The sequence below is a fragment of the Pholcus phalangioides genome, unplaced genomic scaffold (genome assembly GCF_987345545.1).
Source record: "Pholcus phalangioides strain wild (caught in Gottingen) unplaced genomic scaffold, Ppha-v1.0 ptg000017l_1, whole genome shotgun sequence".
Taxonomy (NCBI): domain Eukaryota; kingdom Metazoa; phylum Arthropoda; class Arachnida; order Araneae; family Pholcidae; genus Pholcus; species Pholcus phalangioides.
Window position 1 is genome coordinate 9,013,666 of NW_028301610.1, and position 72,089 is coordinate 9,085,754.

Consider the following 72,089-nt stretch of genomic DNA (forward strand, 5'->3'; position numbering starts at 1 on the left):
ATGTTGTTCATACTGCTGCCGTCTTATCAAAAATAGCCTACTCTGTTATTGTGAATTCTACCACGATATCTATGTAGGGAACAATTGACAAGGTATCCATCCCTTATTGATGAAACCAGCCTTTTATAGTTTTAGGCTGAGTACATAGTAAGACAGAGAGCAAAGCAACGAGGGGGGAAGAGATCAGAGCAGTGAAATCAAACACACTGATTCTAATGCGGTTGCATATAGTGGCGCGCATCGCAGTAGGGCGGGAATTTCGCGACAAGCGATAACAGCAAAGCTTTCAAGATATTTTGTTTCCATTGCTCTGCTCGCTTGTGTGTTGTTTCAAGATGGCCATCGAAGGGCTTGTTTACGCTGTTAAAAAGTAGTAGTGAGGTCAAAAATGTCACCAGAATCGTTGATGTTAAGTTCTCGACTTGCTTCAAAATGGTGTGGATGATCAAATGGAAAAACAGCAAGTACCGAATAATTTTCATACATTTCCCGGCAAACTTTTTTGTGCACACGTGCTTAACCAAACCAAAAATGATTTATATTTTTGAGTTTATAATATTTATATTTTGAGTTTTAAGTTAATTTATCATGCACCGTGTGGAAAAATGTATTTGAGTAGCCTGAATTAAAAATCATGCATGTTTCTGTGGAAAAATTGGCAAGTTTTATTTGTTTGTTTATTTTCCGTGTACTGCCAATACTTCCATACTGGTACAGAATGTTTTTAAGCTGGATTTGTTTGTCAATAATTACATTTCTTGTGCAAAAAAAAAAAAAAAAAAAAAAAAATGAAACCAACAAATATTTATACAAAGAAAGCTATTCAAGCGGAAGGGGGGGGGGGATTTTCCACTTCCACCCTCCTGCCTACGCTAATACAAATTTAAATGGTAGGGGGTTTTGATGAACTTGATATTTTTCTCAATTTTTACTCATAAGTTTAGTAGAAAATATTATTGATTTTTCGGAACTGATCACACTCAAGTGCCATGGGAAAAGATGTAGGGAGGAAAGCGACCAAAATATGAGAAATATTTCAGTAAGTTATATTTAAAAATTGTGATATTCACACAACACTATTATTTCTAAACTGTTGTCTGAGCAATGGTTTTTATAATTATGAAATTTTTAAGCATTCTTTAATTAAAAAAACCAAGCTGATTGCGAGTTTATATTCGATACTCTCTGCTATATTAAACACCCCACTATGTGTGCTATGTTCCTTGCTCAGATATATTCGCATCTCGCTTCACTTCTCCCTCATTCGTCGCTTTGCTCACCACTCCCACTATGTTCTTAGCCTTAGTTTCTGAAATTTCATTATCTCTTCTTTAATTTTTGGTTGCTTGCATTTATAATGAACATTTATATCAGTTATGGGAATATATATTTTCTTTTCAGCCATCCCTTTTGGCTATTTTTCTGTTGTGACCATGACTGTTCAACCAGATCAGTTTAACTCTACTCCTGTTTTCACTGAAAATGTTGCCAGTTGAAGAATAAGCCAGGAGAGAGTGATTTGACTACAAGATTAAGGAAAGGTGGTGGATATTTAAGGATGGATGTTATTTGATATATATGAAAAAAAAGAAAAAGTCAAACCCACTTATCTTTCTTATTTCCTAAATGATTCCAGGTTTGGGCAAACTCACATCGTCAAAATTTACCACAAATATTGGAAAAGGGACTAAGACATACAATTACAAAATTGATTCATTTTATAGCTTGCTCATGAATAAAGAATGGATATTTGATGATATTCTCTCAAAATACTCACATTGGCATTAAGGAAAAATTCTTGTAAATTTTGACATACGTTTATGATTATGCTGATTAGTAGAATTTCTTGGTAATATAATACAGAAAGCCTCCCAAATTATCAATAAACAGGACAAATTGAGGACTAAAAGAAGGAAACTACGAATAGAAACAAAGTATAGGTTTAAGTTACAACAAACAACTGGAAATCAAATACAACTTAAATACAAGTTGAAACATAAATACATACAGTAAAACTTCCCTATGACAAAATGAAACTCAGGTAAGCACTGAAAAAAAAAAAAAAACACTACAGCAAAGAGGTTTGCAAATTGTCATAACAGAAAAATGAACTTATGTGTTCTAAAAATTCAATTAATCAGACAATTGAAATCAATATCCGATACTTGAAATTCCAGTAAATGATATTTACAAAAAGCATTAAGAAATGTGAACTAAATTCTGACTCAAATTTTGAAAATAATATAATTATGCAGCTCTAACACAAAATTAACATAATTGGTAACATTCTTTATGGGGGGGGGGGGCACATAATTAAAAATGTGTGGGCCTCTTCCACAATCCCCTCTTCATATTATTGCAACACTAGTAATAAAAGGCATTAGCACAAAGAGCAAACAGCCCTTGAGCACAGAATTGAGCCTTTTCTATCACACAAAATGCTTTGATAACACAAAATGAGACATGTAGCTTCTGTACATTGACTCCATTTACAAGCTGCATAGCATTCTCAAGAAAGTATGATGTAACAGTATTTTAAATTGCATCTTAAAAAAATTGGAAGACATGGAAATAAAAGTGATAATGGTTCATGCATAACACACACTAACAAAATAATATGAAGAAAATCTGAAATATAAAAAGGTGAACATCTGCTGTGTGCTGCACAATCAATAACTGACTATATTACATTCCCATAATGTTTCATGACTTAAGAGCTAAACAGGCAGTGTCATTTGTGTAAAATAAAAATTTTTAAGGGGGTGGACATTTAATACAAATATGAGATAAGTGATGAATGTATTCACTTCACAATCCATAAATACCCTCTTTAAAAGCATTTGATGTTAATAAAAACAATGTTGTAACATCAATTAATTTAAAAAAATAAGTCACGATTAGACAGTAAATAAAAAAAATCTGACAAATGTAAACATTTGTAATGTTAAGTAATGAAAATGAATGAAATTAACAGATAAATTATTGGTCTTTTCTATTTGTTGGATATTTTTAGGATTGCCTGTCTTTCTTTTTCAACTGGCTCAATAAATGAAACTTTCTGCAGGCAAAATTCATTTTATGATTGAAAAATAAAGAGAAGAGTGCGTGAAATATCCAAACACCACCAAAGACAACAGACTTTTCAACTAAAAGCTAACAGTTATGTTGCATAATGCTTTTAAATATGGGGTTCATGTTTTAATTATTATTCTAACTATAAGAAGTGGAAGACACAAAAAATGAAATTAGTGCAGACCCAAAGTTCACAATGATGCAAAGTTTATATAGATTAATCAAAAAAAAAAAATAATTAAAGTTATATTAAGTGTCTGCTTTTGTTTTCCTTGAAACTTGCTAACTGTTCTAGTTTATCAAAAAACATGCATTCATCAAAATATATATTTGCAACAAAAAAATTTTAACAATATCTTTAATACACCTTACTCAAATTCTTCAAGTTTTATCTGTATAAGTGTTGAGGATATGATTAGATATCAAGAAATACTCTAACAACATAATGCAATTGGGAACATATGTTTTTATAAATTTAAAAAATTATTTTTATGGAAATGGTTATTATTTTTTTGAAGGCATCCGAATAGATTCCAACTTAATCTAAAATATCATTAAATTCAGCATTTATGCAATAAATTTATTTAACGTAAAGTTATTTATTTTTTAGGAAAAAATAAAGTTTTTGTTTCTAATGTAGTTTTTATGGACATATAGGTTGACACGATAAAAAATTTCTCTTCCACAAAGTTTTTTTTACAAATTTCTTCGTTAATGTCTAAAACCCAAACTAATAATCAGAAGGGGGGAATAACAGGAACAAATAATGAAAATCAATCCATATCTGAATTTGTCCTGTAAAAGGTTAATAGCTCTGAAAAGTATCATGTTGCCCTACTCTTAAATTCACATTAAAAAAAAAAAAGATTCCCAATATATAAGTGGTGGATGAAAAAAAACCTTTTCCAATATATGGGAAATGGCTGGATATTTTTAAAAAATACTCATTAAAGTTTCTTAAATGAATTAAAAATGGGATAAAAATAAAAATTTCCATTTTGCACTGCAAACTTCCCTAATCCTAAAAAATATTGATATGACTCTGGGTATATAGACATACTTATTAAAATCTTGAACCTTGTCCCAATTTTGTCATTATGTGCTTATATGAAAATATTGATTAGAAGTAAAATTGAATGCAGTGAAAAAATAGTTCATCCTATTAAAAAAAATAAATTTACTGAAAAAGATAAATACATGGAAAGTGAGGTAAAAGAAAACATTTATTGCTTAATGTAAGCCATTTATCAATAAGTCATGAAATATTTTATATAACTTAAGGTCTCACAACAATAATTTACACTTCTAAGCACACACATTAAGTAACATAAATTAACATATCACTTCACAAAATGCTACATATACTTTGCATAGGGTACCCACGTCACTTGCTACATAACATATTTGCATAGTTGTGTACTAAATAAAATGGCAGTAAAACTTGATGAATAGCAAAGATCAATATAGAATTTAAAAAAATTCTTTTTTTGAACATTTGTATGAAACTCCCAGAAAAAAGTTAATTAAAACAAAAACTGAATTATTCTCAACAGAACTTTTGAAAACCACCTCAAAACACTCATAAAAATGATTGTGATGCCAAATGTTGCATATATATGTTTAAATATTTTTTTATGAAATCGATTGTAAGACAACTTTATTTTGAGCAGCATACACATTCCTACTAAATCCCAATACCTACCTCAATTTATGGCATCCGATTATCCCCTGGCAAGGGATTCACGGGCAGATTTGACTATCACAGACTAAATATGTATATAATTTGGAAAATAACTAGATGGAATGCAAGTGCTGCATGCTGATTTAAAAATCGTTTAGTTGTAAATAAAACAGAACTTTTTAAAGAATAATGATAGTCTGATTGAGCCATCTTTGCTTTACTCATCTGTTTTTTGTTCGCTTATGTTTTGTTTTAAACTCTATTTGTTCAAGAGTGACTTTCAAAAACATTGTAAGCAAAATGATAGATCAAGTAAATAAACATTCTCTTTCAATTCAAAAGTTACATAATTTCCAGAAGACATGCCACACCCATAAAAATGATTAAAGGAAAAAAAAGTAGTTTGCCAGAAATGTTGCTCCTTCAAATGTACTGCACCAAATTTTTGTTCTAAGAAACTTGAATATTAGCTCACCTTAAAATGTAATTATTGCACCATTGCAGTGTATTTTCATTTCTCTTTCCGCAGAGGAATATGGATGAGGTGCATGTCTGGTTTAGTAGTGTATTTCCCTTACTGTCTCAATTTCGTTTATTAATTTTAGTGACTGAAACATAACCAAGACATTATTACCCTAAATCAAAAGTTTATTACTTTGAGAAGTGAGGAAATGGAAGAAGAAAAAGCTATACACATTTTTATAAGGTAGAAGAACCAAAAATTACCTAATTGAAATTATCCGCCATGGCTTTCTGGAAATCATGATAAATAAATTTTGAAAGTGGAAATTAAATTTAAGATTTAAATCATTTCACAAACATGTTTTTATACAAAAATAGTTCATTGCCGTCATCCTTTATGTCGTCCTTCAAAGAAAAGATGACATGATTCTTACATCTCGACAGAAAATTCCATATCAAGGATTTGAGACAGTTTATACTCAGTGACCCAAAAATGCTTAGAAGGTTCTCACAGATCAACACACAAAAAAAGAAAAAAATTGGCAAAAGATGAATATACATATCCAAGCATATCTTGCTAGATATTTTATAACAAGACACAGTAAGCATAAAAGTTTTTAAAAATAAAATTTGAAAGTTTGAACCATTATGCATATTTTAGATATACTTCATGCATGTTTGAGCCATAACTAAATTCATATCACATGCAAAAAAAAAAAAAAATTAAAGGACAATTTTTTTGGTATTCCACATTTTACAAGTTCTTCCTATAAGTACATGCTTCGTTGGTCAGGAACATTTATAGTAGTACCATTTTGAATATTTTTATACAATTTTCCTTTAGTATAAAGGGAAAGTTAAATATTCTCTTTATCAATTTACAGCATATTTTGTGATGATTTCGATAAATGAAAAGCTAACTGATACAAAGACATTTATCTTTTTCTCATAAATTTAATTGGCTAAAAGCTATAAATTCTGTTTTATCAAAAGCCAGGTAATTCAGTTGAAAATAATGGTTACTGAATATCTAGAACTCCAAAAATAATCTGATATGAAACCATTACAGAAACGAATATTGACATATCAAAATTGATGTAAACATTGAAGTGAAATTTTCATCTGTGTTCAATCAAATTCATTAAATACAAAATGGATGTTCACAACTACTAATCATGAATTTTGGTTTTCTTTTGTTTGTGGCAATGTCCTAATACATTAGAGTGTGCATTCATTTTGAATGTATACTCATAATTCATTTAAAACATGCAGCAACAAATAGGATAGGAAAAAGCTGGATGAAGTATAAGAGAAACGTCAGTATAAGATGAAGAGACATGAGATTATATACAAAACGATGTTCATCTATATGACACATGCTGAATGAATGAGTAATGGTTTATAAACTTTGAAAAAGATGAAATATGTGATTAAAAAATAAAAAAACCATAATAAACACCATCTTAATTAAAACTGAGAAAGATGGTACTTCAAAATAAATGTTACCAAGAAGGAATGGTAATTTAAACTATACATATATAATTACTTGGTATTTTCTTTTAATAATGAATCTTGATATTAAATTTTTTTGATGAACCTATGAAATGCTCAAAGCTACATAATTAAGAACTTCTGAGTATCAAGACCTCTATAAATGCAAAATATACCTTTTTAAACACCCTGAATGACTTTAATAGAGGCATAAGCAGGACAAGATGAGAACTTTCCTTATAAAAGATCCATAGATGACTTATTTTCAGACACCCCTTTACATTTTTTTGCAAGATCAATTTCACTGTGAAAGCTAATATTACTGCATCTATAAGCTTTTCATTGCTTTTTATTTTAAATATTAACTTAATTTCTGATGTGAAAATAAAGAATTTTGATAAAATTGAATAAAGTCTGATTCTTAAACCAAAAACCATCATATTAATTATATAATCAAAGGTAAGAAGGAAATATTTAATAAATTATCAAAGAACTATCTGAATTATCTCACTAACGAAGAATAATTTCAGAATTTAATCAGAAGCGTTTCAGAATAATTTTGAGGGTTTGACAAACACACAATATTCTATTAAATCTATAATATAAAATTTAATTTTGGAACCAATTTGCTGGTTATTGGTGACGTATGTTACTGTAAAAGCTCAAAGACTGGTCCATCCTAGGTTTTACTAAAGGGAACTGGTGTCCAAAAAATTCTCTTGCAACAATTCTTATTTTGAACTTTTAACTAAATCAATCAATAAAAACAATAGGTGAAATTCCATTTTGTTCAACTGGTCATTGAACCAGTACACATTTTTACGAATCTATTATTAATAATAACTAATTTATCACTACTTGATGTTATATATTTATTATCACTTAATATCATTAATCAAAAAATTGTCTATTAATTATAATTACTAGTTGATTACGTTATACTTCTGAATGACAGCTACTGTGTTCAAAAAATGTATTAATTATTCTTTAATAACAACTATGCTTATTTCTATTTTGGGCTTTTACCAGTTGGCTTTGATAAATCGTAGGATTTACCAGTCTTCTGGCATTCACTGCAACATATATATACAATCACATCTTGCTACAGCATCACCCCCAAAGACAAAATAAAAATGACTGCAAGCAGGTCAACTTTTAGCAAGTTGAATTTGCCAATTATACTCTGTGTGTGTGTGTGTGTGTAAGGATCCTTAAAAACTGATATCATAAGCAGACAAGGTATTAAAAGTGATTAGGGGCCATATAAAAGCGTACATTAGTTTTTATCACTTTTTTTCTGGGAATACAATTGAACAAGTGGGGTTAGTAGACCCAAAATTACAAAAGGAAAAATGGTTATGCACGTTTCGGAACTATATGAAGTTCCTTCATTAGTAGCAGAAATAAAGAAAATGTTATAAAATACTCCTTATAGCGGGAGTTACTCACTGTTGTAGACCAGAGTCGAACTCAAAATGAACCAGCAACAAGAGAATTTTGAATTTTCATTTTGAATTTGACCCTTGTCTACAACAGCGAGTAACTCCCGAACAGAGAGTAACACCAACAGCAATATCACGACATGCAATAATTTAGGCGTATTTTATAACATTTTCTTTATTTCTGCTACTGATGAAGGAACTTCATATAGTTCCAAAATGCATATAGTCATTTTTCCTTTTTTAATTTTGAAGTCTACTAACGTCGCTCATTCAATTGTATTATCTAACCCAAAAAGTAATTGATTTCTAGTTTTTCTGGGGTTTAAAATGTAATTCACCACAACCAAAAAATTAGTCACCATCATTCTGAAAAATAACTGATAATAAAAACCTGTTAATTTATACCATTATAGTTTAAATATTACGTTATTGCTTTCACAGAAAGATACAAGATTCATAGGAACTTGTTAATTGAAGGAACTCATTCCTGCATGATCTTTAGAATTTTCATTCACTAAGCATACAGTACAATATGCAATTTGGTTATTATTTTTAAAATACTTTCTGATTAATTGTATGAAAAATGATATTTTTCTAATATCAGAGAGAAAAATCAAACTTTGTTAATAAAATAATGATAACATAATCTAAACTGAAAATTCATCCAGTAATCCTACAGGGGAAAATAGTAGCCATACATCACAATGGAATTCAGCTTAATGTATAAATATTGCAAAAAAAGAAGAGAAGAAAACACTATTAATAAATAAAAAAAAGGAAAATTGGTGAAAATGAATGCTTACATATACAAAACAATGAAATGAAAATACACAGCATAAGTACAGGATCACACAAAATCATGAAAATCAGGAAATAAAGAAAAAGCAAAGAGACTACAATGCAAGCCACGGATGAAATTCCAATGACTTCTTGCTACGATCACCATAGTCATACAATAGCTCTTCACCAACAGCAATATCACGACAAGCAATAAGAATGAGATGGGGTTCATTATTCACAGCAAAAGACTGGGTTTTCAGGTTTCCCTTCTTGCTATGATTGCAAAGCCGTCCTAATCGGCCTGATTCCTTGGTTGCATCAACACTGTTTTGCAAACGAAAAAAAGGAGAGAATAAATCAAATGAGTTTGGCAAAATTTAAGATTTATAACTAGAGCCCGGATTATATGCAAATGCATATGTGCATATGCATTTGCATATTTTGGCCTTTTTTAGCATTAATGCATATAAATGCATAAAATCAAAGAATTTTCAGTATAAGTGCATATTTTTGAAGGTTTATTTAAGCTCACTCAATTTTTTTTATAAATTTTCAAATAAATATTGTTCATAATATTTTCATAACATCGGTTTTTTCCTCCACAAGTGAAATTTAGTGAATTAATGCATATTTATAAAGTATTTTACGAATATTAACCGTTTTATTGTAAGGCTATTCTAGGGATATGTCAAAGTGTTAATTTTTTTTTAGAAATAGTGTCGAAATTCTTTTGTTACTGATATTTTCGTTATTGGGCAGCTACACCAACCTGAAAATTAATGCCTGAATAAAAAATATGTAGGAGTTATTTGCATATGCGGTATATAAATACAGTATATATGAGGGGATATTTTTTGTAAATGAAAAATACATATGCATTAAGAAATACAAAAGATGCATTTTTTAGAGCATATTTTGGCATTTTCAGAGCATATTTTGGCATTTTAAGTGCACATTTTGTATTTTAAGTGCATATTTTTGCATTTTTAAGTGCATATTTGCATATTTTTAGAGCATATTTGCATATTTTTAGAGCATATTTTGCCACTTTTTTAGTGCATATAATCCAGGCTCTATTTATAACCATGCAATTTCATATTTAAAAAAAAAAAAAATCAAAACTCTGGCACAGAAATTTGCAGTGATCGTGCTTTGTATTGGAAAAGTCCTGATATTTCTGCTAAACATTGACAATTTGGAATTAAATTGTTATAATATGAAGCCAATTCTGAGTTGGATTGATAGTTTTATTCTACTGTTGAAAACAACGGATAACCAAAAAAAGAAAAAGAAGATGAAAATATAATTGTTTTGGTTCATTGCCATAGGCTGACCTTGAGTGCATATGACTATTTTTATGAATCATATTTACTCTGTCTGTACAGAAAGTTTCTGAACCCAATTTTTGTTAGCCTTGTTTGTTGGCAATAAATGTGCTGAACACCAATGACACTAGATAATTTGAAATGCCATTCAAATTACTCCCCCAACAACATTTGCATTACATTGCTTGCACACTATGCAAATTAATGTTAGCAAAAAAATCCAACCCACTGGGCTTTTTCAGGGTTTATGATACCGGAGCATGAGGAAAGCAAGTTATATATGCTGTAGCCTACATAAATATAACAGACCAAATATACATGACAATTATTTATGTAATTATTATATCAGTGGCAGCTCATTACAGAAAATTCTGGGGGGGGGGGGTCAAAATCGTTTTGCATTTTATTATGATAAATGGGTTCATAACATGGGTTTTTTTCTAACCCCTATAATCTAAATAGCATTGAATACATAGATTTATTAATGTATTTCTCTTTAGATATAGTATGATAATGCAATAACATCATTAGAAAACACAGTTTATGAGTAAGTGCAGTTTTAAGGTGTAATTTTTGGTGGGTTTTTTCACCTGGGGTCTTTTGAATAAACCTGACTAGGTTTTTTTGGGTTGGGCAAAATCAGACCAACCTTGGTGCAAATGCAAAGGTATGTTATTTCTATAGGCCTATATTCCTCTCAAGAAATTTTTCGCCTCACTTTTTTTTATGTTAACAGACATTTAGAAAGCTGAATCCAATTTATGCCTCCAAATAGTCCATGAATTTGTAAGTGTTCCCTATCACAGACAGCAGAATAATTAGCTTGTACATAATGTAAAAACCTGTTTCCATATCCAAGTACGGTGATACAGGCTACGTGGCAAATTCCAACAGAAAAATAGGTAAAAAAATTATATACATTCAAAAGAATATCATTTTGAAAATAATGTCAATAAGTTCTAAAATTTATAAAAATTTAATTCGTAGGTGAAAAAAATGTAACTACATCCTAGAATAAAGATTTTTCTCAGATATAGACCAGTGTTTCCCAACTTGTGGTCCATGTACACTACATGGAGTCAGCGGAGCATTGATCTTTACCACAAAAGGTCTGTGGAGCATTGGCCTTCAGTACAGAGGGATCAAAGACATAAAAAAGATTGGGAAATACTGATATAGACAATGTTACACAAACACAATAAGTCGTTGACTCATCTAAAATCACTGCTGATAAAAATTATTTAACAAAATATTCATACTCTGTCCTCATCAATATCATCAAGGAAAGAGCTAAAATCATAACTTTAATTTATTCTCAATTGTTGACTCTGTGTACAGGGCATGAGAATAACACTCTTTTCAACATACTGATTGGTAATTGTTCATTGTGGATGGCAAGTGAAATCATTAGTCAATTACAATGTTAGATAAAAGTATCTTGCAACGCCCCAATAATCTAATGCTCACTAATCATAACCATTATTTCTCATTTGATTACTGGTGGGTTAATAAGAGTGTATCCATCCTGTTTATACCCACTAAAATTTTGAATTCTTCACTAATGTCCTCAATTTTTTTTCTGTTATGTCATCACAAAGCTTTCCTTCCAATGAAAACACGACGTTGAGTGATTTTTATTTTTCTGTACAAGTTTTTTCCTGCATATCAGTAAAAGAAAAAGTGACTCATCTCTGCACCACTTTGATCCAATTAATATCTCTTAGTGGATATATCTTCCAGAACTGCACCATATTTTCTAAATAAGGTCTAATTGAATGATGCTAGTGACTCTGAATGAACTCTGACTCTGGTTTTATTTCTAACCCAACAGTTTGAAAATTCAGTATATTAGAGCATAAGATTAAAAAAACAAAAAACCAGTGCTTTTAAAGTTGGGTAGACATATAACTTATATAAGCATAAATAATTACATACCAATACTGTTTGTTCCCATACTTGAAATAATACATATAGCACCCTGTGTTTGGTTTGGAAGCATAACATACTTCCCTTTGCTTTGCCTCATCAAAACTTATAAGATCTCCAGCATATTCCAGAACAAAATCTCCTCGTTTCAAGCTCTTCTTTGTTATAACACCACGACCTTTGATAGGAAATTCCTTAACCTGTTAATAAACAAGCAACTTTCAGCAAAAAAAATAACACCTGCTACTTCTTGGGTTAAATTTTATGAAATTCCAAGACAATAGTCAATGATAATAAAAAAATAATATAGGGCCAAGTGTGAATCAAGCAGATCATTACAACTGATTTGTCTTTTTTAAGTCAGTCTGTCACAACCATACAACAAAAATATATAATTTACTCATAAACATGATTATATAACTTGACCAAATTTTTCAGATCAAATATGCTAACCTCAAACCCATCTTCTTTGCCAGACATAATTGCCTCTTCTATTAGTTTCTGTTTCTCCTTCTATAAAAATATAAGGAAGAAAAAGAATTGTAATCAGGATTGAATTTGATTACAAATCTAAACAGCTTCAGCAGACCAATGCAAATTTTCATCATACTTTACAAAAATTTTGAACATGTACAATTATCAATCATGTGCAAATTTATATAGTTGGCAAAAAATTTCATGGCAGTTTTATATAAAAATGTGATATTAATTTTTAAGATAAGAAAACAGATAGAATCATGTAAAAAAAATTTCCACCTTAACATCACATTTCCTATTACTCCTGCGAACAGGAAAATAATCTGTCACTTGATGATTAGATTTTGATGTACTATCATCTTTCCTAATAAAAGAAGAAAAAGAGAAAAAGTTTGAATAACATATAGCATACAAAACCATATAGTTTTTATATAAGCTTCACATCCAAAATAATAATTACAACACAGACCAAAAAACACTGTTTCTCAACATGAAATAGAAGTGTGTGCGTGATGAATGTAAAAACTATATAATTCTACTAAGTGCAGCCTTATCTAATCCCATAGAGTTATTCAATCAATAATTCCTCTTTTCTAATAAAAAAAAAGGTGACACTGTAAAAGAGTGGTTTTAACCTTTGTATCTGGCTTCATCCCCGATGATCTTCAATTTACATTCTTGCACTCCTTTGAATACTCAGTCTACAATTTTTATCATGAAAATATTTCTGGCTTGCACCTCTGAATAAAAACTACTATTATAAAAGGCATACACGATCAAAGGTATGACTGATGCAGTACAAGAAAGATTTTCTGCAGCTTTCACAAAGCCTTGATGGTACAATTTCAGCAGCACCGATTTATATAAGATAATTAATTTTGAATAACTAAGACCCAGCAGCAACTGGGCGTAAAGACTGGCTGCTCAAAATTAATTTAGGCACCAGCCAAATTTCTCAGAAGCTAAGCAGATTTTTTCCCCGAAAAAAATTATGAATACATATATTTGAATTTTTTCCCTGACATTTCCAGGATCTTGAGCTCTCTTTCCATGTTGGTAGGTACTCTGACATAACTAGAAAAAAAAATATGTTGTCTTCAGACTCCATTTTAGCACTCGCAGAAAATTTTAGGAGCCATGTCAGTTTGTCACAGTGGTGACCTGGAATTTGTCAAGCCCTCATACTTAAGTAACACACATCATATAATCAATCACATCATATAACTTTTTCAAACTTCCATCAATTGACTGTTGAAAACCATGCCCAATTCCAATGAAATACACAGCTTTGCTACAAAATCAAATTTATACTGATTTAAAAAAAGTGCATCTTCATAAACCCATGCAAATGTAATTAAATTTTGAAGGTGTTTTATTACTTTTGGTTATATGTAATATACATTGCAGCTATTTTTACTGTGTATACTCTTAATAAAGTATGAGTATTCCTTCCTTTGAAAATGGCATTCATTATATGCTGAAATATACTTCAGTTTTTTTTTTTTTTTGTTAATCAAATTTATTGTATAGCTCTTCTGTTTAAAGGAAAAAAAGATAGATGATGATTGGAAAACTGGCTAAATCAAGATAATCTGAATGTGTCAAAAAGTTATTCATGTTCTGTATGAATCTAGCAAAATCACTTGGATGAGCTATTAGTAAACTGTTTAAGAAATGACATGTATAAAAAAATTCATAATGCTAATTAGGAAAGTTTTTTAATGATTGAATGCTTATTTTAACATTGCTCAATTGAACTGCATTGGGACTGTGTACTACCGGAAATTATTTCCATTGCCTAACCTCATAGTCAAGTTGCAATTAAAAATAAAAAACATTTTTACAGTTATTTTTATGCAAGTGCATAAAAAATACCAGAAAGCATAATTCTTGTATGCAAATGAAAATGGATCTTGGTACCATAAGAATGATTATTAATCTGCTACAACACTGATTTTTGTTAATCTAATCCAAATCAAGCTTTAAGCATAGTCAAGATATCTCATGGTGATGCAGATTCTACTTATAGAACAGTAAAATAATGTAGCAGCTAAGGTCATTTTTAAATCCTGAGTGCATGCTGATGATTAAAAGTAACGATTTGTGATAAATTTATAGATTCAATATAGGTGAATTGGATAATTATAATTTCAAATAATTCACACTTTCTACTTCAAATTAGCCAAGTTTAGCAATATTTATACGTATGTGTGAAGTGTTCTGATCATTTTTGTCGCACCGTGGTCATTTTCTGCACACAGGGGCCAGCACCTATAATTTATTGCCAATTCCACAAACGACAGCTTTTTTTAATACTCACCAAGAGGTTGGTGTGCTAACCCCTTGATGTGGGACTCTCTGTGGTAGCAATCTTTTTCTGTGGCCATGTCGTCATTTGTTGTGCTGGGCTACCACGCCCTACAGTGTTCTTCATAAAGTTATTTCACTGGGTGAACCACAGAGCAATTTCAGTTAACCACATGGCTAAGATTTTATTATTAAACTGGCAAATTGCAACATGTATGCATCTGTATCTTACATCACAAGCTCCCAACTGAATCTTTCTCCTACCACTCAGCTATGAAAAACTTCTGGAAAGAACACAATGTATAAGGTAAACTGACACAATCCTTTTGTATGAGAAAAAAAAATCTAAATACTTACTTGGGCTTTTGTTTAGCTAATGATGCTGCTACAAGGTGGGTTGAAGACTTATCTTTATCACAAGAATTTTTGCATTGAGGAAGAATGGTCTTGAAACTTAGTTTTTCATTCCTTTCTGTCTTAGGAGATGGCAATGATGCTAATTGAAAAAAAATAATCATAAATTAATATTAATCACCATTAATATTACAACACCTTGTGGTGTAATGTCTATGGTGCATTCTCTAAATGCATCACTATCGGCTACATTGAAAGGTATATTATTAGCATAAAAAAATTCGGATACTTTTCGATCAAGAACTAACCTCTGGCGGTCACTTGTTTTAACAATAAATTGTCCTATTGGCCTTTGGTGTGTAGGTTTTGATGTTCCAGCATCCACAATAGTATTTGAACTTTCGCATGTAGAAACATTATCTTCAAGAAGTTGCTTTCTTTTCAATAAAGTAGATGTCTCTTTACTGGATGAAGATTCATTATCATCAGTGTTTGATGAACACAAAAACAAGGAATGAGCTTCCGATTTCTTGCATTTATTCACATGAATGTGGATTCTTTCCACTTTTGCACTAACTATGGTATTGCAAAACTTACAAGCCACTTGCCATTTGTTATCAGTTTTATTCACCAGTCCATTCAATGGACTGTTTTCTTCCAGAACCTTCAGTCCTTGGCATGGCTGACTAAATTTTACTACCGAAATTTACACTTCTCTCAAAGTAAAATTTTAGAACTTGGATAGTTTATATACACAACTTGTCTAGCTAAGCAGCAGAAAGAAATGGTGAAATGCTGTATCCAGGAGGGAAAACATCCATTATCTTGAGGGGACCGGACTTCAGGTATTGGTAAAACTGGTCAAAGTAGTTTGAATAGGGAAAGGGAGATAATGCTGAAGAAAATTCTAAAGAATTTTCATTGGTGCAATTTGTGTATATATATCATTGTAAACTCTATCCAATAAGAGATCAGATTGCTTGCAGCTGGTGCTTTACAACTTAATTGGTGCAATAAATTTTTTCTAGAATGTTTCCCTTTCCCTCTTAAAGGAAAGAAAGTTGCAAACAAATACAAAAACTAAAATTATCTAAATACAACTTATTTAATATTAAGGTAAAGCAAAGGTATACATCTAGAAAAAAATTAACTCTTAACCTACACTATTTTTTCAGAGAATAAGATTGATGTGTTTGAGAATTTAGTTGCTTACAAATAATGTTAGGATTTTTGTTTTTTAATTACAATTCTAATAAATTGCTATACTATTTCTTATTATTATTTGGGAACAGTGTTTCTCCACTAGAGGTGTTTGAACTCTGGTTGCGCTTTAAGCACACACTATATCAGCTAAAATTTTTATCAATATTGATTTAATGTTCTGTGCTAATTATTATTAATATACTTATATACATAACAATTGTCATAAATTACCCAGTCTAATTATATTTATTTACAGCATATATAACTTTCTTTTCTTACGTTACAATATCAAAAACCCTGAAAAAACACGGGGTTTTTGCCAACCCTGCTTCTCGGACGTTTAACATCACAGGGTACCAATCCAGAATACTTGTGGTCTACCTGTTGTCCTGTCTTCTTGCAATATGCCCAGCCCATTACTATTTTAAATGTTTCTTTCCATGATATCATATACCTTTTTTTGTGGCTTCTTAACCAAATGATTCGTTTTCTGTCTCCCTTGCGATGCCTAACAAGCATCTTTCCATGCTCCTTTGTCTGTAGCCTTTGTATCGTCTTGCTTGTGAAAGACCATGTTCTAGCTCCTTAAGTCAGTGCTGGTAGCACTTTTGTTTCAGGCACGTGGCTCTTCAGAAACAAACAGTTTTTGTCAAAAGTGCTTCATCCGATCCTGATTCTTCTGTTTATTTTATTAATGATTCCATTGTCATAAATCTTCATATTATTTGTAAAATATTAGTTAACCCTTAAGCTACTCCCGTTGCTTTTAGATGATGGCCTTAGTGACTTGCTCAATCACTTTCCTGGTGATTTGAATTATAGTAATATTGTCACTTCTTTTAGATTGTTAAAATGATGTATAGATGATGAGCATGTGAATGTTTTTTCCATTATTTTCCTTTTCTCTAACAGATTTGTTTGTACTGTATTTGTTTATTTTTGATTTTATTAGATCTATGCAAAGTCTGAATCGGAGTGCATCTTTTACAAAATAAAAATATATAAACACTAAACTGTTGCTAAGAGGAAAAAAAAAGGAAATTTTTAAGTAATTGAAGGGTTAAATAAAAAATACAATAAGTACCTCCATCATGTTTTGATTGCTTCTCATTCAGAGATGAAAGACTTGGTTTGGGCAGAGCTGCATCATCTGGGGAAGGCACAGATACTTCTGGCATTGGCGGTGAAAGCTCTCGTAAAATATCACTTTTACTCTTGACAGGAAGAAATGCTCTTATGTCTTCTTTGGCAACTGATTTTTCTTTCATGTCACCAGCTTTCTTTGTCTGCCTTGAATGGCTTCTTGTTCGTCGCCTAAACTCTATAAGAAAAATAAATAAAAAATAAAAAGAAAGCATAAGTAGATGTGTTATATATGAAAGATGAATCAATAAAAACTTTATTTTGAGGAAAACCTCTCAAAAGATTTTTGTTCCTTTAAAATCTAATAATTAACATTCATTCTCTACTCTTTTAATTGTTTGAATGCTCATTTTAATCATATCTTGGCCTGAAAATTCAAATAAATGATTATAGATTTGAAAAAGAAAATAAGACATTCAGGGTTGGCAGGTTTTTGCCACATGGCAGTTTTTGATGGTTTAAACTGTCACGTCAAAAACCTCAAATATTGCTTTTCTATATAAAAATCCCCACAGGAAATACACGCATTAATTGCATGTAATGTTTAAAGTGACTATTTTTATACAAAGAATAAATACTTAATATGATTGTAAAATAATTTTCTAATCTGCAGAATTATTTTGGACAATATACATATTTTTTCTTTTTTTTCTAAATCAAATATACAATTTGAATAAAGCTTAGCATAAATGCTGAAATAAAAACTATGGAGAACTATGTAAAAACTGAAATATTAACTATGTATTTTAGAGATATGACATCCATATTTGTTATGGTCATCTCTTTCTCAGCCACCACGTCGGGCATTTTTGCCTGTTGTGGCCTTGTATTTATGAAAAAGTAATACAGAAGTGTGCTTTCAGTTTTTGTTTTGATTAATAATTATAGAGTTATAATGCATTAAAAATTAATGGCACCACTTCCGAATGTTGCAAATTCTTCGAACGTGCACCAAACGTATAACTTGATGCTTTTCAGCTGATAGCAATGTTATAATACTGAGTCATCAAGAAAGCTAAAGCCGTGCAAACCAGTTTTTTCCCTTACCCCCAGAAAATTTGACTTGACAGTGAAGGAAAAAAAATTAATACATTTTGACAAAAATTGATTTTGAGAAAACAATTATTCCAATGAGCTCAAGTGGAGCATAAAATATTACAGCAACACTGTCCTATATCTCTAACTGTTTTTGAGTTATGGTGGATAGAAGGAAAATGTGTCAAATTGGGAAAAACATAAATTTGTGAAGTTCCTGAAAGACCTACATGCAAACTAAGCACATATTTAGAAAGAGCAGAAAAAAATCCTATAAAGTAACCATTTTCATCAGAATAGCTGGATTTAATGGCGAGTTACAAGTCCAAAAAAATTGGAGTGTAAAATCGAATTGTCGCCAAAATCTGTTACCACCAATTACATCACTGAATGTGATGGATAATACATCACTGAAATCTGTGTTCGTCAAAGTAGACATTTAATAGATTTTGCACTTTACCAATATCTCAGCACTTGTTGTTCACCATTAAATCCAGACATCCTAATGGAAATGGTGTCACTTTATAGGATTTTTCTGCAAAATCTGTAATTGCCAATTCTGAATGTTCATGGAATGTCTACTTCGATGGATGCCAATTTCAGTGATGTATTGCAAACAAAAGACCAAATTACTCTTAAACTAGAACACTCACTGATACGGTTTATTGTATGCTTTTTCAAAAGCTGGTAGAATGGACAAGTTTTGGTAAATGTGATTCATTGTAGCTAGAAGGGTGTTTGCACAATTTGTGATTACAGAATTTGGCAACACAATTTGTTTTTGCATTTTTGCCAATCTTTTAGCACTTGTAGCTTGCCACTGGATCAAGTTATTCTGATGAAAATAGGGTCACACCTTATAGGATTTTCTGTTCTTTCTAAATATATGCTTAGTTTTCATGCAAGTCTCTCAAACTCCACAAATTTAGGTTTTTTTCAGATCTGACACTTTCCTTCTATCCACTATAACTCAAAAACAGTTAAGAGATAGGACAGGGTTGCTATGGTGTTTTATGCTACACTTGGGATTGTCTATCACCCTCTTTTGTTTGGCAGATTAGGTGAAGCATTCACCCTATATATTATGTCACAAATACTCTGAGATGTATTGCTCAACATTTGTGCAGTTTTGAGATTAATCACACAAAGCAAAGTTTGATATTCAGTTGTTCCTACAGAAAAAATTTCCTGAACCCTATTGGAACACTCACACCGAAGACAGACAGGTATGGTGCCCCATTCACCAAAATAGAAGGGGGTGCCAAAATTCATGCTTGCCTCAGCTAACCGAACATCCAGTACCACCCACAATTCAACAATATAATATTTGGAGGTCATATAAACCAAGGCTGGAGGTTACATAAATCTTAGGAATCAGGTCACTATGGCGACTAAAAAATTAGTAAAAAATGTTTGGAGTTTCAGCAGCGCATCTGCCAACATAAAAGCGAGTCTCTATGCTCTGAAAAAGCAACTCTTTGGGTAAAAATTTTTATAGTGCCTAGATTTTTTTGCGATTTGTCCAGCCCTGATATCGCTTCTCAGCCTTTCGGCTAAGATTAAAGTTTAGCCCTGGAATAAAATGGGAATAAAAAAAGATTAAATTATCCCCCCCCCCAAGAAAATTCTGGGTACGCTATTGTTTGTGTCATTCAAATTTCATCATTTGTTTGAAACACAACATTACTTTTTATTGTTATTTTATTGAATTTTTGTATAAAAAATAACACTGCATCATTTTGAGCAGTGATTATCAGCTGATTCTCAATCCTTTAGCATCCATCTAACGAATTTTCATTTTTTCTGTCAGGGACAAAAATATGGGTGGTTCCTTTCCATGCCCCCCCCCACTTTATTCTAGAGCAGCAGTTCTCAACCTTTTTTGACCCACAGAGCCCTTTCTGGTACATAATTTCTACGGTGGAGTCTCGTAGGCCTATTTTCTATTTATTCATCAAAGTTATTTTATTTTTCTCGAGCAGCCGCGGAATCTCTGGGAGTTCACACGGAGCACTTAGGGCCTCCGCGGAGCACTGGTTGAGAACCACTGTTCTAGAGGATGCATAGACAGTCCATTCCAGACCTTTTTTTGTTTATCTGTTTATCTTGGAAGCCTTGACACCTGAAAGTTTTATTTTATGCTGAATATGCTAAAATGTAAACATATGTGCATTTATGAAGATATTTTGTTTTAAATATTTCTTAATTAATGTTGGACTTTAAATCTTAGCCAACCACACATTCAGTAGGTCCATACATTTCCTTAATAGCAAATACATTTTTCAGGATGTTTTTCTGAAAATGTTTGATCACTTCTGTCGCACCACGGTTATTTTCTGCACACGAGGGCTAATTAGACCGGGACCTACAATTTATCGCAGATTCTGAACGCAGACTTGTTTTTTTATACTCATCGAGAGGTTGGTGCGCTAACCTCTCGATGGGGGACTCCCTGCGGTAGCAATTTTTTGCTGCGGTCAAGTCGCCGTTTTTTGTTGTACCCCTGTGTCAGGAAAGTTTTCTGACAAGGACGAACCGGGTATCGAACTCGCGACACCTCAAAACATCCTTTGGTACTTTAGGCGAGCATCTTATCGACCGGGCTACCGTGCCCTTCTGAAAATGTAATTAAAAAAAAAAAAAAGGAAAATGCTTCTTTTTAAACCTTCACGCTTGTTCATTGATAAAGCCACAAAATCAACAGTGGTGGTTTTATAAAGTTTGACTCTGCACCCCTTGGTAGTATGTCATTCTTCTAAATGATAATATATTTAAGAAAATGAATCACTATTCAAAACAGATTTCATGTAGGGAGCCACTCATGATCTGCAGACTAGTAGGTTCTTATATACACTGCTCAAAACAATTAGGGGAGCACATGGTTTTAACAAAACTATGCAAAGATGTACTTACCGATAAGTAACATAAAATGAATCATCCATAATTTAAAGCGTAGCAGGAAACGGAAGAAGAAAACTTCATTTGCAAATCAAAGTCCATGACGTCAAAAACCAGAAAAAGGAGATAAGGGCAGAAATCGGGATGTTGTAGAAACGTCTGTTTTACTGCCGTAACTGTGAAATTCGATTGCGCAGTATTTTTTTTTGAGACAAGGTGACTTGAGGATGTCTCAACAACGTGATTTACCAGAATCCATGGCATGGCGTGTTATAGGCAGACTGGAATCCGGGCAAACACAACGTAGTGTCGCGGACACTGTTGGAGTCGCCAGAAGTGTTGTTGCAAGGCTGTAGAATCGATTCCAAGAAACAGGAAATGTTAGACGTCGACCAGGGCAAGGTCGGCCACGCGCCACTACAGCAACTGATGACCGGTATATACGGTTAACAGCCCGTCGAAACAGAACGGAGAATGCTACGCAGCTGCAAAGACAGTTGCTCTTGGCAACAGGACGAAGGGTGTCCAGCCAAACAGTATGTAATCAGCTTCATGAGGGAGGGCTCTATGCACGTAGGCCAATGGTCGCATTACGTTGACCCCATGCCACCGTGCGGCCCAAAGAAGATGGGCTGCTGAACATCGAGATTGGGAGCAACATGAGTGGAGCCAAGTGCTGTTAACAGACGAGTCCCGATTCAGTCTGGAGTGTGACACCCGACGTGTTCTGGTATGGAGGGACAGGGGCACTCGAAATAACCCCGCATTCGTTCGTGAAAGGTCACAATACAGACGAGCTGGTTGGATGGTATGGGGTGGAATCAGCATAGGCGGATGTACAGACCTGCATATCATTCGGAATGGCAGTTTGACGGCCCGAAGGTATGCAGACGAGATACTGCAACCTCATGTCATCCCTTATGCTGGAGCCATTGGAGATTCTTTTGTTTTCCAGGATGATAATGCCCGACCGCATAGAGCTCGCCTGGTGGAGAACATGCTTGAAGCTGAAACAATACAGCATATGGAATGGCCAGCGTGCTCTCCTGACCTGAATCCAATCGAGCAGCAGGACGACGCATTGCTGCGCGACCAAGGCCGCCTGTTACTGTCCGAGACTTGCAGATTGCACTTCTTGAGGAGTGGAACAGTATTCCCCAAAGTCTGATCGATAACCTCATCGCATCCATGGCAAACAGGTGTGCAGCAGTCTTAGCTGTTCGAGGAGACCACACACCCTATTAAAACTCATGCATCATGTCTAAACAGTACCTTTTTTTATCGTTTACATGTAACCAAATTGTTGCCCTAAATCATCTTTTCATGTTTTTTCCATATTTTCAAAGAATTAAAGCTTAATTCCAAATTTTTTTATGTCTTTTTTCTGTATTGTGCATTGATACGCGTGTACTATCCCTTGTATGCCAATACGTGGCTGTCTCGCACGGTTTTCTTCACTTTTTTGCTTGCTCCCCTAATTGTTTTGAGCAGTGTATATATATATATATATATATATATTTTTTTTTCAATTCTAACACTGACTTCTTACTTGAAAACAGCTCAAAATTGATATTATATGATGGAGAACATTGTTTTCATTGTGTGTTTGTATCTATTATATGAATTACATATAAAAAATATAGATGAGAACAATAAAAAAAACAGAAGACAACTTCTAGACTAAATATGTAATTAAAGTTGAAAATAGTAAAACAATGGTGAAATACAAAATTTTCTTAACTAAAGTGTTTTCACAAGTCTGGTGATAACTGATATTTTATTTATAACGTAAAACAACACTTCTTCCCTGCATTCCCTAGTGTAAGTCTTGTCCAAGTAATATTGAATTTAAATAAATCTCGGTTAAAGATAAGAAATCCAAATGACTACCGTTTAATGTCTTTTTTGATGAGCTAAAATTTTTTCTCCCTTTTTTCCAAATAAATACTGTATAATACCATAGCTAAATAAAGTTAAAAAAAAGACAAAACTAAAAGAAACAGTAGAGCCAGTGAGAAGACTATCCTTGTACTTAAGACTTGTCACCTTAAGATGACAAAAAAAAAAAAAAAACCCATCGGAGGGTGGAGAGGGACCACCCCATTTAAATAAGTGCTAATGAATTATTATATTTCTAGTAGTAAGTTTCACCTGAAATATCAAGTCTCATCATCTGGGGTCAACTGGAAGTCAGCGGAAGTGGTGGTGCATTGCAGCTTGGATCCACCTGCCACCTTGGCATTACGGCAAAATGACATGGTGTCGCCGCTGCTTCCGCCATCTGACAGCTCTGGAACAACAGACTACAGTAGAGTCTTGTTTATCCAACAGTCCATATTACCTGACGTCCAACCGGAGGAAAAAGAAACACATCAATTGGCAACAAGAACTGCAAGTTGCGAGCATGACCCTCGTCTATTTTTTGTTGCTCCCAACTCTGTTGCAGCTAATTAGTTACCCCAACTGTACAGAGGTGCACCCGTCTACACTATGACTCATGTGTCTGTAGAAATCGAAGGGGGTCACAAGACATGATTGAAAAATTCAAATGTATCAATGTAAAGGATGTTACTTATTGGGTTGCAAGGGCCTGGGCTGATGTAAGGGCTCCAACAATTACCAAATCATGGAAGAAGCTGTTAAGCAATGATGAAACCATTGGAAACAGAAAGCACAGATGAAACCATTCTACCTTTAGTGCAACATATCCCTGGATGTGAGGATGCATCTTTGCAAGAAATTGAAACTTGGATGGAGAATGATAATCAGTATGAAATAACAGATGAAGAAATTGTCGCTCTTGTCAATTATGATGAATGATATTGAAGATCAAGCACAACTGTTAAGCCTCTCAGAATTTCACATAACAATGGAATCAAGATAATGATGCTGAAAAGATGATGCTGCTCATCAGGAAAGCAAAGATAAAAAACTTCAAATCATCACAGGACTCCCCAAAGCAGAATATGCCAAAATCTATGACGTACGTCGCAGAACAATCTGGAAGTATTTTAAGAAAAGTGCAAGAAAACACTATTATGGAGATTTTTACCGCAGAACATTTCCAGTCAGTCAAGGGTTCGCTACAGAATAATGCAAAACATTCTGCGTTGGGGACAGGATTAATCGTTTTAAGCACTGTATTTAACTTCAGAATATTCTGTAAGTTAATTTTTCTGTTGTTTTGTTGTAAAGCATGATTTTTAGGTTCGTAATGTGTAAAATTATAACATAATTTGACATTCAACAGGCTTTTTCTTAGCCCCTCTATATTATACAACATTTTCGTTTATCCGATGTTCTGAGTGCTCGTTTATGTAGGATAAGCAAGACTCTAATGTACATGCTAATGGGGAGAGATCGGCACTGATTGGATGCCTCGACAGCAGCCAACCTTACGTAAGATAACAGCGCAATCACCTCTGGGCATTACACTTTATCTCCATTGCATAGTTTCATCTCCATAACTTGTTTCATCAGTTGTACTCAGACTCCACCTGGGGATTCTGGTCCTCCATCATCATTGTTCCTGAATTCAACTCTGGTCATTTCATCATTTTCTAGGGTCTACAAAGAAAAGAGTCGGTGGCAGAGTTTGAGAGTGATTAACAAACACTTTGAAGGACTGGTTCTCCATGGATTGAAGATCGGGACTGCCATATTGAAGGAGCAAGACTTACGGTAAAATTCAAACTTTGTCAAAATTTCTCATATTTTAATAACTTTAAATATTAAATTCAGCAATAAAAGTTAATTGTAATAAGTTCTAATTCTCGACTCTTGTTTGCTCATGATGCGTACTTATTTTTGATCCTGGTTGAGACAAGTTGAACGTCACAAACTTTATTCTTCGCACTAGCAGAGCGAACGACGAGTTTACCAGATAACATTATTAGGAATAATTTTTACGCGCTAAAAATGCAATGTCACTATTGAATAGTTGAAAATCCAGAAATACAGGTTTTGTATTTCAGCAATCATATTACATTTTTAGTGCATAAAAATCCTAGCTCTAGTTATAACATAGCTGCCAACTTTGGGGAATGAGAATTATGGAGGTGTTTGTACGATCCAAATTCTGTTCAAAAATAAGAGGGAATTTTCAGAAACAATACAGGGATTTTCATCAGTAATATTGTAGGAATTTTTTCCCTTTGCCAAAACATAACATCCTGCAAGCCAATGCAGATTGGCATCTAGTCGCCAATCATTACCAACCAATAGGTTAAATTACCTGCCACTGCTACTCTAAAACAGGGGCATTGGAAGTATTTCAAACCTGCGGGTTAGTCTTTAGTTTCACATAAAAAATTTTGCTTTCTGAATCAATTCTGGGGTGCTCGGGCACACATCACAAATTACCATGGCTGCTCGAACACTCACAGCACACACCCTGCTTCGATGGCACTGCTCTCAAATCTGCCAGCAAAAAAATCCCCATTGGTCCCGAAATGGGACATACAGACTCAAAGGGACATATGGTCAAAGCAGATAGAAGCCATCTCACCAATTTTGAATGTTGAAAGTCTAAATCACTGCTGGTTTGGCAAATTTTGTCTTTTCCCCCAAAAAATTAAATATTTTTTTTTTGTGATTTGATGCAATGGTGACAGTTACACTTGTGACATCATTTCAGGGATAAAAAACGAAAATAAATGTAAAGGCTTTTTCCAGGTAAATTCTTTGGGAATAATTTTTTCCCCAGGAAGTAAGAATTTTTACAATCATAGTCAAAATTTCGAAGATAACAATGAATTTTTTGGAAGGAGTAGAAATTTGGGAGATTTGGCAGCTATGTTATTAAACAGAGGGACTTTAGTAACAACAAGTAAAACCGCAAGTGAGGAACTAGTGAACTTGCCAAATGCAATTGAGCCTTAACCAAACTAAAAATCAAGGCGATCATGACTTTTCCTCTCTGTATAGTATAGATCGTGTAGCTAGTAAACTCACCCAACATGAAATTGAGCCTTAACCCAACTAAAAATTAAGACTGATCATGACTGGTCCTCTTGGTATAGCATAGTGAATAGCTAGTAAACTCACCCAGCGTAATTGAGCTTCAACTAAAAAACAAGACTGATCCTGACTTGTCCGCTCGGTACAGTATAGATAGTAGCAAACTTTCCCAATGTAAGTGAGCCTTATCCCAACTAGAAATTAAGAATGATTATTATCGGCCCTTTCAGCATATTACACAGACCATTACTATTGAATAACTTCTACAGACACCCTGTGCTGTGGGTGCTTGCCTACAGCATCTCTGGCTCCAACGCCACTGACAAGGCTGCTTCTACATTTAAAAAACGTCAGAACTTAGCTCCAAACTAACAAAATATTTGATTAAACAATAAAATATTTGATCAAATAACAAAAAAGTTGTGTGATTAAATAATAAAATACTTGATTTAAATCTATTCTAAAAATCTGCAATACTAGTGTTGGTGACAGGTTCAACATCGTTATTACAAACCCGGTTTTTTCGTTACGATACAAGCATATTAACAATACTTAATTGATTGCTTCATATCCACTTCGGAATTTCAATTAATAAAATTGAAAATTTTTATAAATTAAACAACTTAAATACTTGAATTAGAACATTACAGTCTTGGCATTTAGCTGAACATTTTACTTTGATTAAGAGAGATCTAATTGACAGAGGTATTCGACCGCAGAGATCGAGTAATGTAGTAATTTATTTTACAGATTAATTAAAATCTCACGATTAATTAATAAAATTAAATTTGTACCCATTGAGGAAATTTGGCTGTCCACTAAATAAAATGCAAATTTCGGACACTTCCAAGTTGGCTACAAAGAACCGACAGCTACTTTGACTGATGGGAGAATGAGATATTTAAGATGAATACTATAATAACATTTATAACTCACTGATCATTGTCAGACGACACTGGACTGACCAAGTTCCCGTATTTGCAAACTTCATGAAAAGGCTGAAATGACCATCTACATGATTTGAAACTTTCAAAGTTTCACAACAAACTTAAATATCGAAGTAGAAAAAAAAAAAATTGAACGGTTAGAAATTTGAAAAAAAAATTAAAGTTCATCAACTCGCTTGTTTTCAATGAGTACAGTTTTTATTTGAAACTTCTTCGTTTCATGATGACAGAAATATCCGAAGATGTATACATCTAAAATGATTATATGACCTGTATTTCACAGGTCATTTTTGAGTCAAAGTTAGAGTCATGTGACGATATGATCAACACCAGGGAGACCACCTAGAGAGATAACTCTTATAGTATGATATGACCAGGTACGTAGCCCATGACCCCCCACATCCTGGAGCAGGGCCCCTAGGATGGGACTTTTGGCGGGCCCCCAGACCAGACTTTTCATGGGCCCCTTTATAGTGAATTTATGGCGTTTGTTTTTTAAAACAAAAAAATTATGAAAATCATCCCGGGCCCCAGGGCTGGAGCCCTGTCAGTCTCCCCCTTGTGGGGGCCATGACGTAGCCAGAAATTTCGTTCGCGGGGACCACTTTCATTCCGGGGGGGACCAAAGTGATAGAACAATAGATTTGGCCATCTTTTTCCCTTTTTTTCACATTTCGGGGGGACCAGATCCCCAAGTCCCCCATCGCTACGGTCTTGGATATGACCATGGGCCCCCACATCTTGGAGCAGGACACCTAGGTTGGGATCTTTTACGGGCTTCCCGGTCAGACTTTTCACGGGCTCTTCTATAGTTAATTTATAGTGCGAAAAAGCAAAATATGATGAGAATTGTCCCGGGGCCCAGGCTAGAGCCCTGTCAGCCCCTCCCTGTGAGGACCATGGATATGACCAGTATTTAGTGCTGTCTTAATGCATGTAGACACCCGGGAACGGCTCAGGGTCCTCAAGAGATGAGGAGGGCCTCACAAATGAGATCTGGGTAGAAATTTTTGAGAGTAGACATCTAAATTTGCCAGGTAGGGCCCCAGAAAAATCACTTGGACCCGAATACATGATGCTGTTAAGACGGCTATACTCGTATTTTCCGTAATTTTGCCCAAACCATCACTCTGCGAGCAGGGTTGTCTTAATTAAGAGCATCATGGGATACCAGGCGAAGTGATTTTTCTGAGCCACTTCTCCCACACCTGACTAGATGTGCTTGCCCATCAATATGCATGCTTACCGTCTAAATTTTAAATCAGATATCAGATTTTCACAAAGTCCCCACTGCACTAGAGGCTTCCGGACTGTGCTTGGGTGGGCCAATGCGTTAAGACGGCACTATCTGGTTGGAAGCAGTGGTTTAAATCGTTAATCAGGACGGAGCCTGAACATTTTTCGGTTCGAAAGGAAAGCTAACCCTTTTGCGTACTTTCGAAAACTGTAGTTCCGGATCTCATCATCATGCAGGCCCTCTATGCACCCGATTCCCCGATCATAGCACTCAGGCTACATTTTTCACGGGCCCCTCTATAGGCATCCTTATAATCCAATGAGAAAAAAGATAAGAATCATCCTGGGCCACCGGGCTAGAGTCCAGTCAGACACACCCTTGGAGAGGGGGACATTGCTCCAAAGTCGTGTCTGGATCACTGAGTCATACCATAGACTACTCAGTGGTTTGGCGTAACCTTTACAGCGGCAATCCCAAGCTATCTCGTCAAACTTGATTTGCTTTTACAGTATAGTCTCAATAATTCGAGTCTCGAAAGTTGGAGGTTCTGGATAATCCGAGGTGCTGAAATTTTCCCAAATATCTCTCCCCCTTTCTGTTTTTCGCCAAGACCACACCTTCATTTTGTTTGATTCTTTCAACGAGGTGAATAATTTCAGTTTTAAGGAGTCTTGATCCCTAGGCTTGAATTTTTCTGGCAGGGTTGGAATTAGATACCAGATCAGTCGGGGCAAGCAGGCATTTTGGCACCCCCCTTGTAATGTTGAAGGTGTTTGAAGGGTGAAATTGGAACCCCCTCTGGTACGGCGCTTGGGGCCCCAGACCCACATGCTCCCCCCCCCTTGTGCCCCTGCTCGGTGGACTCCCTCCCGCCGGAATTTTTCAGAGTTCCCTCTATAGCAAGTTTAAAATATAAAAAAAATATCACTCATATCGGGTATCAGGAACTAGGAACAGGAGCCCATCTTCCTATTGAAAAGTCTTGCCACAGAAAGCAACAGGTCTACAACGATATAATTATTCAATCACTACACTTCTCTCTTATTTAGAAAATTTGACGGTAGATGGCAGCACTACACATAACAAGCATTACACAGAAACAAACTTCACGTTAGGCTCACAACACATACATCCACAGCCATTGGCGTGCGCGGGGGGGGGGGGTTGGGATTCTACCCCCCAAGCCGAGATTATAGTGTTATTTTGAAGGAAAAAAACATAACCCCCCTTGAGAAGAAAAAAAATTGAACCCCCCCCCCCTCCTTGAGAAAATTCTGCGTACGCCTATGTTCACAACTTCCGGCATGGCCCAGGTCTTCTTCGACCACCTTCTAAAATCTCTTCATTGAGACAGAGCGATGATCTGGTTAGGACAGGGGTTCTTAACCTTTTTCAGACGCGACCCAGAATCAACAACACTATCAAGTTCACGATCCATAAATCAATTTTTAAATCACAAAATGTTCATACATTTTTCTTATTGTTTGGTTGACCATATTTCATGGAGAAAAACGGGACATCGCCAATTCTCACAAAAAAAACCCGCCAAAAATAGAAAAAAAATTGCAAATGAAATGGATTCAAAATAAAAAGCTGCCTCAAATCACGGTGGAACAAAATGTAATTTTTTTATCAATTTGAATTCCATGTAAAAAATATTGAACATAACACATATTTGAGATGAATATTGATATATGGTGGTATCATCATAGCATAATTTATAATGTATGAGAATAGTCTTCATCCTTGATTTCAGTAAAGAATATAAAAAATTCAAATAAGCTTGGTTGCGAAATATGCCCGATTTAAGTTATTTCAGACAGTTGAGAAGACCATAAATACATTAAAATACGGGTCATATCATCACCCTATTTATTAACGAAATTTTAAATTTGGAAATTAGGATTGCCGGTGGCACAAGGGGATTTGCACGAAAGTTATCTACACTAGTGTTTCTCAACGGTCGGAGATCAGTCACGCCGTCCGTAAGATAATGAATCTTTCGTTATGTCTTGCGTACGAGTTTTCGAGCCCGAGAGCTCTTGACTTATAAAAAATTAATTTATTGAGCCACGGTCTCCAAAAGATAGGGAATCACTGATTTATACAATAAGAAGGCATGCAAAATAAAGTGCTAGAAAACAGATAATATGAATAAAGAGAAAGTCAAAATATTTTATGAAATAACTTTAAAAAAAACTTACTTTATAGCCGTGACCTTGCATAACTGTTGATGTATTTTTGAAAGACAGCATCTCATATCATGTTCTGGTTGTAATTTGCTCCTATTTTTAGTTTTCATGACAGAAAGTGTAGAAAAGCCATCTTCACATAGGTATGCATGTACGAGAAAAAAAAAATGGAAGTATAAAACTTTCATAACTTCATTGAAAAGAGAGAGAGCATGGTTTTTTTTTTTTTTTCAAACTTATCCAAAACGAATACGGTGTTTGTTCTCGAAAACGGTTCTTGCTTTTATGAAATTGACAATTTTTTTTCCATTTAACAACACAACACTCACAGACATCGTACCGTGAAATACAAAATAAAAATGCAATACAAATGAAAGACAACACAGCAAAACACAAAACATACACTATGCAGCTCTTAGGGACCCGTTTGGTCCGTCCTAGAGCTTAAAAAAATACTTAATTTGACTGATCTCTCTTTCATAAAAACACTCAAGGGCGATCTTAGGGTGGTGCGATCGATGCAATCGTACCTGGTGGAAAATAATAGGGAGCACCGAAACAAGGTAGAAAAATTAGATTCCCATAAATGGAAAATAACCTTTAACGTATTTAAAACTATTGTACAAAATATACGTGTAAAATAATGTGAAATGAAGTTCAAGGTTTAAGTATAGCTGTACTATATAAAGACGATTTAAAAAAAAAAAAAAAGAATCTATGAGCACAGTGCACAGAAAGAGAGCGGAGACGTTCAACCATTCCAGCGTCTACCGTATACCAATTTCGGTGAAGCTAAGAATACACAACACTAGCTTTTTTCTTCATCAAGCCCCACTGAACAGTTTGCTTTCTCTTTTGTTGTCCCTGTGCTCATGGAAAAAATAAAGAATTGAGATTCAAGAGATGTGATAAACTGCGATCATCTAAATTTTGAAATTTCTTTGATCGCAATTTATCATCTTGAAGCGCACCCTAACGTCCTTCGCTGCGAGAAATGCAAATCCCGACAGAAAGCGTGGAGTGCGGCTTATACGGTGAAATTAAAATTAGAAAATTTATTTTATCACAATTTATATTATTCTTATCGGCGCCCTCGCCGCGAGAAATGCAAATCTCGACAGAAAGCGCGAAGTGTGGCTTATATGGCGAAATTAAAATTTTCGATTCAACAGTATCAGGATTTCAACCCTGTCCGGATTTTGACTTGTAGGGATTGTGACTTATCGGAATTTCGTCTGTCGAGATTATGAGTGGAATCACGGAGTTTCATCGACCGAAGTTCCAGATACCCAGGCCCAGAATTAATCTGGTGCGTAAGCATGGGCGGAGATACGGGGGGGGGGGGCAATGCCCCACAGCGTCAAAGGCGAAGTCGACTGATCTAATGTATATATGCATATATGAATTGACATCATCATCATCGTGCCCCCAGCAATAATGATCGTGCCCCAGACTTCCAAGTCTATTCCCCCCTATGTGCGTAAGCAGGGCCGCAAACTAGGAGGGAAAGTTTGCTCTGTTGCCCGAAGCCAGGTTTCATTTTAGCGCCCCACTCAATGTAATTTTCAACAGAAAAAAGTGTGACACAGTGCCCTTAGTTGTCCAGTGCCCAGGGTGCCAGGCGCCCCTGCTCTCTCTTGATTGCGATCCTGTGCGCAAGTTGTTGTCATATCGGGCCTCAAAAATGAAATTCCACTTTTTTCTCTTTCAAGAAACTGAAGAGGAATTTTTGTAAAAAATCCAATTTGATTTGTTTTAATAGCTGTGTTTGGGGAAACAGATTCCAAATTATAAACTCCTTTCCAATTCTGTTTGTGAACAAAGTCTGAGGTGAAAAATAGCGCTTTATAGGACAGTTGTTCTAAAACTATGCTTGCTCCGCGGCATTATTTTGCGCTTTGGTAAGCTGAAGTGGGGAGGGGGAGGATGCACGATACGCGTCTCACCAAATAAATTTATTAATTTAATTGTGTGACAATTTATTAAAACGTGTATTCCTCCCATGTAATACATGTTGCCTTGAAATAAATCAAGCTGCGCTGTAGTTGTTAGGTAATCTTATGTTGTGAATATGTTATGTTTATGAGGCACCATGGTAAATATTTCCATACTTTTCATACACAAAGGGCACCGCGGACCAAAAAAAGTTTGGGAACTGGGGCGATTTTTATGACCGTATTTTAGGAAATGGAATCACGTAATAGATAAACTGCAAAGATAATATCTGAAAGAAATGCAGGATTTTTTCAGGAGAAGATTGGGTGGTCTTTTATTGCCATTAGAAGGAGATGTAAAACAGTTGAAAGTTACAATCAGCTCAGCTTTGTATGAATGACATTAGAGAGAAATTTTCAATTTTATCGTTGTTATATTAGTTTTCTATGAATTGTAAACTTTTTTTAGCATCTTTTGTAAAAAAGGATTGGATACATTATAATTAGACCAGAGACAATGGTCCATTACAATAGACCAGACCAGAGAGTTCCAACGGTTAAGTTATCGCGAGCCTTTGATGGCTACAAGACTTTCCTCGGAAACCAAAATCACCTGATATCACTCTAATATACAGAGATGGTTTTTATGTGAACATCAATGAAAACTTTTACAGCTTACGATATTCTGGACCTCTACAGAAGCTCTCACGAAGTTCTTATTGGAAACTAACGAACGTCTAAAAAAAAAGTAATTCCTTTTTTCGGTTTTTTATCTTCCATTGATGTGATTCTTGAATAAGAATTAAACTGCCGTATTTTCTAGCGTATAACCCGCAGATGTAAATTTCGCTAGTTTGGGGTGGGGATTGTCCGTAGCGAAGCGTATATCCCGCACGAGAAAAAAAAAAATTCCACTCATCAATTTGATCTTGAGGTATAGAAGAGGAGGTTGTTTAGATTAGAAGGGGTTGTTAGATTTTTTGCAAAAAAAAACAAAAATGTCCATTTTTCTATTTATACGCCATAGATATAAATCTTTAAATTAATTTTAAAAATATTTATTCCAATTCCAACTTCTAGGAAAAATATTCGGCAGATAAACACGCAGCGGTATATAGTCCACAATAAGAAATTCTGTAAAAAAGAAATTTTTAGGAGAATATTTTAATAAGAGAAATTTCAGGTACACAAGTATCTTCGTAGAGGTGAAATGAGGTATTTCAAAGTTGATCAAATTTATAATAAAATATTGCGGTAAATGTGATAAATCGGTTATGCATCATCACAAATCGTCTCGGTAGGTTTGATAAATTTCACTGCATTCATCACTTTTACCAGCAATATAAACAATTTTTAAAATATAATATAATTTATAAGCACCAGATAAGTCGTCATCTGGTGGCAGCGTCAGCAGTTGTGAGCTTGGCCCGAGTCAGGTCCGGCCGTCCATGTACGGTCCCTTTCAGTGTACACGAGCTCCAAGGAAAATTTGAGAGATTCGTTGCCTTTGCAGTTTAGTGCGTTCACCCGGAAAGTGAAAGGACGTGGGTTCGATTCCCCGCAAAGACAGTTGAAGTTTCTCTCTTTCCAAAAAATTCATCTTCGCAACAGCCAGTAGTTAAAAACCTTCGTATGGTAGCGGAGAGTGACGTCATCCTTGAATAAGATCATCTTATCAGACTGTCTACTACACAGAGAGAAAAAGAGGCGGGACGATCAGACACAGGGGAAAAGATTGACAGATGTGGGTTTTTTGTTCATCTCAAAGAATTGCTACCACACACACACACACACACATTCATCTTCTTCAATATGTTCACATTTCCGTGTTTGTCACGTGTAAAACAAAAAACGTTAAACATGGGAAAAAAATTTTTTGGAGGTTTTCTGAGAATCCTCTTCGAGACCCATATGTTAAGAACCCCTGAGTTAGGAGGAGGTCTCAGAAACATGAGAGCCACTTTTGGCCTCCCTTAAAATGACACCATCGGTCTTGGCATCTCTAATATTAATGACCTGAGCAGTTGAATTAAGAACAAAATATATGAGTAGGTACAGCCCCAATCACACGATTACTTGGTACGCGACGCAGGGTAAGATAATTAAAGTAAAAGATAATAAAGCTTATGTCCCACGAGAGCTTGCTTGGGGACGCTGGGTAAGATAATTGAAGTTAATAAAAGTCTAAAGATAATAAAAGTCTTTGTTGGACATAAACCGCAAAAACCACGGCTTCAGCGATTTCGGGTCAGCGCGATGATTGTTCCATATAAAATTTGACCCCCTTCCCCATAAGGGGTTGAATTAAAATAAATATTTTCTTAGTGAAGTCTCTAGATTAAAAAATAGAAATACTGACCAAATTTTGTACTTCAGCGGTTTCGTCTTACGTGACTCTGTATAACTTTCAGGCTCTCCCCCATGACCCCTTTAGGGGTGGAATTTTGAAAAACCACTTTTTAGTGAGTCTTTGCATCATGAAATGCAACTACGTACCAAATTTCATATTTGTAGCTTCATCAGTTTCGGCACGGCGTGATTTCTCTATGCAACCTGTGAATCTTAGGAGCCAAATTTCGAAAAACCCCTTCTTAGTTCATAAAAAAAAAATTACTGGCCAAACCTCATAATTATATCTTCAGTGGTTTCGGCTCAGCGTGATTTCTCTGTTACCTTTGAATCTCCTTATAGATCCCCTTAAAAATGCCGAATTAAAAAAAACCCTTCTTGGTTATTCTTTACGTCATGAAATAAAACTACAGGAAAAATCTCATAATTATAGCTTCATCGGTTTCGGCTCAACATGATTTCACTATGTTATCTTTGAACCCTCCTTATGACCACCTTAGGGTTCAAATTAAAAAAAAAACCTTCTTAGTGAGTCCTTACATCATGAAATGAAAATGCAGACAAAATTTCATATTTATAGCTTCAGCGGTTTCGGCTCGGTGATGATGTATCAGGGGCCGCAGGACATGCTATTTTATATACGATCAAACCTCTCTATCTCGAAACTGACGGGACCGAAAGAAATTTCGAGATAGAGTTTTCGAGAAATAGAGTATTTTAGTAAGAAAGGAGAGAGAAAAACACACGCCAAAAATATCGAAAAATTCCCGATTGATAAAAAAACTGAAATATAACCATACTATATTTTACTACACACTAATGAAATCATTGGCTGAGTTACACGATTAATGTTCAATCATAATCATACTATACGCAAGTACTCTGAAATACGTTCGAATTTTTTTTGTTCATTTCAGTTTTATTTACATACCTTATTTAAAATAATCTGTATGCTTAGATTGATACATGTTTCTTGCTCTCTTTGTGACTTCACAATTTCATCTATACTAGCAAGAGCTGTAAATATTTCGTGCGATCGTGCCCTATCTTGTTAGTTAGCTCCAAGAAATGGCACTGCGTCTGGATCAACTTCCAGGGCCGCAACTAGATGCTTGGTCACCCGGAGCAAGTTCGCATTTTGGCGCCCTCTTGTAATGTTGACGGTAAGGTTTGAGAATGAAATTTGCGCCCCCTCTGGTCCAACGCCCGGGACACGAGACCCGCCTGCTCCCTCCTAGTGGCGGCCCTGTCAACTTCTGCTGTATTTTCGTTACCCGAGTCGACTATACCACCAATAATTTTAGTTTCAGTCAAGATGCTGTAAGTTTGTAGTGTGTAGAAGCTAGAACTGTTCATTTCCACAAAATCGGAAAATGAGATTTCTAGCTTCAAGTGTTTTTTAGTAATATGTCCCAATGTTTTAAAATTTCATTTTCAACATTGTTCTGAGATCGTTGAAATTCGAGTGAACCACCAGATCTGATCCTTTACCACTGAGATTCAAAACCTGCAGCTTTCTTGAAGTAATTTTGAATTGTATGTTCGCTGACTTTTTACCATGCTGAACAAGCCACATGGCATCCACCCCATGTGAATCATAGTATCCGCCATAACTGCCTATGATTGACAAGATTCATGAACACAAAAAGGGCTGTAATACAAATAATTCTTTCTTATCTGTTTCTTTCACTTCCGGAGAAAAGCCAGATAGAGAGTTTTTTGAAAATTACTTCGAGACAGAGAGGTCAAAATGTATTAATTTAGTACAGCAAATGCAAGGATTTTTAAAATTTTTGTACATATAGAATTTTTCGAAGAATAGAGTTTTCGAGAAAAAGAGGTTTGACTGTAATAATTTTCCACCCTCAAGATACGGCCATGTGAAAAGAGTTTTTTTTCTTCATCTCAGCCTTGTCAGAATTTATACCATTTTCGATGCATATCCACTCTTCATATTTTCAATGAAATGACCCGTTTTACGGAATATATGCCACATACACACACTTCCCCCCTTCTCTCAGTGCAATTCGACAGTCCTCCTTTTTTTCGTAAAAATGATCCCAATGCAACTTTGTTTAAATAAGAAATTTTAACAAATTTCAATTTTTTGTATAGTGAAATTCGATTATTGTTATACAACTCGTGTATGTGTATCGATAGGAGTTAATCTAATTAATGTGCATCTTGTTGGGCATAGGTGACGGAACGTTGGGGCTCAGATGCAGTAACCTTGGCAGTATCAATGAAATGTTTTCTTCTTGTTGGCGTCTCTGTTCAGGTGTTTCCAAGATGAAAAACAAAACAAAAGCACATTGAATAAAAATATATCACTTAATTAATGTTGAAGCATACCTAACATAGGTTCGGTAGCCTACGAGACTAATCATTCATAAGAAAAATGATCGTTCGAAAATAGGAGATAATTTCTTCGATTGAAAAATTGAATGGAATTTTTTTAATTAAAAAAAAAAAAGCTCCGTGCCACTCTTGATACCATGCATAGGCAGAGATAGACATGAAAGGCTGGGGGGGGCGCACGATGATGATGCCAATTTATATGTGTCGCACCATGGTCATTTTCTGCACACGAGGACTAATTAGATCGGGACCTACAATTTATTGCTGATTCCGAAAGGCAGCCTTCTTTATACTCACCGAGAGGTTGGTGCTCTAACCCCTCGATGTAGGACTCCCTGCTGTAGCAATCTTTCTCTGTGGTCATGTCGCCGTTTCTGTTGTACCCCTGCGTCAGGAAAGTTTCTGACAAGGACGAACTCGCGACACCCAGTATCTTATCGACCTGGTCTACCGCGCCCCCTCGATGTTTGCACTAATTCTGCAAAACCTGGTCATTGAGATCGGTTAATTATTCAAGATTCTGAACATCGGAACTCAAAACCATCAAGTCCGATGAATCAAAAAATTAAATAATGTAAAAATTAACGTTTCAGCATATCTGAAGAATAATGAATATCCATTGTTATCGAAGAAAAATGATAACCATTAAATCAACCAAATTTACTGTAATCACATAAAATATGTCTTCATCATCCATATTTTAATTTTGCCCAGACACGGAAACAAAAAGATATTAGATAATAATTATATTATGTGGTAAAATACACACATCCTGCGTATATTTTTGTTGTTAGACAACACAATCATAATATGAGCTTTGGCAGGTGATGTCATTCCCTTAGTCACATGAGTAGTCGCTAGGATATCCGGTCGTTAAAAGGGGGAAAAATCAATAACATGAAAAAAATAACGGTTTATTTACATTGAAAAATTCGTTGAAAAAATCCCCAAGAGAGGGAAAAACAAAAAATGAGAGGGATGTTTAACGGAAATCATTCGTTATCATTTCCCGTCAAATCTCATTTTTCAACATCGCTTTCAATGTCTCGAAAAAACTACGTGAGGAATAACTGTCTTCCTCTTGATGATAATAAAACGGTACGTGGAAAAATAATTGATAATTAATTAATTGTCATATGATGTATTTTATTTCAGAATGTTTTTATTTTTGGCAGATCTCTATTACATAAATGATTTTGGTTTCGAATTTTTAGTGCTACAGATAACAGTGGACATTCTTCATCGATTCTTTGACCACTAGCTCATTTGATGTAGCACGTGGTATATTCTCTTTATCAATTTACCATTTCAGAAGTTAATTAATCAACATTTTCATATTCTTAAATTTTTTGTTTAATTGAACTTTGAAAAAAATAGATGAGGAGATTTATAATTTTTTACAATACAATGCACTACTTTAGTAGCGAGAAATGTGGAACACAGAGAAAAGGGGAGAAAAAAAAATTACCAAGGAGCCAAATGGCCCTTACAAATTACAATTTGGTATGAATCATGTAAGTATAATTTTTAATGATTTTCTAACTTTCGACTCGATAGCGAAATTTTCCTGCAATGTAGTTCAATGTGCTGTAAAAATGAGGCAGTGCGACCGACTTGTCTCTGGAAATTGAATGATTAAATTCTATCATTTGTTTAATAAACTTTCTTCGTTTAAAAAACCCAGGAAGTTAATTAAATCGTAACTTACTGTTCTAATGGTGTCTTCGGTTATGGCAGTTCACGATTTTGACCACTTTAATATTTACTCATTACCTTATGCTCAAACCATGGCCCTACGTGTCAAATGTATCCCTCGCAATCATCTGTCATTGAAATCACACGCAAACCTAATTCAATTATTAATTGATAAAAACGTGGGTTAGGAACGACTGACGACACTGACAAACAACCTGAAACCACATAAGCGAATACCGCTGATTGTTAACTTTCCACTGTAGTCTTTCCTATGAGGCTAATGGGTTTCTGCGTTCGAGTTCAACGCATATATATATGTGTGAAAGTGTAAAATCAAAATCCAACAGAAAATGGTGATCCTTGTTAACCGTGCAAATTTCATTATGTTCCATGACCAATGACTAAACCAAAGTGGATGACCATCTAGGTCATCCACTTTGCATTTCGCAAACTGGCCAACTTCGGTCTTTGGCAGTAACGTGTAAGTGGCTTTGGCAGTAACGTGTAAGTGGCTTTGGCAGTAACATATGAAATCACCGTGACACCGGCCTAAGAGAATTTTTGATTGGAGTATCAGCCAAGACCTTGTGAGTATGAAATCCGGTTCTATCGAGTATTTTAGGTTCTTTGTAGAGAAGACACTGCCACAGAGAAATACCTAAATTTAAAGCTCTGCTGAAGTCTTCCATGGATTTCTCCATTCCTTAGCGTAAAGAGGAGGGGGGGGGACCAGACTCCCAAGTCCCCCCCCCCCGCTACGCCCTTGGGGCCACGGGTGAAAATCAGATGAAAGGGAAGCCACAACAAGACGACAAGGGGTGAAGGGGGCCACAGAGAGCTGATGTGTTGGAGAAAAATGGCCAACTTTTAACCATTGGTGTACGCAGTGGGCGGGGGTGAAAGAAACGTTTGGAAAGGAGTGAGGGTAGCCAGGGCAGGTCTACCCATTGCCACCGTGACTCACCGTGAGTCATGGTGACAATGGTCTACCTCACCCAAAGCTGCATTAAGAGTTACTTTCAAGCGGCTTTGATCTCACCTTCCGCCCGGGTGCAAAACCTCATATGCTAAAGACGACACTGTTGAGAGTCCGAAAAGGCTTTCATTAGGGGGGACTCTGGGATAAACCAAATTTTGTATCACTCTATCGCCGCATGCCATTGATTAGCAAACGAAAAGGATTTGATCATACATCCCGTTTTAAAAAAAACTGTCCCGTTTTTTTTCCTTTACTGTTATTAAGAACCATTTTATTAGCTTTTGAATATTAAAATTCTTGCTTGTGTGTAATGAAAAACATTTGAAGGAAATTTTTAAATTATTGCTTAAATTGTTTGAGAAGACAATGTTTAAGCAGATAATGTTTTCCCAATTCGTAAAATATATTTGAAAATATTAATTTAAAAAAAACTTCTACTTTCTGTTGATTTTTTTTTTCTCTGTAGGTGTGTGATATGAAACTTGATTGAGAAAAAAAATATTCATATTTAAGTTATAAATTTATTTTCCTAAAACCCATTTTCAAGGAGGAAAAGGATAATTTCAATGGTTCTGTGAACCTAGACAAGTACAGGGAATTTTTTGTATTTTTATCTGAACTGAAAAATGGGGAGGGGGGGGGGATGATTAAAATAAAAAAATATAAATATATATAACCTAAATTCATCTAGTAAAACGTTAAGGCAGAAATATTTCATAGCACCAATTTTACTCGCGGAATAATAAATGAGTACGGTACATATATCAAGTCGATTCCACAGTGCGTAGCGCAAGCAGTCGCCTAAGTTTAGTGACGTCACGAGCTCGTGTTGCGGCCTTGAAAATTCTCTAGTAGGTGTTGGTCAGGTCCGGCCGTCCATGTACGGTCCCTTTCAGTGTACACGAGCTCCAAGGAAAATTTGAGAGATTCGTTGCCTTTGCAGTTTAGTGCGTTCACCCGGAAAGTGAAAGGACGTGGGTTCGATTCCCCGCAAAGACAGTTGAAGTTTCTCTCTTTCCAAAAAATTCATCTTCGCAACAGCCAGTAGTTAAAAACCTTCGTATGGTAGCGGAGAGTGACGTCATCCTTGAATAAGATCATCTTATCAGACTGTCTACTACACAGAGAGAAAAAGAGGCGGGACGATCAGACACAGGGGAAAAGATTGACAGATGTGGGTTTTTTGTTCATCTCAAAGAATTGCTACCACACACACACACACACATTCATCTTCTTCAATATGTTCACATTTCCGTGTTTGTCACGTGTAAAACAAAAAACGTTAAACATGGGAAAAAAATTTTTTGGAGGTTTTCTGAGAATCCTCTTCGAGACCCATATGTTAAGAACCCCTGAGTTAGGAGGAGGTCTCAGAAACATGAGAGCCACTTTTGGCCTCCCTTAAAATGACACCATCGGTCTTGGCATCTCTAATATTAATGACCTGAGCAGTTGAATTAAGAACAAAATATATGAGTAGGTACAGCCCCAATCACACGATTACTTGGTACGCGACGCAGGGTAAGATAATTAAAGTAAAAGATAATAAAGCTTATGTCCCACGAGAGCTTGCTTGGGGACGCAGGGTAAGATAATTAAAGTTAATAAAAGTCTAAAGATAATAAAAGTCTTTGTTGGACATAAACCGCAAAAACCACGGCTTCAGCGATTTCGGGTCAGCGCGATGATTGTTCCATATAAAATTTGACCCCCTTCCCCATAAGGGGTTGAATTAAAAAAAATCTTTTCTTAGTGAAGTCTCTAGATTAAAAAATAGAAATACTGACCAAATTTTGTACTTCAGCGGTTTCGTCTTACGTGACTCTGTATAACTTTCAGGCTCTCCCCCATGACCCCTTTAGGGGTGGAATTTTGAAAAACCACTTTTTAGTGAGTCTTTGCATCATAAAATGCAACTACGTACCAAATTTCATATTTGTAGCTTCATCAGTTTCGGCACGGCGTGATTTCTCTATGCAACCTGTGAATCTTAGGAGCCAAATTTCGAAAAACCCCTTCTTAGTTCATAAAAAAAAAATTACTGGCCAAACCTCATAATTATATCTTCAGTGGTTTCGGCTCAGCGTGATTTCTCTGTTACCTTTGAATCTCCTTATAGATCCCCTTAAAAATGCCGAATTAAAAAAAAACCCTTCTTGGTTATTCTTTACGTCATGAAATAAAACTACAGGAAAAATCTCATAATTATAGCTTCATCGGTTTCGGCTCAACATGATTTCACTATGTTATCTTTGAACCCTCCTTATGACCACCTTAGGGTTCAAATTAAAAAAAAAACCCTTCTTAGTGAGTCCTTACATCAGGAAATGAAAATGCAGACAAAATTTCATATTTATAGCTTCAGCGGTTTCGGCTCGGTGAAGATGTATCAGGGGCCGCAGGACATGCTATTTTATATACGATCAAACCTCTCTATCTCGAAACTGACGGGACCGAAAGAAATTTCGAGATAGAGTTTTCGAGAAATAGAGTATTTTAGTAAGAAAGGAGAGAGAAAAACACACGCCAAAAATATCGAAAAATTCCCGATTGATAAAAAAACTGAAATATAACCATACTATATTTTACTACACACTAATGAAATCATTGGCTGAGTTACACGATTAATGTTCAATCATAATCATACTATACGCAAGTACTCTGAAATACGTTCGAATTTTTTTTGTTCATTTCAGTTTTATTTACATACCTTATTTAAAATAATCTGTATGCTTAGATTGATACATGTTTCTTGCTCTCTTTGTGACTTCACAATTTCATCTATACTAGCAAGAGCTGTAAATATTTCGTGCGATCGTGCCCTATCTTGTTAGTTAGCTCCAAGAAATGGCACTGCGTCTGGATCAACTTCCAGGGCCGCAACTAGATGCTTGGTCACCCGGAGCAAGTTCGCATTTTGGCGCCCTCTTGTAATGTTGACGGTAAGGTTTGAGAATGAAATTTGCGCCCCCTCTGGTCCAACGCCCGGGACACGAGACCCGCCTGCTCCCTCCTAGTGGCGGCCCTGTCAACTTCTGCTGTATTTTCGTTACCCGAGTCGACTATACCACCAATAATTTTAGTTTCAGTCAAGATGCTGTAAGTTTGTAGTGTGTAGAAGCTAGAACTGTTCATTTCCACAAAATCGGAAAATGAGATTTCTAGCTTCAAGTGTTTTTTAGTAATATGTCCCAATGTTTTAAAATTTCATTTTCAACATTGTTCTGAGATCGTTGAAATTCGAGTGAACCACCAGATCTGATCCTTTACCACTGAGATTCAAAACCTGCAGCTTTCTTGAAGTAATTTTGAATTGTATGTTCGCTGACTTTTTACCATGCTGAACAAGCCACATGGCATCCACCCCATGTGAATCATAGTATCCGCCATAACTGCCTATGATTGACAAGATTCATGAACACAAAAAGGGCTGTAATACAAATAATTCTTTCTTATCTGTTTCTTTCACTTCCGGAGAAAAGCCAGATAGAGAGTTTTTTGAAAATTACTTCGAGACAGAGAGGTCAAAATGTATTAATTTAGTACAGCAAATGCAAGGATTTTTAAAATTTTTGTACATATAGAATTTTTCGAAGAATAGAGTTTTCGAGGAAAAGAGGTTTGACTGTAATAATTTTCCACCCTCAAGATACGGCCATGTGAAAAGAGTTTTTTTTCTTCATCTCAGCCTTGTCAGAATTTATACCATTTTCGATGCATATCCACTCTTCATATTTTCAATGAAATGACCCGTTTTACGGAATATATGCCACATACACACACTTCCCCCCTTCTCTCAGTGCAATTCGACAGTCCTCCTTTTTTTCGTAAAAATGATCCCAATGCAACTTTGTTTAAATAAGAAATTTTAACAAATTTCAATTTTTTGTATAGTGAAATTCGATTATTGTTATACAACTCGTGTATGTGTATCGATAGGAGTTAATCTAATTAATGTGCATCTTGTTGGGCATAGGTGACGGAACGTTGGGGCTCAGATGCAGTAACCTTGGCAGTATCAATGAAATGTTTTCTTCTTGTTGGCGTCTCTGTTCAGGTGTTTCCAAGATGAAAAACAAAACAAAAGCACATTGAATAAAAATATATCACTTAATTAATGTTGAAGCATACCTAACATAGGTTCGGTAGCCTACGAGACTAATCATTCATAAGAAAAATGATCGTTCGAAAATAGGAGATAATTTCTTCGATTGAAAAATTGAATGGAATTTTTTTAATTAAAAAAAAAAAAGCTCCGTGCCACTCTTGATACCATGCATAGGCAGAGATAGACATGAAAGGCTGGGGGGGGGGGCGCACGATGATGATGCCAATTTATATGTGTCGCACCATGGTCATTTTCTGCACACGAGGACTAATTAGATCGGGACCTACAATTTATTGCTGATTCCGAAAGGCAGCCTTCTTTATACTCACCGAGAGGTTGGTGCTCTAACCCCTCGATGTAGGACTCCCTGCTGTAGCAATCTTTCTCTGTGGTCATGTCGCCGTTTCTGTTGTACCCCTGCGTCAGGAAAGTTTCTGACAAGGACGAACTCGCGACACCCAGTATCTTATCGACCTGGTCTACCGCGCCCCCTCGATGTTTGCACTAATTCTGCAAAACCTGGTCATTGAGATCGGTTAATTATTCAAGATTCTGAACATCGGAACTCAAAACCATCAAGTCCGATGAATCAAAAAATTAAATAATGTAAAAATTAACGTTTCAGCATATCTGAAGAATAATGAATATCCATTGTTATCGAAGAAAAATGATAACCATTAAATCAACCAAATTTACTGTAATCACATAAAATATGTCTTCATCATCCATATTTTAATTTTGCCCAGACACGGAAACAAAAAGATATTAGATAATAATTATATTATGTGGTAAAATACACACATCCTGCGTATATTTTTGTTGTTAGACAACACAATCATAATATGAGCTTTGGCAGGTGATGTCATTCCCTTAGTCACATGAGTAGTCGCTAGGATATCCGGTCGTTAAAAGGGGGAAAAATCAATAACATGAAAAAAATAACGGTTTATTTACATTGAAAAATTCGTTGAAAAAATCCCCAAGAGAGGGAAAAACAAAAAATGAGAGGGATGTTTAACGGAAATCATTCGTTATCATTTCCCGTCAAATCTCATTTTTCAACATCGCTTTCAATGTCTCGAAAAAACTACGTGAGGAATAACTGTCTTCCTCTTGATGATAATAAAACGGTACGTGGAAAAATAATTGATAATTAATTAATTGTCATATGATGTATTTTATTTCAGAATGTTTTTATTTTTGGCAGATCTCTATTACATAAATGATTTTGGTTTCGAATTTTTAGTGCTACAGATAACAGTGGACATTCTTCATCGATTCTTTGACCACTAGCTCATTTGATGTAGCACGTGGTATATTCTCTTTATCAATTTACCATTTCAGAAGTTAATTAATCAACATTTTCATATTCTTAAATTTTTTGTTTAATTGAACTTTGAAAAAAATAGATGAGGAGATTTATAATTTTTTACAATACAATGCACTACTTTAGTAGCGAGAAATGTGGAACACAGAGAAAAGGGGAGAAAAAAAAATTACCAAGGAGCCAAATGGCCCTTACAAATTACAATTTGGTATGAATCATGTAAGTATAATTTTTAATGATTTTCTAACTTTCGACTCGATAGCGAAATTTTCCTGCAATGTAGTTCAATGTGCTGTAAAAATGAGGCAGTGCGACCGACTTGTCTCTGGAAATTGAATGATTAAATTCTATCATTTGTTTAATAAACTTTCTTCGTTTAAAAAACCCAGGAAGTTAATTAAATCGTAACTTACTGTTCTAATGGTGTCTTCGGTTATGGCAGTTCACAATTTTGACCACTTTAATATTTACTCATTACCTTATGCTCAAACCATGGCCCTACGTGTCAAATGTATCCCTCGCAATCATCTGTCATTGAAATCACACGCAAACCTAATTCAATTATTAATTGATAAAAACGTGGGTTAGGAACGACTGACGACACTGACAAACAACCTGAAACCACATAAGCGAATACCGCTGATTGTTAACTTTCCACTGTAGTCTTTCCTATGAGGCTAATGGGTTTCTGCGTTCGAGTTCAACGCATATATATATGTGTGAAAGTGTAAAATCAAAATCCAACAGAAAATGGTGATCCTTGTTAACCGTGCAAATTTCATTATGTTCCATGACCAATGACTAAACCAAAGTGGATGACCATCTAGGTCATCCACTTTGCATTTCGCAAACTGGCCAACTTCGGTCTTTGGCAGTAACGTGTAAGTGGCTTTGGCAGTAACGTGTAAGTGGCTTTGGCAGTAACATATGAAATCACCGTGACACCGGCCTAAGAGAATTTTTGATTGGAGTATCAGCCAAGACCTTGTGAGTATGAAATCCGGTTCTATCGAGTATTTTAGGTTCTTTGTAGAGAAGACACTGCCACAGAGAAATACCTAAATTTAAAGCTCTGCTGAAGTCTTCCATGGATTTCTCCATTCCTTAGCGTAAAGAGGAGGGGGGGGGGGACCAGACTCCCAAGTCCCCCCCCCCCGCTACGCCCTTGGGGCCACGGGTGAAAATCAGATGAAAGGGAAGCCACAACAAGACGACAAGGGGTGAAGGGGGCCACAGAGAGCTGATGTGTTGGAGAAAAATGGCCAACTTTTAACCATTGGTGTACGCAGTGGGCGGGGGTGAAAGAAACGTTTGGAAAGGAGTGAGGGTAGCCAGGGCAGGTCTACCCATTGCCACCGTGACTCACCGTGAGTCATGGTGACAATGGTCTACCTCACCCAAAGCTGCATTAAGAGTTACTTTCAAGCGGCTTTGATCTCACCTTCCGCCCGGGTGCAAAACCTCATATGCTAAAGACGACACTGTTGAGAGTCCGAAAAGGCTTTCATTAGGGGGGACTCTGGGATAAACCAAATTTTGTATCACTCTATCGCCGCATGCCATTGATTAGCAAACGAAAAGGATTTGATCATACATCCCGTTTTAAAAAAAACTGTCCCGTTTTTTTTCCTTTACTGTTATTAAGAACCATTTTATTAGCTTTTGAATATTAAAATTCTTGCTTGTGTGTAATGAAAAACATTTGAAGGAAATTTTTAAATTATTGCTTAAATTGTTTGAGAAGACAATGTTTAAGCAGATAATGTTTTCCCAATTCGTAAAATATATTTGAAAATATTAATTTAAAAAAAACTTCTACTTTCTGTTGATTTTTTTTTTCTCTGTAGGTGTGTGATATGAAACTTGATTGAGAAAAAAAATATTCATATTTAAGTTATAAATTTATTTTCCTAAAACCCATTTTCAAGGAGGAAAAGGATAATTTCAATGGTTCTGTGAACCTAGACAAGTACAGGGAATTTTTTGTATTTTTATCTGAACTGAAAAATGGGGAGGGGGGGGGGGATGATTAAAATAAAAAAATATAAATATATATAACCTAAATTCATCTAGTAAAACGTTAAGGCAGAAATATTTCATAGCACCAATTTTACTCGCGGAATAATAAATGAGTACGGTACATATATCAAGTCGATTCCACAGTGCGTAGCGCAAGCAGTCGCCTAAGTTTAGTGACGTCACGAGCTCGTGTTGCGGCCTTGAAAATTCTCTAGTAGGTGTTGGTCAGGTCCGGCCGTCCATGTACGGTCCCTTTCAGTGTACACGAGCTCCAAGGAAAATTTGAGAGATTCGTTGCCTTTGCAGTTTAGTGCGTTCACCCGGAAAGTGAAAGGACGTGGGTTCGATTCCCCGCAAAGACAGTTGAAGTTTCTCTCTTTCCAAAAAATTCATCTTCGCAACAGCCAGTAGTTAAAAACCTTCGTATGGTAGCGGAGAGTGACGTCATCCTTGAATAAGATCATCTTATCAGACTGTCTACTACACAGAGAGAAAAAGAGGCGGGACGATCAGACACAGGGGAAAAGATTGACAGATGTGGGTTTTTTGTTCATCTCAAAGAATTGCTACCACACACACACACACACATTCATCTTCTTCAATATGTTCACATTTCCGTGTTTGTCACGTGTAAAACAAAAAACGTTAAACATGGGAAAAAAATTTTTTGGAGGTTTTCTGAGAATCCTCTTCGAGACCCATATGTTAAGAACCCCTGAGTTAGGAGGAGGTCTCAGAAACATGAGAGCCACTTTTGGCCTCCCTTAAAATGACACCATCGGTCTTGGCATCTCTAATATTAATGACCTGAGCAGTTGAATTAAGAACAAAATATATGAGTAGGTACAGCCCCAATCACACGATTACTTGGTACGCGACGCAGGGTAAGATAATTAAAGTAAAAGATAATAAAGCTTATGTCCCACGAGAGCTTGCTTGGGGACGCAGGGTAAGATAATTAAAGTTAATAAAAGTCTAAAGATAATAAAAGTCTTTGTTGGACATAAACCGCAAAAACCACGGCTTCAGCGATTTCGGGTCAGCGCGATGATTGTTCCATATAAAATTTGACCCCCTTCCCCATAAGGGGTTGAATTAAAAAAAATCTTTTCTTAGTGAAGTCTCTAGATTAAAAAATAGAAATACTGACCAAATTTTGTACTTCAGCGGTTTCGTCTTACGTGACTCTGTATAACTTTCAGGCTCTCCCCCATGACCCCTTTAGGGGTGGAATTTTGAAAAACCACTTTTTAGTGAGTCTTTGCATCATAAAATGCAACTACGTACCAAATTTCATATTTGTAGCTTCATCAGTTTCGGCACGGCGTGATTTCTCTATGCAACCTGTGAATCTTAGGAGCCAAATTTCGAAAAACCCCTTCTTAGTTCATAAAAAAAAAATTACTGGCCAAACCTCATAATTATATCTTCAGTGGTTTCGGCTCAGCGTGATTTCTCTGTTACCTTTGAATCTCCTTATAGATCCCCTTAAAAATGCCGAATTAAAAAAAAACCCTTCTTGGTTATTCTTTACGTCATGAAATAAAACTACAGGAAAAATCTCATAATTATAGCTTCATCGGTTTCGGCTCAACATGATTTCACTATGTTATCTTTGAACCCTCCTTATGACCACCTTAGGGTTCAAATTAAAAAAAAAACCCTTCTTAGTGAGTCCTTACATCAGGAAATGAAAATGCAGACAAAATTTCATATTTATAGCTTCAGCGGTTTCGGCTCGGTGAAGATGTATCAGGGGCCGCAGGACATGCTATTTTATATACGATCAAACCTCTCTATCTCGAAACTGACGGGACCGAAAGAAATTTCGAGATAGAGTTTTCGAGAAATAGAGTATTTTAGTAAGAAAGGAGAGAGAAAAACACACGCCAAAAATATCGAAAAATTCCCGATTGATAAAAAAACTGAAATATAACCATACTATATTTTACTACACACTAATGAAATCATTGGCTGAGTTACACGATTAATGTTCAATCATAATCATACTATACGCAAGTACTCTGAAATACGTTCGAATTTTTTTTGTTCATTTCAGTTTTATTTACATACCTTATTTAAAATAATCTGTATGCTTAGATTGATACATGTTTCTTGCTCTCTTTGTGACTTCACAATTTCATCTATACTAGCAAGAGCTGTAAATATTTCGTGCGATCGTGCCCTATCTTGTTAGTTAGCTCCAAGAAATGGCACTGCGTCTGGATCAACTTCCAGGGCCGCAACTAGATGCTTGGTCACCCGGAGCAAGTTCGCATTTTGGCGCCCTCTTGTAATGTTGACGGTAAGGTTTGAGAATGAAATTTGCGCCCCCTCTGGTCCAACGCCCGGGACACGAGACCCGCCTGCTCCCTCCTAGTGGCGGCCCTGTCAACTTCTGCTGTATTTTCGTTACCCGAGTCGACTATACCACCAATAATTTTAGTTTCAGTCAAGATGCTGTAAGTTTGTAGTGTGTAGAAGCTAGAACTGTTCATTTCCACAAAATCGGAAAATGAGATTTCTAGCTTCAAGTGTTTTTTAGTAATATGTCCCAATGTTTTAAAATTTCATTTTCAACATTGTTCTGAGATCGTTGAAATTCGAGTGAACCACCAGATCTGATCCTTTACCACTGAGATTCAAAACCTGCAGCTTTCTTGAAGTAATTTTGAATTGTATGTTCGCTGACTTTTTACCATGCTGAACAAGCCACATGGCATCCACCCCATGTGAATCATAGTATCCGCCATAACTGCCTATGATTGACAAGATTCATGAACACAAAAAGGGCTGTAATACAAATAATTCTTTCTTATCTGTTTCTTTCACTTCCGGAGAAAAGCCAGATAGAGAGTTTTTTGAAAATTACTTCGAGACAGAGAGGTCAAAATGTATTAATTTAGTACAGCAAATGCAAGGATTTTTAAAATTTTTGTACATATAGAATTTTTCGAAGAATAGAGTTTTCGAGGAAAAGAGGTTTGACTGTAATAATTTTCCACCCTCAAGATACGGCCATGTGAAAAGAGTTTTTTTTCTTCATCTCAGCCTTGTCAGAATTTATACCATTTTCGATGCATATCCACTCTTCATATTTTCAATGAAATGACCCGTTTTACGGAATATATGCCACATACACACACTTCCCCCCTTCTCTCAGTGCAATTCGACAGTCCTCCTTTTTTTCGTAAAAATGATCCCAATGCAACTTTGTTTAAATAAGAAATTTTAACAAATTTCAATTTTTTGTATAGTGAAATTCGATTATTGTTATACAACTCGTGTATGTGTATCGATAGGAGTTAATCTAATTAATGTGCATCTTGTTGGGCATAGGTGACGGAACGTTGGGGCTCAGATGCAGTAACCTTGGCAGTATCAATGAAATGTTTTCTTCTTGTTGGCGTCTCTGTTCAGGTGTTTCCAAGATGAAAAACAAAACAAAAGCACATTGAATAAAAATATATCACTTAATTAATGTTGAAGTATACCTAACATAGGTTCGGTAGCCTACGAGACTAATCATTCATAAGAAAAATGATCATTCGAAAATAGGAGATAATTTCTTCGATTGAAAAATTGAATGGAATTTTTTTAATTAAAAAAAAAAAAGCTCCGTGCCACTCTTGATACCATGCATAGGCAGATATAGACATGAAAGGCTGGGGGGGGGGGGCGCACGATGATGATGCCAATTTATATGTGTCGCACCATGGTCATTTTCTGCACACGAGGACTAATTAGATCGGGACCTACAATTTATTGCTGATTCCGAAAGGCAGCCTTCTTTATACTCACCGAGAGGTTGGTGCTCTAACCCCTCGATGTAGGACTCCCTGCTGTAGCAATCTTTCTCTGTGGTCATGTCGCCGTTTCTGTTGTACCCCTGCGTCAGGAAAGTTTCTGACAAGGACGAACTCGCGACACCCAGTATCTTATCGACCTGGTCTACCGCGCCCCCTCGATGTTTGCACTAATTCTGCAAAACCTGGTCATTGAGATCGGTTAATTATTCAAGATTCTGAACATCGGAACTCAAAACCATCAAGTCCGATGAATCAAAAAATTAAATAATGTAAAAATTAACGTTTCAGCATATCTGAAGAATAATGAATATCCATTGTTATCGAAGAAAAATGATAACCATTAAATCAACCAAATTTACTGTAATCACATAAAATATGTCTTCATCATCCATATTTTAATTTTGCCCAGACACGGAAACAAAAAGATATTAGATAATAATTATATTATGTGGTAAAATACACACATCCTGCGTATATTTTTGTTGTTAGACAACACAATTATAATATGAGCTTTGGCAGGTGATGTCATTCCCTTAGTCACATGAGTAGTCGCTAGGATATCCGGTCGTTAAAAGGGGGAAAAATCAAAAACATGAAAAAAATAACGGTTTATTTACATTGAAAAATTCGTTGAAAAAATCCCCAAAAGAGGGAAAAACAAAAAATGAGAGGGATGTTTAACGGAAATCATTCGTTATCATTTCCCGTCAAATCTCATTTTTCAACATCGCTTTCAATGTCTCGAAAAAACTACGTGAGGAATAACTGTCTTCCTCTTGATGATAATAAAACGGTACGTGGAAAAATAATTGATAATTAATTAATTGTCATATGATGTATTTTATTTCAGAATGTTTTTATTTTTGGCAGATCTCTATTACATAAATGATTTTGGTTTCGAATTTTTAGTGCTACAGATAACAGTGGACATTCTTCATCGATTCTTTGACCACTAGCTCATTTGATGTAGCACGTGGTATATTCTCTTTATCAATTTACCATTTCAGAAGTTAATTAATCAACATTTTCATATTCTTAAATTTTTTGTTTAATTGAACTTTGAAAAAAATAGATGAGGAGATTTATAATTTTTTTACAATACAATACAATACTTTATTAGCGAGAAATGTGGAACACAGAGAAAAGGGGAGAAAAAAAAAATTACCAAGGAGCCAAATGGCCCTTACAAATTACAATTTGGTATGAATCATGTAAGTATAATTTTTAATGATTTTCTAACTTTCGACTCGATAGCGAAATTTTCCTGCAATGTAGTTCAATGTGCTGTAAAAATGAGGCAGTGCGACCGACTTGTCTCTGGAAATTGAATGATTAAATTCTATCATTTGTTTAATAAACTTTCTTCGTTTAAAAAACCCAGGAAGTTAATTAAATCGTAACTTACTGTTCTAATGGTGTCTTCGGTTATGGCAGTTCACGATTTTGACCACTTTAATATTTACTCATTACCTTATGCTCAAACCATGGCCCTACGTGTCAAATGTATCCCTCGCAATCATCTGTCATTGAAATCACACGCAAACCTAATTCAATTATTAATTGATAAAAACGTGGGTTAGGAACGACTGACGACACTGACAAACAACCTGAAACCACATAAGCGAATACCGCTGATTGTTAACTTTCCACTGTAGTCTTTCCTATGAGGCTAATGGGTTTCTGCGTTCGAGTTCAACGCATATATATATGTGTGAAAGTGTAAAATCAAAATCCAACAGAAAATGGTGATCCTTGTTAACCGTGCAAATTTCATTATGTTCCATGACCAATGACTAAACCAAAGTGGATGACCATCTAGGTCATCCACTTTGCATTTCGCAAACTGGCCAACTTCGGTCTTTGGCAGTAACGTGTAAGTGGCTTTGGCAGTAACATATGAAATCACCGTGACACCGGCCTAAGAGAATTTTTGATTGGAGTATCAGCCAAGACCTTGTGAGTATGAAATCCGGTTCTATCGAGTATTTTAGGTTCTTTGTAGAGAAGACACTGCCACAGAGAAATACCTAAATTTAAAGCTCTGCTGAAGTCTTCCATGGATTTCTCCATTCCTTAGCGTAAAGAGGAGGGGGGGGGGAACAGTCGCTGTAGCAGGAGGGAAAGAAGCAGAGTGAAAAGAAGGGAAGAAAATCAAAATAGGACATTTTTTATTAGCTGAGGATTAAACGGCACCATTTTGATTAGAGGATAAATCGCGAAAGGACGAAACAGTACCTTGTCAGCAAAGATATGCACTAGGGCCCCTACCAGACATCGCAATTTAGAACTTTGTATGATAGGGGCTCTCAACACCTGGTGCTATATACCCCCTTGTGATCCTGTAGGGGGCCACGCAGGGGCGTATCCAGAAATTTCGTTCGGGGGGGGGACCAACGTGACAGAACAATGGATTTGGCCATCTTTTTCCCTTTTTTCGGTCATTTTCTCACATTTCGGGGGGGGGGGGACCAGACTCCCAAGTCCCCCCCCCCCCCGCTACGCCCTTGGGGCCACGGGTGAAAATCAGATGAAAGGGAAGCCACAACAAGACGACAAGGGGTGAAGGGGGCCACAGAGAGCTGATGTGTTGGAGAAAAATGGCCAACTTTTAACCATTGGTGTACGCAGTGGGCGGGGGTGAAAGAAAGGTTTGGAAAGGAGTGAGGGTAGCCAGGGCAGGTCTACCCATTGCCACCGTGACTCACCGTGAGTCATGGTGACAATGGTCTACCTCACCCAAAGCTGCATTAAGAGTTACTTTCAAGCGGCTTTGATCTCACCTTCCGCCCGGGTGCAAAACCTCATATGCTAAAGACGACACTGTTGAGAGTCCGAAAAGGCTTTCATTAGGGGGGACTCTGGGATAAACCAAATTTTGTATCACTCTATCGCCGCATGCCATTGATTAGCAAACGAAAAGGATTTGATCATACATCCCGTTTTAAAAAAAACTGTCCCGTTTTTTTTGTCCAGAATTATTTTACCGTTCTTAATACCGCCAGATGACTTTTACACATTACAGCTTTTATTGATCAGCCATCATATTTTCCTTCCTTTAAGGATTGAATTTTTCATATATATAATTAATCTAATTTTTTCAATAGAGTTGAACCTTGCTAACCCCAAAATACCTCCTCCAAGGTTCGCAGGGTGGAAACTAGGGAAGTGTGAGGGGTTCCTAGTGTTCTAGACAATGGACAAGTGAGAACTCAAAAATTACAGTATTTCTTTATCTTTATTTGACCACTCCCAAGAAATTAATAATATTAATAAATTAATATCCCCAATAATAATAATTCTAGTCTAATTTTCTTGATCACTCATTTCTCAAATTTGCTGTCCCACCTCATTTCTCAAATTTGCTGTCCTACTTGAAGCCTCCCACGGCTTCAAGTGTTCGGTGGGACAGCAAATTTGAGAAATGAGTGATCAAGAAAATTAGACTAGAATTATTATTATTAGATTAAAAGTGCACCAAAATTTGTGTAAAACCATAAATCCGCCTCTAGGTGGAGGAACCAAAATGCAAACTTGCCTTGTGTGATAAAATCCATTCTTGTGTTTCTGGTATTATTACGGCAGGGTCGTAACTAGAGAGGGGGGCAACTGCCCCGGGCGGAAAAATTTAGGGGGCGGAAGTTTTAGGTGGGAACAAAGAACACCATATTACAAAATTATCGAATTTTAAATTTGTGGGGGAGGCAAAATAATGTTTGCCCCAGGCGGCGGAAATCCTAGTTATGGCCCTGATTACAGCCCCAGTATTATCATCGCCCCCCCCCCACCGCCTGTTTTCTCAATATTTTCGTTGTCAAGTGACAGCGTGTGGTGTCTTGACTTTTTATTATTTTATTATTCTATAAAATTTAAAATATTTATGTTTCTATATAAAAGCTTAGGCTGCCGCCCCTTACAACCTTCCACCCGGATGTAGGGCCATGGGTGGGCATTGTGCCCTCCCCCAGTCTCAAAGGTGGAGCCTACTGATCTAATGTATATGATATGAACTGACCTCATCATCCTTGTCCTGCCCCCCCCCCCCATCAATCATCATCGTGCCCCCCAGACTTTCAGGTCTATCTCCGCCTATGTGGGAGCCCCCCCCCCCCCTTGGGGAGACCGGTGACCACGAGAAGAAAATATAATCCAAAGGGTGTCAGTTGTATGATTATGTTATTTATTTATTTTGACATTTTTTGCTCGTTAATGTAAGGCCCTGTATGCATTTGAGACTCCTGATCATTGGCGTACGCAAAGGGGGGGGGGGTTTGGGGTTCTAATCTCCTCCCCCCGAGCAAAGCTTATACTGTTATTTTACAGGAAAAAAAAGTAAACCCCCTACCCCCCTCAGAAGGAAAAAAATTCTGAAACCCCCTCAAGAAAATTCTGCTTATGCCTATGCTCCTGTGATCATCTCTGGAGGGGGGGGGGCGAATGCCGTAAGATGGCCATGGCTAAAACCTGTTCAATTCTAATTTGATCCTAAATCTTGGTTTATTATCAGTTACCACATACGGTAGCTTTTCTATTATTGTTAAGAGATTAACTCAGTGTTATTTTTACAATAACTCCTGTCCATTTCTTCTTTGGACTGACGAAAAGTGATAAATTCTTATCAGTATTGTTGTGAATATATCTTTTTTTGCCGTTGTTCTGGATCTTTTGTGAATGGGGCGAATTAAGAACGGAGGGAATCGGTGGGAAGTCGATGACGTACTTATGTCAAGAGAGAAATGGTGGACAGTCTGGATCACGTGGCTTTTGTTTGAATCATCCGGAAAGAATGTCACCTCTGGTTCCCTCTTTTTCCGTTGTCATTTTATAATTTTATCAGTCAGTCTCCCTTCCGTAGTACACTCGCACTTTCAATTTTTGCTCTTGTCTACAACTGTAGTAGCCAACTCTCGCGTCGTGTTTGAGTATTCCTGCATTAAAACCAAGGAAAAATAAATCATCTATTACATTTACGGAGCACAGAGATCATCGCTTTATTCTCAATAGCTTTTAAGGTAAGTGCAATAACCAATTTTGATGTCAATTACATTTTCTGAATTCATTTGTGATAGTTCTTAACCACGTTAAGGCAACTGACCGTTCAGATGACTAATTTTTTGAAAATTGTAGAAAATGGTTTTATAAATTTATTTGAAAGAATGGTTTACACAAAATACAAAAATGTTTTATTCTTATACATGCAATAAGTAAAAACAAAATTATGGCTAATTTAAATCATTTGGAACAATGGTTTCAAAGACAACAAATAATTTTCAAACTTGTTTTTTGAAGATTTATTTTTTCGTTACTGTATTCCACGCGAAACCAAATTTCTCAAAAACTATTCAAGAAATTCTCATGAAAATTTTCAACAGCGTTTCAGATAACATTAGCTGTGCAATGAACCAGAATCTCGGCTATATATTCAGAATTTAATATTTTACAGTTTGAAAAAAAAAATAGATTTTTTTTGTGAAAATTCACACATATTGTTTCACGAAAACTACCATATCTCAGAGAATATTTTACGTATATTAAAATTTTTAGACAGAGAGACAGTTTATTGCACTGATATCATTATATATCGTCATATAGCAACATACAGTACCAAAAGTATTCGACTATATCTGTAGTTTTTTATGTACAGTGTCTGGGGTAAGTGCTGATAATAAGTTAATGTTAATAACATAAATATAAATATAAAATATCTTGAACAGAGTTATAGAAATATTACAGAAATTTCACTGGATTTCCATGTTTTATACAGTATTATGATTAAAACCTCACTATTTTAAAAAAAAGTGCCCCGCACGTGACCAGTTGCCTTAAAAGGCTCTAGCCTGTCCTGAAAAAGCATGGTAATTCGGAATTTTCTTCGAACCATTGACCTTTTGTTTGGTTCGAACAATGCGCTGGAAAAAAAACCCAACATATACAGACTGAGATAAAGCAGCAAAGAAAGCCGGAAAAATGCCTGTTAAGTGATAAAAGAGTTACGCTCAAATAAATAATACAATACAATATAAATATGAGATAAAATGATTGACATGGATGCTACTGTTTTATTTTCCTGGATAGCCCTTTATCTGTCGTCCTTGGTATATAAAGTGTCGGCCTTGACTTTTAAAGGAATGTCTTCCTGTTTTCCCTTTTACTGGAAAAAAATCAATACGAGGAGGAATGATTTTCTCCATTTTCCACTATATTAATTTCTGTGCGAAATAAATTTTCGCGTGCTAACTAGTGTTTGGCTTGATTTCTGAATAGGCGATGATTTCGAAATTTATAAGCAACATAATACACATTGGTTGACCAACCAAATATACAGTGAAACCTCGATATAACGATATTCTGCGGACCAAGAAAAAAATATCGTAGTAGAGGGATTATCGCGTTATATCGAGAGTCAGCATTATCTTTATGTGTCATCAAATTTATGCTACCCCCTCAAGCCGAGATTATAGCGTTATTTTGCAGGAAAAAACGTAGAAGCCCCTCCTTTTTGAGAAGAAAAAAAATTGAACCCTCCCCCTCGAGAAAATTCTGCTTACGCCTATGCAAATATCAATATTATTAGTCGTCCTGGGAAGAACTAAAATATATATGTGACGAATTTAAAAATATATATGTGACGAATTTAAAAATATATATGTGACGAATTTAAAAATATACTGAACGATATTTCGAGCGAAATATAAAAAAAATGGTTATAGCGGTTTCAAAATCCCCTCAAAAATATCATTGTAGTGTAAAGATTATCGTGGTAACGGATATCGTTGTAATATGAGGCGAGTTTAGCATTAGGGTATAGGTGATTCCAAACGAGATCTGAAAATAAAATATCGTTGTAGAGGGATTTATTATTATATCGAGTAGTATCGTTGTAGCGATGTTTCACTGTGTATGGCTATAGAATGTCATTTTTTTTCTTGTCCAAGGTTCCAATATTTATAAGATTCACTACTAATGTATCATTTCCATATTTATATGATTTATTACCGTTGACTAAAACCACAACATCTTTGACTATAGTCATAGGATACTACCATGGTGCCCATATCCCGGAGGAGGGCCCCCTAGGCTATGATCTTTCGTTGGCTACAAGCCAGACTTTTCACGGGTCCTTCTGTATTGAACTTATAGCGTGTAAAAAAATGATGGTAACTGCCTGGGGCTGAAGCCCTGTCAGTCCCACCCTTGTGGGGCCGTAGGTCTCGCAAATGCTTCTTCTGCCAAAGCAGTATTTTTGGGACAAGAATCTGAATTTCTCTGCTTAAAACGATGATGTTTACTTAGGGGCGAAAGGGGTTCTGGGACGACGATAGGGCTGTGCAACCCGTGTATCCACACGGGGTACCGCTATAGGAGGGGCACTTTGTTAGAAGTAAGAGAAAAAATAATTGAAGAAAAATGGTGGGAAAATGTTTTGGCATTAAAAAATTATATGCTAATTAAATGTGTTAACTATGAATGCATTGGATGGATAATTTGCAGAGAAATCTGTAATGTTTGACATTTACGCATGGCGTATACAAATTTGTCATATTTCCGGGTAGTTTTGCCGATGTGGCTTATATACTAGAGGGGCGCCGAAAAGATTTCTACACAGGTGGGGATTTTGCCTCGAGCCGACCGTGGGGAGGTCGATACAACCTGTTCATTTAAGCTGTCATGAAGTCATATTTTGGTAAACTGATAAGGTCTTTTCTTAAGAGCATCAAAGACCCCAAAGGCCATCAAAATACTGTAGTATCTCTAAGAAATTGTAACGAGATCTTATTATCACGAGGGTCCTCTCTACTTGAAGTCCCAAAGCCGTGCTCGGGTGAGCCCATGCGTTAAAATGACACTGGGGTTGACCATATTTTCTCGAGAAAAATTTTGGAAATTTTGATTCTGTACTGAAAATGGCCAATTGTCACCAAAAATGATGCCAAAAGTAAGCAAATTTGCCAATTATTGCTTAAAATGGCGGGAAATGAGATTAGTCACATAACGCAAATCACAATAAACGTTCAAAATGACAAATATGGGAAAATAGTATTTATTTTCATAGTGAAAACTATTATAATATAATTTATAAAGTTGGGAAAGTAATTTTAATTCTGATTTCAGTGAAAGTTACGCAGGCTTCGGCAGTGGTGGATTAAAGTCGGTTGAGGCTCCGGGCGCAAAAGAAAATATTGGGCCCCCTTAAATTAGAAAAAGTGAAGTTCTGGTTTTTCGGAGCCCTTAAGAAGTTGGGACCCCGGGAGCGTGCCCGTTGCGCCTGCCGTTAAATCCGCTTCTGGGCTTTGGTGAAAGTACGAAAATAACAGGACGTTTTTATAAAAGAAAAGAAACTACGATAGAGCCAAATACAGGTAGATGCAAATACAAGTAGAAATATAGGAATATCTCAGCAAATACGGGTCATATAGTCACCCTACATGAGGTAATTTCCTATGTTTTTGAGAGTTACATGGCCGCAACAAGGGCAAGGGTGACAGGGCTCTAATCCCGGGGCCCGGGTCGATTCTTATCATCTTCTGTGTGTGTCTTTCACACACTATAAATTAACCATAGAGAGGCCCGTCAAAGTTCCCATCCTAGGGGCCCAGCAGCTGGATGTGGGAGGCCATGGAGCGTTATATACGTGATTTTTTGGAATGTTACGGATCCTTTAACATCAGTGAAATGATGAACAAAGGATGAATATGAATACTGCTATGAAATAATTAGAGCCCGGATTATATGCGCTAAAAAGTGGAAAATATCCACTGAAGTGATGAAATATGCAATAAAAATGCTGAAAATTCACTCAAATTAAAGATAAATCTGCATCTAAAAATGTCGAGATATGATATGACATCAAATCAAAAATATACGCAAAAATGAAAAAAAAAGCATTTAAAAGTGCAGAAAAAGGAAGTTCATAAACATTGATAAAATATGCTGAAATGTGCATTTAAAAATGTGGAAATATGGCTTTAAAAATACCGAAACATGTATATAAGTTGAAAAATATACATTAAAAATTCTTCAGTATGCCCCATGAGAGTATCGAAAAATACACGTAAAATGAAAAATAAGCATTTATAAATGCTGAGGTTTCCGTAAAGAGGGAAAATATATGCGCAAAAATGAAAAAGACATGCATTTAAAAATGCAGAAATATGACGTAAAAATGAAAAACGTTTTCAAAAAGAAAAACATGCTATGCATTTAAAAATGCCCAAAAATATGCCCTAAAATGAACGGTACTCTAGAATAAAATATTTTCTTGAAAAAATTAAAAAAAAATTGATTAAATTTGAAGAATAAAAGGATAAAAATAATCTTGAAAACGGGCAATATGCAATTAATAGAAAAAAAATGCACTGATGCTAAAATTTCGGTGATTTTATGCAGTGACTATAAAAAGTGCTAAAATTTGCAATTGCATATGCACTTATGCATCCGGGCTCTAGTAATGATCTTTAGGGTTGAGAGCATATTTCATTCAAAACCTCAATAAATAGCAGAATGTTTTTTAAAAGTGCACATTCCAGCAGAACGAAAACCTAGTTTTAAAAATGAAATTAAACTAATTACTTTGCTATCGATTCGGGCTGTAAAATTATTCTCACATCAGTGTGGAGGAGGGGGAGGGAGGCTAATAAAATTGACCTGGGCATGTATCGTATTTCGGTAGCAGTGCGGTCATTTAATGCATACAAGGTAGAGCGCCGTCCTGGTGCGTATCCAGGGTAATACGTCGGGTGTGGGGGGAAGCAACTTTTATTTATTGATGGTCACTGCTGTCCCATAAAAACGATACAAGACAGACAAATATCCCCAATGGACTTTTGGGCATAGGTGGATACAGAAGGAGGGCAAAGGGATCGATCGTACCCACCCCCGTTCAGTGAAAAAATTGTATTATTCACATAGGCGGAAGGGCGCAGGTGGAAACTCTCTTCCCCCCTTCAGAAGACACATTCTCGGTGATTCGCCCCCTCTGTTCAAGGCGTCTGTATCTCTGTATCCACTTATGCTTTTTGGCCCACCCTCCCCACGGATCCGCGCTTGGTGACAACATCGGGACCTGGATATTGAGCCTATTCCAAAAGACTACACGACAAAAAATACTGTAGCAGGCGTAGACAGTACAGAAGCCCATGCATGACTGGAAAAAGGTTGAACCCCCCCCTCCTTCCCTCTGAACCACAGTTTGCTTCCTTTAATATGCATTCAAGTATCCAAAACTAATTATTAAGGTTTATCCAATTTCTTATATAGCATAAACGTCCAAAGTTTTGCTCAACGAATATGGAGGTTGACGGGGGGGGGGGGGGAAGAAGGGGGAATAGCCTAGTTTAGTTCATGCGCAGCGTTTAATCACCAAGGTGGTTTGACGGAACTCAGGGCCATCTTAATAGCCTCATAGGGCCCCGGCCGGAGCAATTCCTTGTGAGGTTGCCCTTACAAGTCTGAAAAGTGGATAATTGCTATGCAAGGTGACGAGAGACCCCTCCTGCACCAAGGCCCACCGGACCATACCCGGGTGAGCCCATCAGACGGCCCTGATTACTCTAGCAACCTGGAGTTATTCAATATGTATGTTAAAAAGTAGAGACGATTGTATCTTCCCCACACGCTTGGTGTTTACTGTTTTGAGTGATTATGTCAACGAGAATAGATAACAAAGCAATGTTGATATGAATAATCTAAATGCCGTCATCGAGATAACGGTGGCAGGTTACAACCGATACATTCGGAATTCAGTAAAAAAAAAAAAACGAAAAAACTAGAAAAATTTGATCGTTTTGAGATAGAAAAATTCCGTCAATAATTTCTCAGTCAGTGATGGTGCATTATTCTAATATGGTTATACAAATTGATGCTTTTCATTTGATGATTGATTTCATTCGAACGTCTACTTTCATTTTTGCAGATTTATTTAAGGACAGTTTCCGAATAAGAAACCCGAGATATGCTTTTGATGAGCCTCACACCCTCGGAAAATAGAATAAAGAGTCGTTTTAATGGACATGTAGACCTTTCATCCTCAATATTAGCGCCAAAGAGGCCACACTATGACCATAACCACCATCATCCCAATGATCAGAAGCAAGAGCAACGTTTAATTTACAGGCTCTTGAAGAGACAGTGGAGTGCCAACAAATCTTCCGTAAATGACTATAAGAGTCATACATGGTAAGTTTGATTATACAGTATTTACATCAATATTGTTTACATTCTGTAAGTGTGAAGTACGTATATATTGAATGATAAAAAAAATTTGCTATTTAAATTATTTAAAATACAGTCGACGCTCGATTTTGCGAACCTCCAATTTACGAACACGCTCTTTTTAAAAATTGGCCCTGTCCCGAACAGCATGCCATAGAGTTAATGTTAAAATCCGCTCTATTTTACGAACTCCGGTTTTTTTCGGTTATTTTATTATTCCAGCCGCCTCCGAGTTCGTTGTACTCAAAAATAAACTTTAATTCGGACGTTCCACATGTCATAAGAGAAAATAGAGGAAGAGAAAGGAGGTAGAGAAGTGTTTTGTGTGTGTTCACACCAATTTGTCATCACTAGGGTTCGGATTTTCATGACCTAAAGATGAAACGTCATTGCTGATAAGTTAAAAAACCTGAAATTCGAGTCGTTTTACCAATCAGCAACGAGTTTAATTTTTAGGTCTTAAAAATCCGAGCTCTAGTCATCACCAACATACATGTATTTTGCGAACATGTGCCAGGAACGAGGGCTCGGTTGGTTAGCTATGTTATGAAAACGCTGTTTATTCACGATTTTAGTGAACATTACAAATTTAAATAAGCATCTTTAAAAAAATGACTAAACTAAAAATACAAAAAATGTCCTGTTAAACGGGACACAAGTGGTCCGTCGAATTGTTTCAGACATTTTACTGGTCCTTGGGTTCAGAAAGGTTGAGAAACGCTGGGGTAAAAAAGAACATCATTTAGTATTTAACTCAATTTAGCAAATTTTGTCACTCTTGCATCTCTTTGCTTTTCTGACCTCCTTCTATAAAATATTAGTATTTTTATATATATTATCCATAAGTGTAAAATACGCATATTATGAATGTGATAAAAAAAAATTTGCTACTTAAATTGTTTAAAGATTTTTATGGACCGTGTTTTACTTTCTTTGAAGTTCTTTACACCGGCGACTTTCCAGTCCCACTCTTGAGAATACGGATTCCAATATGGAAATGTCGATGCCCGTGAAAAACAACACGAGTAAGTCCCGATTTATATATTTCACACTTATATGCAATAGTATCTCGAGAAACGAGTTTAATTCGTTCCTGGAAATGGTACTCGTATCATGAAAAGCTCGTTATCTCAAAATAAAATTTTCTTTAAAATAATGGAGATCTCTTTCATCCAGCCAAGACCGCACTCGTGTCAAACCTGGTCCAATAGTCATTCGCAAATATTTGCTTCCAATATTTGCCTTCCCCTGATACAAAGAAGAAGCAGAGGCATAGGCTGGCTACACACTGGCCCAGCTTTGGCCCAATGTTTTTTGGCGAATATTTTGATTTCAGAACACTCTCTATAGCCCCGTTTACATGGGGAAAGGAAAATCCGGTATCATTCGCTCCGCAACAAGGAAAAATCGTAAAGGATTATGGGAGGGGGGTATGCACTGCAAAAATCCTCGTAGAAGAGGGTGTAAATATTTGCTCAGCTATTCTTGCGAAGGAAAAAAAGTGGTTAAGCAGGTGCCAGAACTCCCAATGCGACCGCAATGTTGTACATGTAAATGGGGCTTATGTTCCGATTGTTGGCGTTCTTCAACCAATATGTGGCCATACGGATCGAAATATCGGGACATTTGACGATCATTGCCAATGGTAGAGCGGCCACACTACTTACTCATAACCCACCTTGGAACGTATTGGGCCATCCTTGACACGAGTATGCCCTGGCTTCATTCCAAAAAATTCGTAGTTATAAAAATCATTTCGTATGGGTCAGTCAGTACCGCATTAACGTAAAGGGCTCAGGAGCCCCGAAATGGTTTTCACACTGGGCCCTGCATCTGATAAGAGCGTCCCTGTCTAAGGGTGTGAAGATAGTGCTTCCGTATTTCAGATTCTCGAAACCCGCGTGGTCTCCGATTGGTTAAACCCAAATTTCAACTTTTTTTTTACTTGAAATTCGGGTTTTTAACCAATCGGAGACGACGTGGGTTTCCAGAATCTGAAATACGGACGCAATATGTTCACACCCTTAGGCACTAATTGCACAGATTATCCAGTTACACCTATTAGTACTGGGTTTGGACTTGGTGCAGGAGATTCTGTTTTCTGAGTTAAATATTGGGGTTTGCTCAGCTCCGTGCTACAAAATACCGTAAGTGCTCGAGCACCCGCACTATTATAATTATACCATGATGCACTTTATAACAAAATAATGGGCTTTTCAAAATAGGTTACCACACAGCTTTGTTTACAGGCTCGGCTTCACGAACTCCGAAGCGGAGTCTATCGCTGATGTTCTGGAGAAGTGGAGACTACGAAGACAACGTGGACTTATGTACGTTGTTACAGAAAATTGATATCACCTGCGCAAAAGACATTGGAAATTTCAGCGAGATTGTCAAAAGGAGGATCACTAAGAAGAATCTATCGCCCACTGGAGCTGCTGAATATATCCAAAGCATTTATCGGGCGCTTCATTTGCGACTAAGGAGAGGCATCACTTTTCAAGGTAATTCCCAGCATACTTGAGAAATTTCTGGTACCCAGATAAGAAATATGTACACTATATGCATACCTTTTTTTAATAGAAAGTTTTTAATGGGAATCTATATTATTATCATTTAGATCTCACCGAATCCAGGGCCGAGTCAGTGATGAAAAATTTCGAGGAATTTTTTATGCGAAACATTTACGATGACATATTCGCGCAGATATCCATCGAAGAGCGCATTGCTGATAATGCCCTTTCTGAACGTATCGAATCTCTGCACTGGGTGGAACCGAGTCATTTGGCAGCTAAAATTGATTATACTGATGCCAGAGTCACAGAACTTTTGGATAAAGCTATACTAGGTATGCATTGATTCTCTTATTATTCCCTCTTCATTTATTACTATATACCAATTTTCTCGATAAAGCACTTAACATGCTGTTCAGGATAATGTCTCACACGAATCTTTGATTTGACCGGAGGATGAAACAAAATGCAGGACGTCCCAGATTTATTCCGCAGAACAGCTATTTACACGTATTTACAAGCAGAGATCTTGACGGAACGTGACCTAAAAATAGCGAGCGCGATCTACAGAGATCAGATCTTGTCTTCCGACTAAAACTTTACAATTACTTAGTTTCGCAAAAGCGGCGCTACTTATAAAGAAAAATTAAACCTAGAATAATCTCGATGATTCGCATGACATCTTTACATTTCTTGTTTGGCATCATCTCACATTGCTGAATTGGAGCTGTCGCCAACTTGGCGGTATATACAGGAAATTGTATCACCGATTATTTACAGGTGAAAAATGACATAATACATGATAAATAATGATTATTTACATAATTTTCGTAACAATATGTTTTTCACCTCTAGATATAACAGCAATGACCTTCATGGAGTCAGCTGTTGAAAAACTCAGCTCCATCATGAACTGTAGTAAGAGGATTTTTCAACTGCTTCGATTACGCAAAGATGCAACGGAGAGCGCTGATGATTTCTTGCCCATGATGGTATATATTGTGCTTCAGTCTAACCCACCGCTCTTGCCATCTAATATTCGCTACATACTCCAGTTTGGAGATTCCGAGAAATTCATGACTGGAGAGGAAGGATACTACTTTACGCATTTGGTAGGTTCAATTTATTTCATCATTTCTTTGTTTTGTTTGCACCAGCTATGTAGTCGCCAAGTGGACAGGCAAATCTAAACTGTCTAATTAGAGGATCGGGATGACGGCCGAGCGCGACAGAATATGGTGAAAGTAACGAACGTTTCATTCTTGTATATTGACTGTTACGTCATTTAAGCCGGCATCCCACGACGTCTGGAACCAGCCGCATGTTAGGGAAAGATAATAAAAAGTCTTTGTTCGACATAAACCGCTTCCGACAACCGCAACCGGAGCGAAGAAAATGTCATACTTGTTCGGAAATTTCAAAGGAAGACGCTTGGAGGGGGGGGGGGAGAGAATAAAATTTGGAGAGTGTCTAATAGGTTCAACATGTTAGATGTAGGACAATCTCTCGTTTATCTTCGCCTCTATCGTTTTTTGACACCTTATTTTGTTTGGCTAACTTTTTACCCATATTTTTTAGTTGCACTTATATTTTTGTCAGGCGACCGTGTGGACCAGTTTGCTGAAGGTCTATGCATATTTATTGTCATGTAATAAAATATGGAGTGGAGTAATGATATAATTTTTGAGTTTTTGGATCTATAAAAGAACCCACCATATGGGATACCAGAAATGACGATCATAAGGACAGGTTTAAAGCGTACGACGCCTGGAAAAGAATCCAAAGTAGAGTTTAAGTTTGGACGTTTGAGTGGATGATTTGAAGGAAAAAAAAATGCTTATGAAAACGTACCGAAAACTTGATGGGAAGGTGAAAAAAAGTTACGGGTGCTGGGAGGCAATTAACAGCATAATACGCAGCAGCGGAAATGAGCAATCTTCCTCGCTATCCATTTCGAAATGTTTGAATGTTCCCTGTTGTTGGCTAGACGTGTCTTCCCGTTCCGTCATTATTCTATGCCCTTTGAAAGCCATAAAAATGATTGCTTCCCCGAGGCCCGTAGACGACGCTTGGTTCTAGACATTGTGGGATCCGGGGTTTAGTGCTGCCTTTGAAAATGGCACCCAGAAGTGCCGTAACGAGCAGGTTTTTTTAAATTCTTTTATTATTTGTCTTAAAAACGTTGTTTGAATTGTTAATTTATTAGTGTTATAAGCAAAGTGCAACATATATATATATATAAAGTTACATATATTGTTCAATTTGTTCTTATCACTTAACCATGTCTATTGATTGATTTTCAATACACAGAGGGAATGAACTTTACGTATTTTTACAAGACATGCTTTTTATATATATAATCACCTCTATAATAATTTTTTCCCTCATGAATACATATTCATTATTATGCATTTTTCAGTGTTCTGCCGTCTCATTCATCGAAAACGTTTCTGGACGCTTACTTGGTATCACGGAGGAAGAGTTCCAGCGTTTTATGAAAGAAGAATCTGATGAATCTCAAGCCTCGCATCTACCAAAACACCCATCGAGACGTCGCTTGTCACAATACGTTTGCAAAGCGTACCACAGAGCCGCAGAAATCCGGGCAGCTCAACAAAGGCAAGAGACACTTCGGGAACGCTCGACGTCCCTTCAAGTGGAAATGATTCAGTTAAAGGTAAGTCACTTCATTTTAACAGAACTGCAGATACACAGTAAGACACGTGTGTAACAAGTTTTCGAATTATTGAGAAAAGTCTCTCTCTCTCTCATGAGAATGATTCATCTCCAATCTCTTTCAGGAGGAAATATTATTATCAAAGTCTCGACCATCAAAACTCAAACAGCTAGAAGATGAAGGAATGGTGAGCATTACCGAAAAACGCCTTTGAAGATGTATCTGCGGCCTGAAGCCAAAGAAACGGTTTGGTATCTCCAAATTGACTGTGATAGCATTCCTAAAAGAAGTTCATTTTGCTTCCATTCCAAGACTTTGCATGTAGATAACGTCCATGTAAATAATGTCCTTTGCCCATGAGGATCTTATTAAACGTATAACATTTGTATCCTCAACTCATTCTAACTACGAAATAGTATTTTTCGTACAAACACAAAACATTCAATTTATCTGAAAAAGAAAATTGTTTAATCGGGAATCAGTGGTGTCGCGGAGCCGGGGGTGCTGTGGGTGCTCGAGCACCTACAGAATTTTATAGAACAGGTTTGAGCAGCTCTATAATTAAATCACAAATGAGACAATTTCCTTCATAAAGTTCAAACTGAGCACCCCCCCCCACAAGTCTAAAACACTTCCGAAGTCTATGCTAGAACTATTGTGCTAACTTAGATATTCTGGTCTTAGGAACCGATTAAGAATCGAGATCAGCAATAGAGCTAAACTCCAGTCCTTTGCCTAAAGATTGATATCGGTCTAACTTGTTAGTCATGGGCTATCAATGACTTGAATTATTGCAACCCCCAGGGCCTCAACTAGATGCTTGGTCACCCGGGGCAAGAGCGCATTTTGGCGCCCCTTTGTAATGTTGAAGGTAAGGTTTGAGAATGAAATTTGCGCCCCCTCTGGTCCAGCGCCCGAGGCATGAGACCCGCCTGCTCCCCCCTAGTTGTGGCCCTGGCAACCCCACGTTCGACAAATTCTAGTATAGGCATACGGACACCCAAAAAAACTTCCACAGAAAAGGAAAAGCATTTTTTCAACAATATAAAGAGCATTTTTCATAAAATAATAGAAATTGTATTTCTCAAAAGTTTATGAAGTAATCAAATACATTATATAATTTCTGACAAATACGTGTAAATCAATAACAGATAATTTTTCAATTATTTCGAACCACATCAAACAAGTGATCTTCCATTGAAAGGACTAAACTTTGTAGGAGTTGTGGGTCCAAATTATGCCATTCAGTTTCTATGGCATGTTTCAAGGTGTTCACCGAGCTGAACTATTGTCTATTGGAGTAGACTTGATGAGTATATTGCTGAGACTAGGATTCATCGGTGGCGAGTCCGGTAGAGAGAGAGAGAGTCACATTTAGAATAGGTTTTCGCAACGTTGAACATATGTATGGGAGCATTATCTTGCTTAAAAACAGTTCTGCCCCCCTCCCCCCAAATTTAACCAATAAGAATAAAATACTCTTTTCTAGTGTCTCTGTGCATTTTTGTGCGTCCCGTCTCTTATCCAGGATTGCTAAAGATGCGCGTCTATTGAATGTGGAGATCGCCCATACCATTAGAGAATCTCCACCCTGATGCCTGCTGAAGTATGAGCGTAGCTTTTCCCCCTAATAATGACAATACCTTGTATATTTAAGTTACATTTCTTTTCGTCACTGAAAATAACACTGATCCATTTGTCACCACACGCCAAGTGGTTTCGAGCCCACTATAACCATAGACTAAAGATATAAATAGATCGCGCACGCTATTCTTAAAACTTGTCGAACATGAAGAAAAGATGAGCAGTATTGCCGGGGAAAAAACAGGTTCTGCGCTATTACATTTGGCTCGTTTTCGCAGAACATAGTGATTTCGTGTTAACGCAAGGATGTTGCTGTAACGAAATTTGACTCGATCGAGTTGATGAAAACTTTCCTTCATTTGTTCAATGCATTTCATTCATTCTTTTGTAAAATATTTAGGGAATGAGGGATTCGAAAAAAAAATCAATTCTATATAATATAAACAAATATTGAAAAACGAAATTTTTTTATTTTCCAAAAGGGATAATTCCTAATAATTTAAGGCTTTTGAGTTTTTAAATCTTATATAACCTATCTCTTATATATACAGTCTATTTCATTTATATTTTTAAATATTCTCTTCTCATTCACTTTGCCACTTTTAATTTCGAAAATTTATTTTTACTAGGGGTTATTAAAACATAAAAAGTATCTTCCAAGAACATTAAAATTACTCTAATCATACATTCATTTTGAGTATATAATTATAATGCATCATATTATGTTATGTAATGTAACTCATGTCATGAAATATTTAAATAATAAGTAAAAGTTTCATTTCCAACATTTTCTTGAAAAACCTTTTATAACCTTATCACACAAAAATGTAAACACTTACATAATATTTCAGGAATAAAATGAATTTTTCAAGAAAATTGCATAACCTTATCAATACTTTTTCTAAATTATAAGAAATGAAATTTCGTGTAGCGTATATATGTAATAACTTAGAGTACGTAAATGTATGTTACATGTGACATATGTGTAACCTCTTCGCTCCAGAAGTATACATATGTGAATCTTCAATTTTTTTAGGCATTAAGTAGTTTTTAGAATGATTCTTTCTTCAAGTTAACATCTGAGGTACACATAGTGACTTCAGATCTTAACTCAGACGGTCCTAATAAAGATATTGACTGAAAATTAATTAATCAATTAATTAATTGATTTTTTCTTGTTTGAGGGCAATTTCACACAACACAAACACAAATTAATCAATAAAAAAAATTTATTTTCTGTAATAGTTTTATCTCAGGCTTGAAGAGAGGTAAAAATACTATTTTTAGAGGTAGTTATACATTTTTATGCAAAACTGCCATTGTCTAGAGGGTGAGTTTTCATTACATTCTATTTATATAAAATATTTGCCATAAATTCCTCATTCTGAAAAGCATATTTTCTTCAAGTTGAGCGAAACTCGAATAAACTCACTATTTTGCCAAATCTCGCCAAATCTTGCGAGGACGTACATTTCAGTTAAAAGTTAATAAAACTCATTACTTCAATCATCTATTACCAAAAGTTATATTAAAACATTTAATAACGGCTCATGACATTTGAATTTTACCAAAACTTGGAACTTTAATTGAATTAAATCCAAAATGGAATCGTTAAAAACTGAGACTACGTCAGAAATCCATTGAATCGTTAAAAACTGAGACTACGTCAGAAATCCATTGAATCGTTAAAAACTGAGACTACGTCAGAAATCCATTGAATCGTTAAAAACTGAGACTACGTCAGAAATCCATTGAATCGTCAATTTAATATTCCAAATTTGTAATTTATAAGAAGGGGAATAAACAAAAAAGTATTCCCTTGTGAAAGGATACTGGACCCCCTTTCCTAAACCGTTCAGCACATCCGAAAGCTGCGCAAGTGTTGACCATTCTAATCAAAAATAAGACAGCACGTGCAGATCGTCATAAGAATAGCTATAAGGAAAGCATTGCCAGCGAGATTCCCTGACCAGCCTTTTGACCGGAGTCACGTGACTCCGGATCTTTGCTTCACATTGTAACCCCTCGCGCGCGCTCTATATTATTCTTACTCTGTGACTATAACCTTTCCAAAATTGGTGTGTTGTGTGTTCGAATGTGGTGCTTTGAGAGGGCTAGTTGACTGACAATTTTCATATGAACCATTAAACCAGTTTTTTAATTCTTCTTAAAGCCGTATCTGGCGATCAAACTAGAAACCTCTGAAAAATTCCACAAACAAGCAACACCCGGGTAGGCGCAATTCTTTTTATTTATTCATTTATTCACGTCTCAACAGGCAAGTATTGCCCAATTACAGAGATCGACAAGAGAAGAAAAATACAAAAACGCAAATACAACAAAACTACAAAAAAAAAAACCGAGTGGAACAATAGAAATACATACAGAAAAGCATAATAACATGAATATTCAATACTCACACATAACTTTTAAGAAATTCCCTTATAGTTGAATTGAACATATCGGGTTTCACATCGCACTGATTATAATTATATATTGCACATCTCAAAAATAGGGGACCGTCGTAAGATATTTGTTCGGGGTTTAAGGAGGCGGAAAGTTCGCCGAACAGGCCTATTTCCAATTGGCACAGAAAAA

General features: G+C 36.0%; 2 protein-coding genes across 4 annotated transcripts; one reads left to right on the forward strand and one right to left on the reverse strand.

The window, feature by feature from the left end:
* Positions 1-1,924: 1,924 nt before the first annotated feature.
* Positions 1,925-27,651, reverse strand: LOC149072218 (N-lysine methyltransferase KMT5A-like). Of its 3 annotated transcripts, XM_089246388.1 has the most exons (8): positions 27,492-27,651; positions 23,748-23,937; positions 17,605-17,841; positions 15,321-15,459; positions 12,936-13,020; positions 12,633-12,692; positions 12,189-12,379; positions 1,925-9,252 (listed from the first exon to the last, which is right to left on the reverse strand). In XM_089246388.1, the coding sequence occupies exons 2-8, from the start codon at positions 23,767-23,769 to the stop codon at positions 9,042-9,044; spliced, it is 945 nt and encodes a 314-aa protein (XP_089102514.1). In that variant the 5' UTR covers positions 23,770-23,937; positions 27,492-27,651; the 3' UTR covers positions 1,925-9,041. The 3 variants fall into 3 exon arrangements, with proteins under 3 accessions (XP_089102514.1, XP_089102513.1, XP_089102515.1); XM_089246387.1 differs by lacking the exon at positions 23,748-23,937; XM_089246389.1 differs by lacking the exons at positions 23,748-23,937; positions 27,492-27,651 and adding an exon at positions 27,350-27,436.
* A 28,694-nt stretch (positions 27,652-56,345) lies between these two features.
* Positions 56,346-68,300, forward strand: LOC149072219 (uncharacterized). The gene is made up of 8 exons (XM_089246304.1): positions 56,346-56,518; positions 62,419-62,681; positions 63,657-63,742; positions 64,967-65,221; positions 65,338-65,565; positions 66,086-66,342; positions 67,650-67,907; positions 68,032-68,300. The coding sequence occupies exons 2-8, from the start codon at positions 62,458-62,460 to the stop codon at positions 68,119-68,121; spliced, it is 1,398 nt and encodes a 465-aa protein (XP_089102430.1). The 5' UTR covers positions 56,346-56,518; positions 62,419-62,457; the 3' UTR covers positions 68,122-68,300.
* The last annotated feature ends 3,789 nt before the right edge of the window (positions 68,301-72,089 follow it).

What these genes read in the sequence shown, in the direction of transcription:
- LOC149072218 (XM_089246387.1), bottom strand. Translation starts at nt 27,546, where the DNA reads ATGAAGTTTGCAAATACGGGAACTTGGTCAGTCCAGTGTCGTCTGACA. An exon ending in GCAAAGAAGATGGGTTTGAG is followed by an intron (nt 12,380 to 12,632) that starts GTTAGCATATTT and finishes GTTTATTAACAG; the next exon opens with GTTAAGGAATTTCCTATCAA. An exon ending in TATGGGAACAAACAGTATTG is followed by an intron (nt 9,253 to 12,188) that starts GTATGTAATTAT and finishes TTTGCAAAACAG; the next exon opens with TGTTGATGCAACCAAGGAAT.
- LOC149072219 (XM_089246304.1), top strand. Translation starts at nt 62,458, where the DNA reads ATGCTTTTGATGAGCCTCACACCCTCGGAAAATAGAATAAAGAGTCGT. An exon ending in GAGAGGCATCACTTTTCAAG is followed by an intron (nt 65,222 to 65,337) that starts GTAATTCCCAGC and finishes ATTATCATTTAG; the next exon opens with ATCTCACCGAATCCAGGGCC. An exon ending in GATACTACTTTACGCATTTG is followed by an intron (nt 66,343 to 67,649) that starts GTAGGTTCAATT and finishes TGCATTTTTCAG; the next exon opens with TGTTCTGCCGTCTCATTCAT.